This window comes from Oxyura jamaicensis, chromosome 3 (assembly GCF_011077185.1).
Source record: "Oxyura jamaicensis isolate SHBP4307 breed ruddy duck chromosome 3, BPBGC_Ojam_1.0, whole genome shotgun sequence".
Lineage (NCBI taxonomy): Eukaryota > Metazoa > Chordata > Aves > Anseriformes > Anatidae > Oxyura > Oxyura jamaicensis.
Window position 1 is genome coordinate 20,621,652 of NC_048895.1, and position 72,089 is coordinate 20,693,740.

Genomic DNA, 72,089 nt, shown 5'->3' on the forward strand with positions numbered 1-72,089 from the left:
GCACAGAAAGCATTCACGTCCTGAAGCATGTTCTGCATCCCTTGTGGTCCTGTGCCAAGTCTGTGTAGCAAGCAGTTTGTTAGAAACCCATGTGTTTTCCTGTCACACTAACAGTCTTGGAATACTATTAACATTGCATCTGTGGCAGTGAGTAGCCTGGTTTCATTATGGATTGTATTGCCTGTAGTTAATTTTTACTCTTACAACTTTTGCTTCACTAAATGCTTTTCCCTCCTGTGTTGTGAAGAGAAAGCTAATAACTTTTTCCCCACTCACAGAAAGAGTAATGCTGTATTCCAGGAGCCGTACTTTATTACCAGGAGAAGCTGCAAAAGAAAAATTATGAACTACATGTTAATGAAAATTGATTAATTTGCATTACTAACTGTGCTGGAAAATGTCTTTGTAGACCAAAAATAAACATGAAAGGCCAAGAGGAGTGAGATCTAAAATGAACCTCTTCCACTATGTATTGTGAGCTGCCATGCAAAATAGTAATCTGTTATTTTAGTGCAAAAAAGAAAAAGGCTATTCCCTGCATGCAAAACCATAAAAAACAGTGCAAGATTATCAAAGACAAAATTAGACCATAATACACACAGAGAGGACAAATTGAACTGATAAATATAGACTTCACTCATTTGGTACATCTGATAAAATGTGGAGTAACTGCCAAACAGCTTCTGTTAGTCCTCTGTGAAATACATACTTGCTAAGGCACTGTCCAGTTTTAATGTCAAGCATTAACATTTAACTTCTTAATGTCTGCAATTAACATTAACTTGGACAGTGCCTTAGCAAGTGTTTTGGCAAAAAAAAAAAAAAAAAAATAATAATAATAAAAAAATCTGCAACAGCAAGAAATTGAGCTAAACTACTTGTAGATTTGTTTTCTGTCTCTAACATCTGCTGCTGAAGCAATGTCGGGGCTGTTGCACTCAGCAGGTTTTACACTGTGGAACCTAGGTGGGTTCAGTTTCAAAATAATCACTTGCACATGGCTTTTTTTCCTTGATGTTTACAGCACATTAACTCTGTGATCAAAAGGACGATAAACTGGAATTCAGAATGGGTCCAGCAGCACCACCAGACCTGGGTGAGCTGGTGGGAAGTCTGAGAGGTTTTTGGTAGAGTCAGGAGGTTCCAGAAGAACAAAACAATCTAAAAATGATGATAGGGATCAGACTGTAATCCCTCATCTTGATACTTAACATTAATTCTTTTAAAACAGAAAGAGACAGACTTTATTTGCTGTAAACTTTGCATCATACAGCACTATTTCTTTCTCTTCAGAGGGTTCTGCCATCTCTTCTGGGAATGGCCTCAAAGGACTACAGAGTATTCTAAATGCATTTAAAAAGGTTTTATATTGGTTAAAAAATTTCAAGTGGTTAACATTAACTCATTTTACCCTTCTGTCTAGACTGTGTACCTCGGTACATCTTTGAGAATCACATAACTAATATTAAAATAGACCCCTAATTTTCTTTTGCCTTCAAACACTGCTGCAATGTTCTGAAAGGAGAGTGTGCAGGTCAAATGCCTCTGCTCAAGCAGTTACTACAAAGCTGTTTTCACTTAAGTACTTATTATTGTTGTAGTGTTTTTTTTTTTTTAAACTATTTTCTGTATGTTATTACTTTTTAATAAAAAAGACTTCAGTATGAAAGAACTGGAGAAAATACAGTTCTTTGTGTTTTTGACTCCAAAACAGAACACAAAGAGGTATTTTACTTCATGTCAGAAGTTAAATTATGTAATTTCCTGCCATATTCCCATATCTATGTAAACAAAGGGTATAAAGTCTTGGATTTAACACGGCCCTTGTAAAGAGTAAAATAAAGTTGTGTGACCTGACTAGTTTTAATCCTTTTAGCATTTATACTACAGGACCCTGGGAGATGCATTGTGTTCGTTTGATTTTAAAAGGGAATCTAGCCACACTTGGCCAGATCACTTGAAGCGTGAAACACAAACTTCATTTTTTTTTTTTTTTTTTTTTTTTTTCTTACCTAACCATTTGCTTACTTAAATGCATTAATCCAGGTATGGCCAATGTTTACACAACATAGCAATCAAATGCATTTCTGAACCTTAATTTTAGATTCAACACAAGATTTTGCAGGAAATGCCACACAAACATCATATCTGTAAGCTTTCCAGGCTGAATAACACAGTGAAGACACGGTGATTAAAACTTGCTCTATTTATGCAGCATTGCTGTTAGTTTCAGCAGTCACCAGGATAGAAAACAGAGTTTTCCAGCAAATCACATGTGGAAAAGATTTTCAAAGGCACAAAAAGGAACTCAAAGCCCATCTTACATTGATTTGAGCAAAACTGGGGTGATTGTCCCTCTTCTCTGCTTTGATTCTAAAAGAGATAGAGGTATATTTTACCTCTGTGACAGCAAAACTAGAAATAAAGTACTACAAGCATAGGTAACCTGGAACTCATTTGAAGTACTTACTCGGTTTGACCAGATCAGTTAGAACACCTCTATAACAGCCGAGAAGAAAATGGTGTTTTCAATAAAGTTCAGGTTCTGCAAATCCATTGTAGGGAATTTGAAAATCATGTTGTGCAGCAGATTTGGAAGACTGGCTCCCCAGACACCTTGGAGATTGCATTGCTTGGTTTGTTCTCAGTCCCTCGTGATATGAAAGCTTACCTCTGGACTTCACTGTGTTCCCAGGCTGGAAAACTCTTAAATGTATGCTGTCCTTAATAAACAAAGGCTCAGATGCATAATGGAACATGAAAATATGTTATTGCCTTGGCTTGCCTTTGAAAATGGTCCAGAAACCACAACAGTTACAGAACACAGTTGTCTTGTTTCCTAAGGAAAGTGGATGGGAACTGGTTTCTTAACGATATTTCATGTCCTCAGAGAAATGTTCTCACTATGGTAATTTGAATGATTAATTTAAGGTCTTATGCTGACATACAAAATCCTTCTAATCATTACAGGAACTACGGCAACAATGAACTACAGCACAAAGGAACTATGATCAACCTGGCCCTTTCCTCAGGGCAATCGGTCATTTGGGGCCTTAAACCTCAGGTTTGCTCCTCTCAGGGCTCTGTGTGCCGCAGTGCCAGCTTGCAGCTACCCTCTCAGCTGTGTCCGTACAACTGCATGTGGGGCAGTGCCAGGCACTAATGCAGCAAGTGTAAAATAAAAGGTGCTGTGAAAGCAGGAATAGCCTGCTCCCCTGCTGCCACAGGGCACAGACCTTCCTCCTGCCCTGGATCCTGTCTTGCACTAGGACCTGCTTCTAACTCCTCCCAAACTAATTCTGATCCCTCACCTCATTATAATCTGGTATATAATCTGCACATATAAGCATCTGCTTTACTGGAACTGTACAGAATGTCAACAAGAAAGGAGAGCTGAAGAGATTTGGGCTCTCCTCCCCGTTCTGTCCCTGAGTCAGTATAATGACCTTGAACAAATTGCTTTGGCCAATATTTTCAAGTCCCTATTTAGTCACTAAGATAAATAACATGATTTTCAAAGGTACCAGCCAACCACAGCTTCTATCAACAGAATTCTAATCACCAACAGACTAAAACAATTACAGTACATACACTAGTAAAACAAGTGATACAACTCTCTTGTCAGCTGTTACTGTGTCTTTACAGTGAGGAAAATTCTCCATTGATCCATAGATTACCTGTGTGTTTAAGCCCAGGAGGCAGTAACAACATGACTTTCCATTTTACAAGATCAGGAGCACTCTTACAAGAAAATGTGAAATGTGCTGTGTACAGCTGGAAGGGGTGCAAGAGAATACCTTTATACTCTTTGCATACATTTGAAAGGAGAAAGATGGAAAGAAAAAAAAAATTGTTTAGGAGAAATAAAATCATCACAAAAAAAGGAGATGCGAGAAAGAATGAATGGGAAGAAGAAATAAACTACTACAGAAAGAGGAAGGAAAGAATGGATAGGGAGGGATGAGAGTGGGAAAGCCAGATGGTACGGTGATCGTACTTTCAAGAGGTGACAACACATGAAAGGACTGTCCTGTATTTAGGCAACGCCTCTGTCTCCCTAGAAGTGGAGGGGCCATAAGGTGCCCTGAAGGACCCACAACACACCCCCAGTGTGCCTTGAGTGGCAGTCATGCACCTGAACTGGTTAGATGCTGTTGCACACCACACAAATTCTACCCAAGCCAGGCCCTGGATGCAGGATCTTTCTATAGGGAAAAAGCCACAGTGCCATTGGTTGTGGCTGTTTGCCACCGTGACAGCTGTTCACATCTTCCCGCTTAAGGTACTTTGCATTCTGTCACCAGTTTGCCCCAGACACTTGCACCTGACCCCCTGCTTGGGCTCACCAGGATCATCCAGCTGACATTATTGCCCCCTGTGCTCACCTGCTGCAGTGTGAATGTGCAAAGGAGCCAAGCCACCGCTACACTGCAAAGTGCAACAGGGGCTTTTTGTGCTCTTTGCAAAACGAAACTCTGAAATTAACAAATCAGGCCTAATGGCTGAGTCACACAAATCCACAGAGATAATTATTGGTGCAAACTGCCAGGCGTTACGCTATGCTATAAAGCGTAACTCGTAGTTTGGCTGCTTCTAATCTGCTTTGAGTTAGCCTGAGATGAAAATAAAGTCAAAGCTCTTTGAAATCCTCACAGGCTGCACCCAGACATTTTTTTTCCCCCCATCTTTAAATCCAGGAGTTGGAAAGCGGAGTTTGCACCCAAGGAAAATAAAGACCACTCATTTTAAAAATTATTTCAAAAATATATAATCCAGGTTTCTATTTAAATATATTCCTATTTTAAAAATATAATTATTTAAATTATAACCATCTGCATCAAGGCTTAAGCTTTTGACATTTAAAAATGTTGCAAATTACATTTATAAATGTTCAAGCAGCGTGCTTGATACTGACCTTTTAAGGCAAGCCAAGCCAGTGAGCTAGGCAGGGCCGTAATGTCAGCCTTGGAGTCCAGTGTGGCAGGATGAAAGCTGAGGATCTCCATGGACTCTGCAGATGTACTGTGGGTGAAGCAGTCCAACCAGTTATTTTTGCTCCAAGTTGTCAAACTGATTAGTATTTGGAAAAAAAAAAAAAAAAAAGGGAAAATTAGTTTTCTTCTTATCTTGATTAAAAACCGGATTTGAGAGGTTAATCGACAACAAATTACTTTCAATCCATCTTGGGGATGGCTCCAGTGTATCCTCCTGCCTTGGTCCTCCAGTAGCTGACTGCAAGATCTCCTGGAGCCTTTTGTGGCTCCTGTGTACGCAATTGCCCAGCTTTCTGCTCAAGGGAAAATATGCTAACGTCTATCCAGGTCTCACCCCGGTACTGTTACAACAAGAGTTGTTTTGTATGATCAGGACAGCTGTGGAGCACAGAGGCAAGGACACTAGACTGCTTTGCTAAAGCTAACATATATTGTACCCAGGGACAGCAAAACATCACACGCAGTAAGTGGTTGGTGATATCATCACCAGTGATACTATCACGCTGGTGATAAATACACCTGCCTCCTGGTTCACCTAAACCAAACATGTGGCCAGGTGCTGTCCTCTTCAGTGGAAGAGACCAGGATGTGACAGATGGTTTCTCTGCCTCCCTCTCTCCCAGGGAGCTGCCTTAATTATAGTTAGTGCTACACTACCTAAGCATTAACTCCTTTCAGACTCAATATGCACAAGGTTAATGCATGGATAGACATTAACATAATATGTAAAGTCAGAAAACACTGAAGTCATCCATGTTTCAGGTCTCCTTGTCCTAGTTTTATACCAAAATATATCACTTCAGCAATGGTCTCATTTCAACATCCTAATAATAAACCTAACAATTCTATGTATCAGCAATAGATTCTCCACAGCTGCATCTACCCACAAAACAAAGGTTTGAAATCTCACGCTGAAATCTCACACCGGTGGGTGACGAGGAATTCCATGCACTGCCCTGTGGCAAGGCCCAGGCAGGACTACAGCAAGGTTTGACAGTGTTCACAGCTGAGGTACAGAACACGAGGGACACTCCCAGGGACTCCTCTTTATACATAACAAGGACAATAAAAACAGTGATCCCAAAGCACAAAGCAGGAACAATAAATACCTCACTGTTTAATAAATCACTTTTAAATGCAGAAAACATTGTTATAAGCTTACTCCCCCCCCCCCCCGCCCTGTGCATTTCTCACATACTTTTCAGAATTGCTGTTTTAGATTGAAGTCTTTTGTACATTTCAATACAGATCCAGCTTTCATCCAAATATAACTTGAGAAACATGAGAAAAATATATTGTGCTCAACCACCAACACCAAGGCCTCGTGCAACATGGCCTATCTGTAAACAATGTAAAAGAAAAATAAGGCAAATTTCTATTACATGTTGCTAGTTATATTTGGTTAAGTGGTTGTATAATAATGAGTTCTCTTGATTAATAAAAATGCATTCAATCCTTAATGCAAGGCTAGTTTTACCTTGAAAATCAGTATTATCTATGAATGAGAAGCAACACTAAGAATTAAAAAGGACAGAGAGAAATCAAGTGTAATTAACAAATTTAAATCTGCACTTGCTGCTTGCTTATTTGCATTATGATTAGGGTTCATGTAAATCTGTCTATCTGTCTAGATTTTTCTATTTGTTTTTATTGCGCACATTTAAATGCTCAGATCTTTCAAAAAGAAATGCCCACACTAAGTCCTTTGGTATATTGAGATTTGCAAACAGACTGCTAGATGAAAGCCAAGATTAAAAGGTAGCAATGAGCTGCCAGGCATGAAACCTGAATTAAATCCATTAAGATAGATTTGAATAAACAAATATGTAAGGAACAGCAAGCTGGGCTGAAGGTTTTCTTCAGAGAGCAGCAAAGGGAACCACTTCAAGAGCTGCCACACATGGTAAAGCATCAGGCCACCTCATACTCGGTCCAGAGGCTATTGATGTTTTGTTGGAAGTTCACCCATTTAGGGAAGTCCTGCTGTGATAAATCAAACCTAAAGTGACAGGTCAGTTCTTCAGCCATAAGGTCATTTAATAAAGTACCTTTGCCTGAGGGTATAACTCAAGTAAGGAAACAGGCCCACATGTAAGTGTAAATACTTCGCACACTTGTTCAACTTAGTGCTAAAGAGCAGTTGGGATGGATATGGAGCACGCAAAGTACAATAAAGATGGAAGAACTTTAAATTCTGTTGACCTTCTCTGCGGCTGGATTCCATCTGCTCTAGCAACGTAATTAAAAGTTTGCTAACTAATGACAGTATGTGGCTTTTGTCACCATAAGAACAGACAGTGGTAAACAAACCCCTATTTACAAGAGGTAGGGAGAAGGGAGATGTGACTGCTGCTGAAATTAGAGATAAACAAAATCACACCTCCTAGCTAAAGAGCCTGTCTAGACAGAGAAGGAAAAAAAAAAAAAAAGACAAAAACTTGATTTATTCTTGTGAGAAAGAGAGGGGAAAATGATTTTGCAGCTGGGCGAAAATCTTCAGAACCAAGAATGTCAAGCCAATGATGTCAAGACCACTGAAGATCATCAAATTAACACCATAGAATAAGACAGTCTAGCCATAGCAAGGCCTCTGTAATTTTGGAAAATAAAACAATAATAAAAAGTATAAACATCTTAGGAAACCAGTGAGAAAATCAGCCAAATGGATTTTGATCTTAAAAGTATAAGAGCTGCCTGCAATCATGCACTAGGGCTTCACTTACATGGTAGATCCACTCTTACATCAGTATCATTTAATTAAAAAAAAAAGTTTTAAGTATTCCACCTTTAATTCCTGATTGAAGAATTATTGAATTATTACATGAAAAGTTATTCCAGAAAATCCAGGATAGAATAATTATTCCAATAGACTCACACCAAACAGCTTTTCCACCAATTTAGCCCTAAGTAGAAGACAATGAGTTTTTAAGCAGAAACGATTAACATCAGTCAATAATAATGGATGTCTTTGTTCCAGCATGAATCCGAGCCACTCTGCTTTAAGTTGAGGACTTTTACGCCATTTTCTAACTAACATAAATGTTCATGGCCAATTTAAAATCCCAGATTATCTGCATTTATCTACAATTATTCTACCTTAAAATTTCTCTTAGTTATTGCATATAACTGGGACTTTTTTCCCTTTTTTGCAGGATGGAGTGGCGGAAGGCACTATACATATTAATAAAGTGGCTGGGAGCAGGATAGTGCGCATTGCATGCAGGGGCCTAAAAACACAGAGTCTGAATACACGCAGAGTTGAAGATGGAGAGGAAATAATGGGATTGCCAGCTGGAGAAGATGCTGGCTTTTAGGCAGCTCAGATGCTAATTTCTTCTAATCATAAAAGTCGAAAGATGACTGAGTACTGGCCTGAGATTTTGACTAGTGTAACATGAGACTGAATCTTCCAGCGCCTTGATGATTTAGGTGCATCAAATGACTGTTGAGGGAACACTAAAATAAAGGGTAGAGAAGCAGTGGACAGTGGGGCCTTGCTGAACTGCATTTCTAGCCTGTTGGCTGGAACCAATTCACTGCCATAAAGGAGAGAGAGGATGCTCTTGTAGGTGGCTGGAAATCATTCTCATGGCAGCCCTATCATAGACACAGTAACTTAAACACCCCAGGTCTGGTGGTCTTCCTTCCTTCCTCCCCTCCTTCCTTCCTTCTTTCCTTCTGCCTTCCTTCCCTTTCTTCCTGCCTTCCTTCTTCTCTTTTGTTCATTCTTTTTTTTCTTCTTCTCCAATTTACAACATTTGAACACTATTTCTGTTTATAGGTGCATTGAGACAAGAGGCTTTGAATATTTGATGGAACATTCATATTACTACTATTACTGAATTTATTTCACAGCTACCCATCTCAGCATACAGCCTGCTTTGCTGGCACCTGTGTGCTCACCCCCTGTGTCTGACTGGGATTTGTGAAAGTCAGTGGCCTGCCTGAAATCCCACCTCTCTTCCTCCTTTTCTGCTAAAAAGAATACAATAATAATAAAAAAATCTCTCTGGGGATCTGATTCTTTGGGGAGGCCAAAAATGTGTGTCACAGAGGCACAAAATGTTTTCCTCCCAAACATAGCACTGTAACTCACACTAACCTTAAAACTTAAAAACCACCAAGTAGTTAAAAAATATTTTAGGTTTCAGCAGAGATTTTTGTCCTTAGGAACCAGTATAAAATTTTCAGATATGCCATGGATGCCTAGAATAGCTGTTGTAAGCCACTACAGATGTCATTTAAGCACTGTTAGATAAACGGAAAAGTTAGTCTTCTCATGTTTTAAAGGCAATTCTGTCATATCCTGTTCTCTTTTTATATATATATTTTTTTCTCCATTTTTTTTCTGATCCGTCTGTCTGGGAACAAACAGCTCACAGCACAGCTCGGGGCTACTCCGTGGCCAAATAACCCCTGCTGGCTAAAGCTGTGTGGCGGCGTCTGTCAACTGCCACGTAACGTTCGTTGCAGCACTACGGAAGGAGTCACGACCGTACGGCCAGCTTCCCCTCGTGCTTTCCCTGTAGCGTCCCTTCTCTGCGGGCAGCACCTCAGGCTTTGGGAAACACGACGAGAAAGCGGCGGGCGGCAGCAGCTTTCCCGTCAGGAGGCGAGGCCGCCCCGTCCTGTCAGGCAGGGGGGGCGCCAACCGCCGCCCGCCGCCGCGCGCCCACTGCCCGTTGCCCGCGCGGCCCCGCCCGCTGCCGCCGCTGCCCCGGGCACGCATGCGCGGCCCCGGGGACTTGGTGCTCGGGCTCGTAACCGGGGCTGGGGCAGCGCGGCGGGGGCCGGTGCGGTGCAGGTACCGAGGAGGGGAGGGGGCGAGCCGAGACCCGGGGGTGCGGGCCGGTCTCCTCAGCCCGGCCCTTCTGGGGAAGGGGCTGTCGCCTGCGGGGCTTTTCCTGCCTGCCGGCAGGCGCTGCCGGGATCCGGGCTTGGGCCGGGGGGGCCGGGCAGCCCTGGGGGCGTCGCCGCTCTCCCTCCGTCCTGTGAAGAGAGGCGTCGCGGGGCGAGGCGTGTGGCCCCGCGGGTCCTCCTCGGCCGGCTGCAGAGGGAGGGAGGCGAGCCGGGAGCGTAGGGACCGGCTCCTCGCGTCAGTTGCGAGCCTCACCAGCCTGCGTTTGCCCCGTGCGGTACTGGAGGAAGCCGGCCGTGGGGCTGTCAGGCTGGCGCAGGGTCCCAGCCAGAGACAGGGCATGGCAAGGTCGCGGGGTGTGCTTGCAGCCACACAACCCCTCCTGCGGGAGGAGTTGCTATTCCCTTTATCCTAACGATTGCCTTCTTTAAAAGCTTGCAGGGTTGGAAGCCGTCCCAGATGAGATGCAACATTACTTTAATATTAACTCGTAGTTTCTGTAGCTAGTGTGACAAAAGTTTCCGAAGTTTGTTAAAAAAGACTTGTTTTGTCAGCACTAGATTTCAATCCTTAGAAAGCAAGCACAGAATTATGGCGCAGTTAAGTGTGTTTTTTTCACAGCACACCCGTCAGCCAAAACAGAATCCTTGCCCTACCTCTCCAAGTGTCATGCAGTCCATCACTTAGTAAATTATGCTTTGGGAGAAGTATTCTCCGTGGTGGTTTTATTATTATTATTATTATGCCCTTTAAAGGGAGACCTTGAGCTTAACCATATTCTTCTTTTGTTTTGTTTTCATCATCTGGAACAGTGCTGCCATGTGTGCTCTTGTAGAAGCATGATATCCCAGAAGTAGTGTTCCTGGACCTGTGATGAGGACCTACGATCTTTGATGTCAAAGGATAGAGTTTTCTGGGGTATGCTTTATGAATTTATCAGTGTGTCCTGCATGAAGCATGCTTTTGTCCCAACCAGATAAGAACGATGAAGTTTATAAGATCCAAGAAAAAAAGTGTTTGAAGTGGAAAGTTCCAAAGTAAGTGGGCAACTGCCTGCACCGATTTAAGAAGAAAACAAAACAAACAAAATCTAAAAAGCCCCCACTTCTTTATCAGTAGCTAAATGTTGCCTGATCTTGTATGTTACTAATCTATCCGAGCAAGTCAGTTGACTAAAATGAGGCATATGGCTGTCTCATAGAAAATTGGAAATACTCTGTTCTTTCATGGTAATGATATATTGTAATTACTGTGCTGCTCTCCTAGTTAAACTCTCCAATTGAAAAAAACATTCCAAGAACAGAGAAAGAGGAGCATGTGTATTTGGGTAGTTTTTTTTTTTTTTTTTTTTTTTTTTTTTTCCTCTGGGGAATTAGTGGCACATTTGTTAATAATCTCAAGGTTTTGGATTCAAACATTTGGATTCAAAGTTCATAAGCTAGTGTAATCACACATGCTCGTTAACTAGGAGCCATCTTTGAACTTTTATCGTTTGTTGGAATATTTAATGCCCTGTGTTACTCCTAGAATCAGAATCCAGCCTGAAAGTAGTTTAGTGTTACAAGTTAGATAAGAGAGGAGTTTGTGTGTTCTTCTGTAGCCTTCCTCAGATGTCTGCACAGAACGTGGTTGGTTAGATGTCTGGAATTCTTGCTTGGGCACTGCTAGTAACTGAGTCTACTGAATAACTGAGTTACTGCAAAAATATTTCTCAGGTGAAGATGAATGACTTACTAAATATGACTTCTTTTCCAAAATAGTTTCCTTGTCGAATCTTCCTATGTTTTCTGTACTTAAAAGGATAATATATCTCACAAATATCAGGAAGGCTTTTCACATGGTTGTTTCTCTTTTCTTTTTATTAAGGAAGAGAGAAAATGAATCTTTCCTTGTTTCTGGGTTTTGGACGTTCTCATCTAGCCTACTACTGGAATAGAAGTATACCTTTCAATTCAACGAATGAGACGTACTGCTACAGCACAGCCCGGGGCAGCACGGTGCTCCAGGGAGTAACTTTTGGTGGAATCCCAACTGTCCTGCTGCTTGATATAACCTGCTTTGTTGTAAGACCAGTTTCTATTTCATGTATTGAAAATACTAGGGACATCTCAAAAGTTAGACGTAGAATTCTGCACGACTTTTATCAGGTAGCAATTTGTTTTTGAGAACCTTCAGAATAATAAATGTGTTAAGGCTGTCCTGAGAACTTCAAGGTAGTTTACTTTCAAGTATTGTTAAAAGCTCACATGTAAGTGGGATGATTATGTCACTGTATGTTGGATATGTAGGTGTAGAGAGAGTGCTGTATGATGGGCTCTGTATTTAGAAGGCTCTGTATTTAGAATCATGGTGGGCTTTGTAGTGATAGCTCAATTTTCTATGTTTTGTCTTAATGGCAAGATCATTTTTTTCCTTACTCTGGATTTAACTCCTGAGTACCTTTTTCAGAGAGGGAACACCGCTACTAAATTGTTTATCCAGAGGAAAACATCTTGATTGTTTTACAAGAAGAGTTACAATATGGGAAATCTGTCACTTCAGAGATTTTTTTAATTAGACTTTGTGAAGCTGTCGAAGAAATAACGTACTGATCAGCTCAGTCTGGACAAAAGGGGAGAAAAGACTATCTGCTGATCCAAGGCAGGCCTGAGACTCCAATAAAATTTATTGTTATTTCAATGAGTTTGGTCTTACTGGTCTTAAGCCACCAGAAAAACAGAAGTGTAGACCAGCAAATGGTCCTGATAAGTAAGGTTTCTGGTAATAAAATGAGACTGAGGGAATCACAGTTCCTGAATTCTAGAAGGCCACTGTGGGAAAACTTAAAACTACCCCTGTGAAGTCTGAGCTGGTAGTTCCATAAGAACTAGAAGATGTTCCTAAAAATTACATAGTCCAACAAAATATTATTAAATGTCACTATTTGGGGGGATATTTTCTGAGCTGTGGTTGAATTTAAAGATGCTGAGTCTCTTCTTTTGAGTTCTTTTCTGTTGTACTCTCCTCTCAAATGGCATTAGGAAAAGTGTGCTTCTGTGTAGAAGACTTTTCTCTTTTTCAGGTACTGAGTACTGCAATTTATTTAGCAACTCCTGTATTCCTCCTGTGTTTATGACATTTTTATTGCAGGTACCCTAAATAAGTGTCAGTTGATGTAATTCTGAGTATTATTTCGAGGCTGGTTTCCTAGGGAAGTGAGGTTTATGTATTGCACTGTCCATCCACTTGTCTGTCGGTTCCTCCTAATAGCCGCAGAACATATTAGCCAATTTCAACCAAAGTTGTCAGAGACTCTAGAGGATTTGTCGTTGTTGAAGTTTCTGGGTTCTTGAAGTTTAATGAACAGACAAAAGAGAAAGATCTGAATTTGCATTTCCTGTTGGGGGGGAAAGCTATTACAAGAAGGTTTTATTTATTGTGTAATGCGGAAATGAGCTGGGTAATCTTGACATTTATCCTGGCTGACCAGTCAGTACTTGCATAGCTTGAAATAAGTTGCGTTACTGGCACTGCTGTCTAGCCAAACAGGTATGGGATGTAGGAGGGGCTAGAAGGTGAGATTGTAGGTGTTAACATATGTTTAGGGAACAGGCTTTGTTAGTTTTGCGTCATTGCTTCATACAGAGCAAGGTCTTTTTAAGAAATTAAAAAATCTAATGCATCTGTGAAATAAATAGTGACTTTTTTTTTCCTTGGTTTCTTAACCTCTTTCAAAATGTGAAAATATAGGGGGGAGAGCAAAAATACATTGGAGAGATTTCTGGGGTTTGAGTTATAGTAATGTATTAATTATTACGAGAAGGATACAAAATAACTCTCATACTTGAGAAAATAGTTGACCCCCCTACAGCTGGTTGCACCACTGTTCTTAAGAAAAAAAACAATTAATTGCAAGTCTTCCATTGTAGTTCTGTGTGGGAGTAAAGAAAAGTAGTAAAGATGTATTTATGAAAGTTTTGACTTTGTCAACTACTACTTGCTAGTATTCCTGTTACAAACCTTTATCAGTATTCAGTTTGGAAATACTACATTCAGAATTCTTCCTTCATAAACTAGAACAGGAAAGTAGCTGTTCTGGCCCTTGTGTCCCAGACAAGTTGGTTTAAGAGCTAGGACAGCATTTTTGACAGTACCTATAGAATAACGGTTATGAAATTGAAAAGAAATACTCAAAGATCTTTCTGTTTCTTTTCTAGGTTTTCATGTTTTTGTTTTCAACTATAAGAAAGAGATTCTGGGACTATGGTCGTGTTGCTCTGGTGTCAGAAACTGAAAGGTAAAAATATATACAATTGGTCTGATTTCTTGAAACCTGTTAGGGACTGTGGAAGTAAGTAGAGTAAATAGGGCTTAAATGATGTGAATTTTTATCAAATATGCTTGTAATCACATACATACATTTTTAAAAATATTGTCGTGCTGCTTTGTTTGAAATTCATCCTACTCACAGAGTTCCTCTTTGCAGTGTCAGTTAATAAATCTGTTTGCCATTGTCATTGTGAATTTCATTCTGCTGTTGTGGGTTAAGGAAGTGAAGGTAAGAAAAAAGGATAGGCTGCTTGTCTGCTATCTTGTCTGTTAGCTTGTCTGCTGTTTCTGCAATAGAAGGATATTAACTTGCATTTATCCTGGTTCAGGCCTAGTATCTTCCCAGAGCTCCCTGTGCAGACTGTATCATAAGTCTGAAGGGTTAAAATAAATAAATAAATAAAAATCTTGTTATGAGTTTGTGAAATTCTTCACTGATTTTTTTTTTTTTTTTTAGTGATAACTGCATCTGAGCTTTTTATTTATTTTAAATATTATTTCTACAAGGTGATCTCTTGAGATGTTTAAAAGTTAGTCATATGTTTATGAAGTGGGCGAACTTTACCAGTGAGACTCTTGCTGGTATTAATGTTATATCTCAGTTGTGGTAATCAGCAACTAAGCAAAAGGAAGTGGCTCAAAGTGTGTTTTGCTTAGGCTGTATCCATGTACAAGTGTGAAAAGTGGATGCAGCAAAAAAGATGGACAGTAACTGAGACAGCGTTAATCTAGCTAGTTCAGGTAGCAGGAATAAAGATGCTCCGGTACAGGCTTCCTAGGGCTGTAGAGATCCACATGAGATCCACACGCACATATTTGCGTCAGACAGGTAGGAGTCTATGTTGTTATCCCTGCGGGATAGTAACCTAGGTCAAAAGCATTGTTGGTACACCTATGAATACTGTAATAATGGACATACATCAACATTGCAACATTTCTTTTTAGCAACAAACTGAAAACAGGTACTTTGCTATTTTTACTGAGACCTACAGACTCTCTGATTGTTTTTAGCCTTGCTACAAGACTGAATTTGCATGAGGAGTTCCTGCAGTTAAAGGACTTAATTGTGCAGGGAAATTCTGAGAAATGGCTATAAGGTGAAAGGAAGAGAGGTGGAGGGAATGAAGCGTGAGGAGGATTATCTGAGCAGGAAACCAGCTTGCAGAATTGATCTTGCCAAGGCTTAAAACCTGTTTTGCATTCTTTTATGTGACTTCAATTTAATACCTCAATAAAACGTACACTTTTCTTTCTAGTTTAGTAACTATACTAGAGTTGGACTCGATGATCCTTATGGGTTCCTTTCAACTCAGGATATTCTGTGAACACACTCTCACTTCAGGAGCTCACAAGTACTAACGTAGGAACACGAGACGCAGTACAAGCTTCCGTGTAGCGTATGCATGAAAAGTGAAAGCCGCAACCTTCGTAAGAGAAAAAAGTATTTCACTACTACTTCACTTAGTTACTTCAAAATAGTTAAAGTTGAAATAATTCTATGGAATTTCAGCATCTGCTATTAAAGATACTTAAAAACATAATTTCATTTATTTCAGTGAATTGAGATACAACCGGTTGTCAGTATCTTCGTTGGTACCTGAAGCTCTTGAATATGACAGCGTAAGTATTCTAGAGTTTTGGTATTTTTTAAATATAAACTGTGTAATGGAATCTGCTGTAGTTTGCCATTGCACCTAGCCCAATGAACCAGTCATTGCATGTAGATAGCTTTCAAGTGTAAAAAATTAGTAATACGTCAGAAAAATTTTGGTCAGATTTCTAATTGATTGTTTCCGGAGTCTTTGAATGTATACATCCCTGGTATTTTGTGTTGCAGCTTCAGAATGAAATCAGGAGGCGTGTCAAATGGAGGGCAGCCTACATTTTATATATGCGTCAAATTAACACTTAACTTTATAACCAAATAGTTGCATGAGCATCAAAAGCATAATGGTGTTTGATCAGGATTGCTCCACCATTTGTGTAGTTTTCTGCATCTTTTTTTAAAATTCTAAAGCTACTTTATCACTGAAACTGTTGAATAAAAATGTCTCATTAATTTAATATTATTAACTTGAAGAGTGGGCCTTTCAAAAAAGAGGATTTTGGCTTTTTTAACCATACAGAACATGCAGTGGGGTGTGATCTCTGCTGTACAGTTTCATAGGAGGACTTGAAATTAATAGAAAGGCTTCTTAGCTAGCTTTGCATCACTGTGTTGCTTCTAACTACAGTTTAAGAAATTGTATGAGACTCACGTGTAGCTTATCCTTGAAATTGGGGTCTCTGAAAATGTTTTTTTTTTTTTTTTGGGGGGGGGGGAGGGAAATCACCTGTCTAAAACGATGCATTAGAAACCAATTCAAGATGCATTAGAAACCAAATCAAGATTAAATCATGACTTCTGTTCAGAGATGGGATCTGGACACACTTCATAAATTTAAAAAGTCCAAGCAGTAAACCTGCAAATAATCCTCCACCACCATCCACTAGTGTCTTAAATACTCTCTGAAGGCAGACATTACAAAGAACCCTTTAAAAATATGTAAAGTAATAGGTATCTTTCTGTATGTTTCTAAACAATGATATCAGAGTAATGCTGCAAGTTTTTTAGCTAAGAAATTGGCTTTAATAGAAACACTTCACTCAATTCTACAGATAAGAGACTGTTTGTTCTGTTAGCTCCTAAAACTTCTTTCTTTATAGGGGTTCTGTTCTTGGATGACAGCTGCTTTTCGGATGCAGTAAGTATATGAAAAAGTAGTGAACTTCTTGGACTCTTTTTTCTTCTTCCCCTACGTAGATAGAATTTAATACAAACAACAGGACATATGCCTCCAGTGGGGTGGGCAATAGTGGGTAGGAAAAAGAATACGAAATCAAGGTGACATAGGAATACTTCTCCAGAATACAGTTGCCTTTCTGTTAGCAGTATAAGGACTTCCTGAGTTAGGAACAGATTTTGAACTGAAGCGAATCTATGGCTTTTGTATGGGCTCTGAGCTAATATCCAGGCTTTAGGCGTTTACCCTTCAAGCAGTACTGCATGGGTGTTCCCCTGTTTGAAGCAAGTAGGGCCTTGGGTAGGTAACAGGCTTTTCCTGCAGGGGTTTTTATGGAGAACTGTTGGTTTAGTTGGGGCTGGAATTGACTGACTAGGAAAAGCCAATTCCACTGTCTCCGAGCAACTGGGCATTAGACATGTGATGTTGGTTCTTCATATCTCTTTGGGCTTAGTAAACTGTGATTTATTTATTTTTTTAAAATCAATTCCTAGCTTGGATACGCTGAAACAAGAAGGGGGTGGGGATTGAGCCTGTCTTTCTGTTTTCGCTAGTTCAGTTCCTTCCTTATCCAAGAACTAATATTTTACTAATATGTCTTGCTGAAAACAGGTAGATGATAGTTCTTTTGGAAACCTATTAATATCTTCTGTTAATTGGGAGTCATGAGAGGTGGTTCTGTTATCAGTTTCCTCATGGGAAGCCTTTATTGAGATGAGTGAATGCTGTCCCAGTGTGATCCTAAAATTTGAGAGTTAGACTTACTACCCTGTGACTGTCTTAAAACAGGAAGTCATGGCAGATGTCTTTGTCATCTCTAGCTTGATAAAAGGATATTGTATGCATATTTCCTTTTCAGCTTACTTGTTTCTATCTTAAATTCCCCTATGTTAATTTTCATATGTTGATACTGTGCAAGAAAAAGACACTGTTGGAACTTGAAGTTAAACTTCTGCATGAAAGAACACAAACGTTGAAAACCGAGAGGGAGAAAGTCATTGGGTAGACTGAGAGAATAATGTATGTTTGAAAAACAAAACGACACAGAAAACAAAAACTCCAGTGCTACTGAGTAGGCTGACCTTTGTGCTTTTCTATCAATGGTCTAGTGATGATGAGATTCATGACAGATGTGGTGAAGATGCCATACATTACCTTGCCTTCCAGCGTCACATCATCTGTTTGTTGATTGCTGTCAGCGTTTTGTCTGTGGGTGTCATATTGCCTGTCAACTTATCAGGTGATCTACTTGGTAAGTTTTCTTTCTTACATTATGTTTATGCATGTGCAATTCTTTCTGTTGTGATGGTTTAACTTGTAATAGCTGGTGCTAAAAGATCATTTAGCTTTGCAGATATACTGTATCTCTTTCTCCTTTGAACATATACTCAATTTTCCGTCACTTGAATTATAATTTTTCAAATATCTGACAGTCTAAGAAGCAAAGCCATATAAATTTTCTCATTTTTGACCTCAGTAAGGTTATTGGTATTCTGTAAGCACTGAATTCAAGCAGTTTAAAAAAAACCTGTCAGAAATCAGTGAAGATGGAATAAAAATGTGAAGGAAACCGATTCTAAACAATGTTGTTAATTGGATATGAATGGAGACTTAGGGGAGAGGGGACGTGCTGCAAAGATCTGGTAGTCTGATTTTAAAAAAATATTTCTCTTGATAGGTTGAAAGTGGTTTAATACTTGGACTCCTTTGCCAACTTCAAAATGCAATATTGCAAACCAGCAATAATCAATATTATGATTCTGAATATATTTAATGTTGAATAGATCAACATTTCAAAAAAAGAAAAGCTGGCTTTCTCATAGCTTGCATATGAATTTTGCACCAGTTAATTATGATGCTTGTTTTTGTTCTTAGTTAAAGATCCCTATAGTTTTGGAAGAACAACTATACAAAACTTAGAAACTGGGTGAGTAAATCCTTCTATGCTTATGTCTGTTTCCTGCCATAGTCTCTAAACACAATGAATTGATACTTGCAACATGGCTCACAGGGTAGGAATTACTTATTCAAGCATCATCAACTGAAACTGGGGTGTGTTCTGCTTCAGGCTATGCATTACAGCACTGATAAGAAATCTAGAAACTTGGCTTCTACTCTCTCAGCTCTTACTTCCTATACCATGTGCTTTTCTTGGCTAACGATCACACATTTAATAATATTATTTTCAGAAATTTCCATGTTGAAAGAAACCATGGTGCAGAAGGGGAAATAAAGCTGACAGCTTTACTATAACATGTAACTCAGATGACTTGAATTCTCTTACACTAGATTTGCGTCTTTCCCATTTGAGACCACTTAAAATTACTTCTATTTTTTTAAACCTATACAATAGTTGAAATACAAGGCTATATGTTTTTTCTACGTTGTGTTACTTGATCAAAAATGTATCTATCCATGCTCTTATGTCTAACAGAATTTCTTCCAATGCACTTCATTTTTTCTAACCACATTACAATTCCTAGTAACTAGTGGAGACTTTTGATTTGCTTTTTTTTTTATCTGCAAAATAGATTCCTGTATCTTAAGTTAACTGCAATTATTAATGCTCTTCACAAAAATGAAGAGCTGTTCATAGAACCAAGCTTTCCTAAGATTGGAGGAATAAGCTACGAGAGAAGCAGTCTTTAATCCCTGTATTGGTTTATTTTCATTTTTGGTAAGGATTGTCTTCAAGGGGAGTTCATTTATGCACTCAACACGGTAATGCCAATAAAATATATTTTGGCAAATACCATGGGGTGTACTATTGATCGTCTGAATGCAAAGGCACAAGCCAAATGCTTCCTAAAAGATCCATGCTATAGAATATTGGTTTTGTTTGCAGTTTCATTTACTGTTTATTGTAAAATGCTGTGGGTAACCCTAGTGGCTGTCCAAGCATCTTCATGGGTATGACTATTTACCAGTTACTACTTTTTTATTATTGTGTTCAAAGAAAGGTTTTGATCTGCTTAGCATTTTGATGGCTACTTGTATCAGTAGGACAATTAGATGTTTCTATTTCTCACATTCATAACATTTTGTCCAACAGTAATAATCTTCTTTGGCTGCACACGTTTTTTGCTGTTGTTTACCTGATTCTGACTGTTGTCTTCATGAGACATCACATGAAGGCAGTCACATATAAAGAAGAAAACATAGTAAGTTTCTGTTTTTTTTTCTAAAGTGTTTGAAAGTGAATGGTGTTAAAAAAGCAAATTGCTAAGATGCCGCCTCCTTGCTAGAATGTGATGCAAGTGTGAGGGAGTTTACTGAAAGCAAAGCTCCACTGAGTGAATTGTGAAACAGGGCTGGAGAGACAGGGAGTGGGGAGGGACTTAAGAAATTTTGATGTATCTTCAACTAGTATAGAAGGTAAATGTATTGCTGTCTTGAATAGGTGCAGCTCCCATCAAAATCAGAACATCCTACTTTTCCCCCCCCCCTAAAACTTAGCTACCTGGGCTATGTCACTTCCTTCCCGGGGGCGTTTTTCGCGGAGGCATACAGTTTCTCAAAATAGTTTTTTTTTTTTTTTTTTCTTTTGCAGGTTAAGTGCACGTTGTTTATAACTGGTCTTCCAAAAAATGCAAACCAAGAGGCCATACAAAGTCATTTCATGTAAGTTTCGTGCTTGACTAGTATCATTAGGAACAGGAGATTTAAAATTATCCTGGTAGTTTTACCTGTCCAAGCAGAAATATTTTTGACTCTTGCATCGTTTCAAATCCATGTTACAGTATCCATCTTTTAAAAGTATATCTTATTACTTAGAAATATTTGAGAATAGAAGATACTGTATTTCAGTAAAGCTAGATAGCTGATCTGAATATTAGAATCTAAAAAAGTGGCTGCATATCCATGCTTACCATTAATGCTCCCACATTTTTTTTTTTTTTATTTGGGAATAATACTGCACGTCTCATTAAAGTAACTTTCAGCACCTGTCTCCTCTCTGTGGTACACCATTGAGATGTCATTTAGATATCAGTGATGCTCTTTGAAAAAGTTTCTTCAATGTACTGTCTTTTCTCATGTAGTGTTTGCTTTTCAGTGCTGCCTACCCAACCTGCACTGTGCTGGAGGTCCAGCTGTGCTATGATGTAGCCAGACTTATTTATCTATTTAAAAAAAGGTACTTTTTTTTTTGTAATATATCTGAGTTTGGAATAATTCTATGAATGCTTTGCCAGTCCTTAATCAACATTTACTAGAAGTACTGAGCTTGCTTATACTAGAAGTGCTTTCTGCTCTTAAAGTTCTGGTCTGGTATTCAGTTAGATTCAGCTGTATTTTAAAGTGAGCTGTAGCTGTTTTGTTTTGTTTGTTTGTTTGCTTGGACAGTACAAAATAGAAAAATGAGCTGTTAAATTAGTAACTAATTAGAAACTGTAGCAGACCTTGCTTTAGTCAGAGATGTTGGACACAGAAGGAAAAAGGATTGTTTTCTGGGCTATACAATAATAAATTTTCCTTTTGGAACCTCACAACAAGTGTAGACTCATGATATTATAGGCTTGAAAATAAATTGTATGAAGTAGACAAAATAAGATATATGAATATCTGATATGAGTCCTTGACATAATTTTTTTCTCTTGGGGTTTATATTCTTTGTAATTTGCTGTTGATACTGTTCTCTTGCAAAATGTTTTGGATGTATTTTTCTGTCTAGGAAACAGGCAGAAAAAAGCCTGACTTACTACCAGCATCTGCATCAGAAGCACGGCAAGCGGGTCCAAATCAACCCTAAGCCATGTGGTCAATTCTGCTGTTGTGAAATGAGAGGATGTGAAAGGGTAAGTGATAATGTTCATTCTTACTTGTGGCTGGGAAGATCATTAGAAGAGTAGAGAAGACTAGTTTTTGTGTAACATCTTGTTGAACTTCAGAAGATAAATAATTAATGCAGGGAGCTCATCTTTCATGTTCTTTTGCAGTAGGGAAAAGGAGTTCCCTAAATTTTTTGAAATTTAATCTTAGTGCAAAAACAGAAGTACAAAAAAACCCCTTCTGGTTGTTTGTCTTTGTGTGGTGATGTGATTTATAACTTCTGGAATTAGCATAAGGAATAGGGGCTATGGTTTGTGTAGACTGTATTTTAATGAAGCTGTTAGCCATCTGATACTTGGATGTAACAGTCATCAATTTCCCAACAGGAGGATGCTGTCGATTATTATACTAGAGTTACAAATGAACTGATGGAAGAATTCTCAAAGGAGGAACAAGCTGTTCAAAATAAACCACTGGGAATGGCATTTGTAACATTTCAAGAGAAATCCATGGCAACCTAGTAAGTTCTGTCTGCTGTCATCTTTGTAACTGTAATAGTACTACTGATCTGATTTATGTTGCTTGTGTGCTTATGTTGGTTCTTCTTCCTTTCTTCTTCTTCACCATCCTGTGGATTTGGTCTGCTCTGCTTACTGGTAAGTTTCCCCTGTAAGTGTGCATTAAGCCTCTATACTTCAAAGAATTTAGATGCTAAGAGACTAAATGTCTCTAGACATTTATTGGGATAAGGAATCTTTCTCTTCTGTGTGGGATCCATCAGTCTAGGCTAATAGTAGGCCAAACTAGTTGGATCTTGAATGTGGACTACTGATATTTCCATTTTCTACTGAGCAAGTGAAGTTACCAAGCTATCACAATGGGTGCCAATTATATTGGTAGTTAGAAATCTCAATGAAGTAGTTAGTGACTGACCTGGTCATCAGTGCTTAATTATCTTTGTTTTAAAGGTAGTTTCTGGATGTTTGGTGTTGGCAAAGTACCAGGCAGAGTAAATAGTTGAAACTTAAGTTTCCAGCTTTGAGTGTCTGTAAATAAATAGAAAGCTTAATAACTTGTGCAGGATTCAGGGAAAAGTATGTCTGTGCACGTGCTCAGTTTTTTTTGTGTTGTGTATGTGTGTATAAATCTGTGTGAGTGCATATTTCTAAAAAGTGTGGTGAATAAGCAAGTTGTTAGATAAGCTAGGATAATTCAAAAAAGACATTTTCAAAGTTATGTCAAATATTCTAGGTTTTAGTAATAGTTATTTCTTTGCACAGTGATGGAGGGTTATGTGCCACAGTGTTTCAGTATTCATTTTTTTGCTTGCAGATTGCTTATGACTCTCAAAATCTGTTTGACTTCAGATTTTACTACATGTGTATTTCTTACCTTTTACTATGGATACGCGTGTAGACCTATTACCAGAAGGTGTTCAGCCCCTTTTATTTAGTTGTTTGTAGAGAAAATGCATGTAACCTGTCACTTTCTGTTAGCAGTTTGTGAACATCTTTTACTAGCACAAAGTGAGTAAAGGGAAGCAGAGTAATACCTGTGTTACAAGTATAACACATCATGCTTCTTTTAAATTCTTCATAGCATATTTCTGGTTTAAACTGTCTGTGTTCTTTTGACCCTCAAGTCACAGTAGAGAGCCAGTCTTTCAGGCTCTTTTCATGGAATTCCAGGGTGTAGGATCTCGAGAATTTGAGATGCTGGAGAAACTTTGTATGCTGCATATTAATTATGTGTTGAAATCTGCCCTTCTGTTTTTGTGATGTTACATGCTGTACTTAGAGATTCTAGAGCATGAATTAATGCTTTAAGATGTGAAACTAAAAGGAAAAATAAGCACTGAGTTTCTTTTTCTAGCTGTTAATTTATTGTTTATAATTTTGATAGGATAATTTCTTCTTGGACATGCGTTCTGAATTGCATTGCAGACATCTGAGTTAGATTATTAAGAATGGAAAAGATTTTAGCTTGTCTAGCTTGCAGTGGATTTTATTCTCTGGAAAATTAGATTACATGTGGAGCTGAGGCTACCACCAGATCAGAAAGTCATATGGTGCCACTAGTGGTCTCTGCTCCACAGAGCCCTGAAATAAAATAGGGTGGAAGAAGCTGGAAGCCAGGACTGATGTTCATGGAGTCAGGTAGCTGTAGAAGCTGGATTAAAGTTGGTGCTCATGTTGGTGTAGTGTGGTTGGAATTGCTAAAGCTTGCTTCATATTTACTCTTTAAAAACAAGCTATCGAAGTATCAAAAAACTTTCTTAGCATCTTGCAGCAACAAGTATTTACAGTTTTACATCGCTACTTGAAATCTGGTAAGGTAAAAATCTGTTCTGTCTTGTATTGCTTTGTTTGGTGTCTGTGGTTCTCTATTTTCTTTATGTTAAGAGCACGACTTTAAAAAAAAAAAAAAAGCATGTTCAGGAATTTTATAGTCCACTCATTCATATACAATGTTTACTGTTTCTGTGCTAGTGAAATGGTGCTTATCTGGAGTAGAACCTTTTACACTGTGACTTACAGTTGTACTGTCTCTGAATATATGCTTATCACTTCTGTTGGTGTGTTTTGAGAAATCTTTTAGAGCATTTCTTTCTGGCCATGTTTCAATGTGGTTTAAATGCATTGATATTCAACTCAAAATGTTAGAAGATAAAACTAAATGTTGTGATTATTTTGGGAACAGGCAAAAGAGGTTGTTTTGAACTGTGAGGATACCAGCATTATACAAATTCTATGAAAAGTAAAGATGGCTTGATTTCATATTGACGTAATGAAACGGGAGGGTAGACTAATCATTAAGTCTGCTGTGACTTGAGAACAGCTGTAGTTATGTTAGAGGTTTTTGGGGAGCTGCCTTTTTTTTCTGATGCTCTGGGACTTTTTTTTAATATGAACCACTGCTGCCATTAGTGTTAACAGAAGCACTGAACGGTTCAAATCAAGATTGCTTTTTTGTTTTCCAGCTCCATCAGTTATCAAAGGCCTGTGGTAGTAACTGTTTATCTGATTGTAACATCATCTCGTGCATAATAACCATTTCATCTAAACGCAGGCTCAATTTCTAGTTATTAAACGGAACAATCTCTTACCACTATTACCAGTCTTCCTCTATATATGCAGCATTTTCAGATGTAAAAAACTTGAAAAAATCCCCCTCTTGTTTCCCTCCTTACAGCATCCTTAAGGACTTCAATGCCTGCAAATGTGAGGGTATTAATTGTAAAGGAGAACCACAGCCATCATCCTACAGCAAGGAGCTGTGCATATCAAACTGGAAGGTTAAATATGCTCCATATCCTGAGAATATATGTTGGTAAGATTCCCGTCTTCCACCATTTATTTATGATACTGTAGGTTTAGAATGGGGACAGGAGAAGGGGTCTAAGTGCATTTTTCTTTAACCCTAAGCTGCCCAGGGAGGTGGTGGAGTCACCATCCCTGGAAGTCTTCAAAAGACGTTTAGATGTAGAGCTTAGGGATATGGTTTAGTGGGGACTGTTAGTGTTAGGTTAGAGGTTGGACTCGATGATCTTGAGGTCTCTTCCAACCTAGAAATTCTGTGATTCTGTGATTACGGAATGTTTCAATTTGGCTGGTGTGAATGTTTATTTCCATTAATGGTGTTCTTCATTAACCTTGGGGATTCCTCTCAGAGGCTGACTATAGAGTTTTACCACAATGAAGCTCTGGTACCTGCAGTTCTTGTTAACTTTGATTTTTTTTTTTAGCCATTTTTATTTTTTTAATTAGTCTCTACCTCCTCCTTTCCATTTTTTGAGGTTAATGTATATCTACTGTTGAGATACGAGGCAAGGAATTTGGTGTTAGTGCTGAGTATTCTTCAAGTGTGTGTGTGTGTATATATATTTTTGGTGATGCCACAGGACAAGTATAGCTCGATCCACTCTGAACTATGGTCTGTTTTCCAACATCTTTTTTACTGACCCAGTAAATTTTGCAGACTTTACTTAGGAGTGCTTGTGAAAATAGATAAATGCTTTTTGAATCAAGCTGTTCCTGTGCTGTCTTCTTTCATGTTTATAGGCTAAAAGTGACTGAATGTTTTCCAGTTGCTTTGTAAATAACTTAGGATTGCACCAATACAATCTTCAGGTCATATGACAAAAAATTTGTGACGTTTCCATTTCCCAAACTGAAACTGCAAATGAGACAAAAAAAAAAAAAAAGAAAAACACTCATTGTTTGGCTTTTCCCTTGAAGAAGAGGTGGCACAGCAGTTTGTCATGTTACTTACCTAGGCTCACCATGAGAGTTATCAACAGAGGGAATGATAATGAGCCTCTATCCCTGCTTTGTCTGTTCTTAATGCATGGCTTTGGCTGAGGTTCAAGTCATTCCAGTCCTTTTGGGAACTGTTTCAGAAAACATTAAGAACACTGCCTGTTTAAGACCTGTGGTTGCTGTGGTTGCAGTTGGATGTTTCAATTGGGTGTTTTTTTATATAAATCAGAGTTTCTTAGTAGATTCTGCTTCTGATAGCTATTCTCCTTGCTGAACTTCTCTGTTTGGTTGCAATCTCATCCTAACTTTCACAGTTTAATAATGTGGAAATACTAAAAAGTGTTTCATGCTAAAGCTTAACTACTTCGGACATTGCATTTAAGTGTTATAAAAGACTAAAGTTTTGAAAGCGTAAGTTACGTTATCATTCAAGAAAGATTGTGATGTTTTCATTATTTCTAACAGTAACTGGAACTATATATATATTTAATAGCACATGCTTACTGCTTGTCTTTTTTTTTTTTTGGCAGGAATAATCTTTCGGTGCGTGGTCTGAAATGGTGGTTTAGATGGTTTTGCATTAATTTGTTTCTTTTTATTGTGCTGTTTTTTCTTACCACTCCATCCATAATCATTTCAACCATGGACAAGTTCAATGTCACTAAACCTATTCACTACCTTAATGTGAGTATCACTGTATGTTTGGATATAGCTGTATTTCAGACCAAAATGTTACTAAATGGATAGGTGTATAGTAAGAAAATGTAACAATGTCTATAAGCTAAATTCAGTTGAAATTCTCAATAATGTTTAATGTAGCTTCTGATTAAAAAGTGTCAGGTCCTTGGTCCTCTTTTGTTCCTTGATAGTAGGCTGGACAATTTCATCTGAAACTTTATTATATAAAATCTTTCATTTGTAGTAAAAGTTGCATTCCAAAGTTACGTAACTTAAATATTTATAATCTAAAACCTTTTGCCAAAAATGGAATTTCACATCCAAATTGTATTTTGATTTTTATGATGAGAAGAGGGGAATTCAGATTTTAAACTCTAAAGTAAAATGCCATGGTTTTATTTTTGCTTACTGGATTGAAAACCAGGATGTCATATATATCTGATTTCAGCTGAAGTCTCTTACCACCTTGGGGAAATAATCTAAAATGAACAGTTTTTATAAACTACATAAAAGCTGCTTGTGAGACCTCATGGAATTTAATCCCAATCTTATTTCTGTTTCCTGTTTTGCACACCAGTGCTGAGCTCTACCTCATTCTAAGTCTGCGTCTAAATATAATTTTTACAGTCCAACCTGCTATAATTTACAAAAGGCTAATTAGTGCAGCCTCTGTTTTTATCACAGCTGCATTAAAGTATTTTTAACATCTTTCATTTAATTTTATTTTTTTCCAATTAGAATCCCATCATCAGTCAATTTTTCCCAACACTCTTGCTTTGGTCCTTCTCAGCTTTGCTACCAACAATTGTCTATTACTCAACGTTGCTGGAGTCCCACTGGACAAAGTAAGCAAGATCTTCCTCTGTTTTGGTCTTATCAGCTGTATTACTAGAAACAATTGAGAAAGTGCTTATCTTTTATGGTGCTTTTAAATCTCCAGATCTCTCATAGCCAGGAATACCATGTTCTCATCACTTTCTAATGCGATACCGAACACTTTGGAGTTATTACACTTGCTGTATTAATTACACATCTGACCACGTGATTTGCTTATGCTTCCTCATCACATAAACTTTGTGTTTAAAACTTACTTGGAAAGAAATGTAACTTCAACAGGAGTATGGGTAATACCTCTGACCCTGTAACTAGCTCACTGGGAAGGTAGGAGCTATGTGTTTGGATCCTCTCCAGGCTGAGAATGTAAGAGTCACGATAGAATCATATCATAGAACCATAGAACAGCTTGGGTTGGAAGGGACCTCAAAGACCATCTAGTACTAACCACACTGCCATGGGCAGGGATGCCACCCACTAGATCAGGTTGCCCAGGGTGTCATCTAGCCTGGCCTTGAACACCTCCAGGGATGGGGCATCCCCAGCCTCTCTGGGTAACCTGTACCAGTGCCTCACCACCCTCTGAGTCCCTGAATCCTACTTCAAGAAAAAGTGTTCCAAGTGCTGGCGTGCTACCTAAAAGAAGGACATCCTTCTTGGTGGTGTTTCACATGGAAAAAACAATTGGATGTAACAGTGCACAAATCAGTGCTACTGGATATTGTTAGTGGTGTTCTGGAAGACCTACAGGACCGAGGCCTGTCAGATCTGTTGATGCAAGATTTTCAGATAGGACTGGTGATGTGCTGCTAACCTGGGGTATTCAGCACAGCCTGGTTTCGCATACTGGACTTAATCTCCAGTTTACCTACAGTCAGATAAAAGCATGATAGTGTGCACTGAATCCTAGTTACACTTCATTCAATCTTCTATCTGCAGCCATTGCTTATTTGTTTTTATGTTCTGAGGTCAAATCCTTTTTAGTTTTGTACCATTTTCTCATAATCTGTCTACAATTTGCTGTTTATTTGTCAAAACTGTATGCATTTTATCAACTTTTTTGTTGATAGTTGTTCTAAACACATGAACTTTGAGCCCTTCTGAATTGGCTGAAATAGTTTTCTAGAGTCACTAGTAATTGCAGGTCTGATTTTAAGCCTTAGTATAATTATACTAACTGATTTGTCCCACAGTACCCAGTGGCCATGTGATCCTATAAAAACTCTCTGGTTTTAATGCCATATGAGACAGCATCTTTAAAAGAGTCTGAATTGTGTATGGCATCTCTGCACTGTTCTGGCAACGATGTGTCTTTAGAACGATGTTCCTACTACTGTAGGAGCGGTATAGTGTTAGTAGTGTTAGGTTCCTGAAGTCTTGACTCTTGGCAAGTATAATTAAGTAGCTTGTCTAAGTGTCTAGTTTCTTGGCACTGGTGCCCTTCAACAACCTGCCTGATCCTTCTTAGCAGAGTATTTGAAGAGGAGTTTGTTTACAAGCTGCTGAGAGATGGGAGTATCATTAGATGATATGCATGTGTGCTCATCCCCTTGCTTGTGGTACAGGGCGTTAGTTTTGTTAACGCAGCATCTGGACTAACGTTCTGAAATGTTTGTGCCCAAGAAGCTACTGAGAGCCTGCTTGGTCGAAGTCAGTCAATATCCCAGTGGTGTTTCTTTCGCAAGTATCTTGTAGTGATGTATATGGTAGGGGAAGCTGGAAGTCTCATGGGTCCTGACTTTCTTTGAGCAAGATCCTTCATGTGTGGAAGTCTTTCATATGAATTTCTTAGTAACTTTTTCTGTTGGCAGATCTGCAGAGAACAGAATAATGATGCATAAAGTCTACATATTTCTGATCTTCATGGTATTGATTCTGCCTTCCCTTGGTCTGACCAGGTAAAGTTGTACTCTAATAGAGTAATGTTTAGATATTCTGACAGATCCTGAATGACAGATTTCTTGCTTTCTAGTAGCTGGTTACCTCATTGCCCTTAATGTTTGTGAAGTTCGACTTTTTGTGTAGCAAATTGATCTACGACACTGAAAGATCAGTGGCTAATTGAAAGCTGCCCACACTGTTGTAGCTGAGAACCCAGTTTCCTGAGCGTCTTATACCTGAGTTAGTTTCTCTTTTCTTTCTCTGGACCTGTACTGTGTTTAACTGTCCCTAGCTAAAAGGATAACATGTATATGTCTTATCTATATGCTGACTGCTAAAAATTAATTTTTAGAACTGTAGTATGAAGTAGATATATTTCTTTTATTATGCATCTTTTTTTTCCTACTTCTGAGCAGCAGTAAGTATAAAGCTAAAGTAAAGTAGTATTCAGATTATTTGATTAAATTCTTTCCATCTGTTATCCTGATCTGAACTACTGAAAGAGAAGCAATTTTACACAATGCTAAGCTTCTGGGCACTAACTATATTAACCATCTTTCTTTCAGTCTTGATTTTTTCTTCCGTTGGCTGTTTGACAGAGAATCATCTGATTCCTCCATTAGGCTGGAGTAAGTATTGGCAACAATTTGTACAATTATTTGGGATGCTTTTTCTGCTGTTGACTAACTTTGGTTAGTGTTTATTAAGATTAGCTCAGGGATGGTACCTTAGGGAGGACATCGAGCTTCTAAATAAGGAGAGGAGAGAATGCAGATGCTTTTGCTGTGGAGAAGTCTGTAGTTTTTTTCCTGCCAGATAATACATGCAAACATTTACTAAGAGTTATTTTTCCCCAAACCTTATGAACTTTGTAGAAGACCAAGAAAAGACAGGATGATGTAATGCAGGTGAGGGGACCAGATAATATACTGAGGGTTTTCATATATCATTGACAAAGGAAGGATTTTCCAAAGAATTGCACTGAGACTAAATAGCTGCAACAGTTCTCTTTTTTGAAATGCATTGACTCACTGTTGATGTCAAGAAAAACAAATGACTTCATGCCAGTACTGCACACTTGCAGATTGGTTATTAGAAGCTCAGACTGTGAGCTGAGCATGGTGGCTAGTTCGCGAGGTGGCTGGAGGGAAAGAATAGGATGCAGTTATTAAGACTTAATTATGTTTTTAACTGCTATTTCAAAGTCACTAACAAGAAGGTAATTAGGAATTACAACACTGTCATAGGATAGTCTTCTGATCTTGTGTGAAGTTGCCGTTGGAGCCATCAAGTGATGCTCTTGTCTGTTATCAGCCACCCCATCAGACTGCCGTTCCTTTGCTTGAATGGTTTATTCCTTATCCAACCTGTGCGACTCAGCTGGTCTTCTCACAGATTAGTTTGCACTGGCATCATAAAAGTACACTTTTACTGCACTTGCTGCAGTTATAGTCATGTAGTACTCTTTTACAGCAAGGTTATCAGAAGTCTTCTAGCCGCTTCTTATGGTAGCTAATACTTACACCTATGGAGAGAGATTTCCAGAGACGATAAGAGATCCATTGTATGTTTTTTTTTTTTTTCTATTTGCTTTTCTGCTTTCTTGTCACTGTCTGATGTCTTTCCTTGCAGATGTGTCTTTTTGCCTGACCAGGGAGCATTCTTTGTGAACTATGTGATTGCCTCTGCTTTCATTGGCAATGGGATGGAGCTGCTGCGCCTGCCTGGCCTCATCCTTTATACCATACGCATGATAATGGCCAAGTCCACAGCAGAAAGAAAAAATATTAAACAGGTATTAGAGCCCCACCTTAGCCAAGAGGCACATAAACAATTGGCTTTTTTAAGAAACAGTGGGAGCCCCCATCTTTCAGACTATTAACTATCATGTCCTGACTTTTTTTGGCCTTTATTTCACTCAACTGTAACAGGTTTGCATTGCCTTTCTTTGCAGCATATTTAACTGTGAAGTATTTATTCAAGTAAGAGATGGTCAAAATACTCTTTGTAGCTCCAAGTCAGATTTTTATGTTGTGGATTTTTTAGTAGAATTCTGATATTATCTTATACTCTAAATTGCAGGGTTTTTAAAATTTGGATCTGTCCACAGTTAGTTTCTTCTGTCAGCCATCTAGCATGTGCAATTTGATTTTATTTTGTTAAATGTACATTCAGATTAATGCTTACTGTCTAATTTTAAGCACTGAACTTTAACTTTCAGATGATGTTTTTGTCTTGCAGCTTGACATTCAAGGTGTTGGAATACAAACTTAAGTCTGTATACAGCTGCCCCCATTCCTTTTTTATTTTCTATTTTTTTCCTTGGGGGGGGGGGGGGGGCGCTCCATTTTAAAATAATCATGTTAAACATTCACTTTTGTTAACTGTTGCATGTTACACCTTGCTGTGGTTGAACTGATGTGTATAGATTTTTGTCCCATTCCAAGAGGTTCAGCAAAGCTTTAGAAAAAAATGGGAGCACCGACCATACCAAAGCTTTGACATCTTGAGCTTTCCCTAGTGTGAAAGCCAGCACAAGGAACAGCATACAGATTCAATGAGATATGCAGTGAGATGAAGGTTCTGTGTTTGGCCCAATTACTTCTTACCTTGTGGTTTTAGTAGTTGCTTCTTGTAGTTGAAAACACTTTCCTTGAGGATTTTTTTTTAAAGCTATGGAAGTAGTAACATTTTTTCTCTGAGTGTACCTGTTTAAAACACACAATACTTACGTATAATGGTTGTTTGTGCCTCTCAGGGAAATAACTGATCTATCGAAGGGAGAGAATAAGAGCAGGTGAACTTGCTTTAGTGAATTTGTCTTGTCACCTAACAATTTGTTAGGAGTTACGAGAGCTTTAAGTGTTTTGTTTTTCCTTCCTAGCAACAAGCATTTGAATATGAATTTGGAGCGATGTACGCATGGATGTTGTGTGTGTTCACTGTCGTCATGGCCTATAGCATTACGTGCCCCATCATTGTCCCGTTTGGTAAGTTCTCCAATGAGCTGTGGACACTGAGTGAGGTTGAGGCAAGGGGGAGTTACGGAAGGCCCAATTCTGGGTTCTTGGTATGGTTCAGATGCTGATGATCCTTAGGACTTTAATTAAAGTTTTCATCCCTTCCTGTGGGGAAAAATAGGACAGAAGATGATGAATGAGTTCTTGCGCTGCATTTAGAAGTTGAAACTGTATTTGATGAATATTAAATGCTTATTTTGAGTGTTGTCTCAATTAGCTCTGGTGGTGGATTTTAGTAGTTAAGCATAGGAGTTCAGATAAGTTTGGGTGTGAGGGGATTATTTTTATCTCTGGGTTCTTGAGGTCTAGGAGAAGCAGGCTGCATAAGGTATCTGGAGGTCCATTTCAAGCAGCCAGACTGGAAGACTATCTGTCCTTTTCAGTGCTGCAGCTCTACTGTGTTGCAAACAATGTGTCTAAAATTCCATGCCCTGAATGAGAAAAAGGGGCTGTGGCCGTCACTGTTCTATTGACAGCTACATGCTCTGTGGTCTTGACCCCAGGGATGCAACCTAATGATGTCCTGGCTGCTTTGTTTGGGACGACATCTTGGCGAATGCCGTACCTATCCTTTGGCAGGAAAGGAAATGCTGTGTACTCTGCTTGACCTGCTGGCTTAGACAACCAGCTAATTAGTTCAGGGTACGTGGGTAGAGCGCAGCTGCCCTGTAGTGTAGTTAGAGCTGTGGTCCTTCTGTAGGACCTGAAGAAGGTCTCCAAGTCACAGGCTGCCTTGCTGTGCAGGATGGGACGGGGAAGGACAAAACAAAGCTGAGTTGAAATCCAGTCGTGCATTTACTGAAGGCTGAGGGGGAGAGACAAAGTCATTGCTAGACTTTTCTTCTTTATCTGTACTGCAGTGAGGGAGTTTCCAAACCTACCCAAACAGATTGGGCCAATGTGCCAGCACTAGAGAGGAACACAGGCTCTCTGGGAGTACAAGTGTTGCTTCGGAGAAGTGTGAGCAGAAGGGGAGGAGGGATAGTGAAACCCTGGGGATGTTGGCCCTGCCCCACCTTAGAAGCAGGCTGCTCTCATGAAGCTGTACTCTGTTCATATTTGGGCTATATCCCAAATTACCATTAGTATCTGGATTTTCAGTTGTTCTGTTGGTGTAGATCTCATAGAATTGACTTATATCAAGTCTTCAAAGGCTTCATCAACCTCTCCTTGGCTCCTCTTTTTTTCCTTCCAGGGTTAATATATATACTCCTGAAGCACATGGTTGACCGCTACAACCTTTACTATGCATATCTCCCTGCCAAGCTGGAAAAGAAGATGCACTTTGCAGCAGTGAATCAGGCCCTTGCCGCTCCAATTCTCTGCCTTTTATGGCTCTATTTTTTCTCATTTTTGCGACTGGGTAAGCTTTACCTCTTTTCACTGAGGACATAGTCCTACTTCTCTTGCCATCTTTCTTACATGTGAAACGTGAAGTTTCGTAGGCATTATGGGCTTCTCTTTTTGTCTCTGTAAATGGGAAGTCATGGGGGTTACCTGTTGCACTGAGGTATGCAGTATTTGCAGCTTATGCAAGTTTGCATGAGATGCTCTGAAGAAGGCATAGATGGCTGATGTGTTAACTTGAAATAACACATTCCATTCAGTTTTTTCACTTTACAGGAAGTTGTGTTCCCTAAACCTGCAGAGTTTGAATTGGCCAATTGGACTGAAGTTCAATTGGACCAATTGAACTGTTTGTTTAAAAACAAACAAAAATAAACACACCAACATCAAAGAAAAGTCTGTTCAGAATTAGTTATTGTTAGTAGATGGTCTCTGGCTTCACTACACACATTTGTGTAGTCTGTATATAAGTTGAATTTGCCTGAGTGAATTGGCTATTACTTCTGTTGTACAACTGTTTGGGAAAAAAAAATCTTAAAATGTTGGCTAATGCTACTAAGACCTTTGTTCTACATCATCTGACAAACTTTATATGGAAGACTGCAGTGAGATGGTGACTCTCCACCCCATACAGTGATTCAAAAACTCATGGTTTTGTGTAATTTGTTTTAAATACACAGATGTGCTTTATTTTGCAAATACTTGGCATTATTAGTATTGGCTGCAGTATACTAACAGCTTTGGCATCAGAAAAGGTATGTGATAGCTTACAGCTTTTTACCCGTGATGTAGGAGGAAGCACTTGGCATGGAACAGGAGCATTGGTGATGCTTGAAGGAATTGAGTTTCCCTTCTTGGGAAGGGAGCCCTTGGACTCTAACTGTATTTTACCTTCTTTGCTCTCACAGCACTGATGGCAAAGTATTGTGTTTTTCCAGCATACTTGTAGTTAAATGATAGTCTGCCAACAGTATATTCTTTAACTTTGGAGAGAGTTCCCAGTGGATTTAAGAGGCACTTAGAATTATGGCTTCAGCCTATCTTTGGAGTTGCGCAGGTGTCACTGTGGTAGTTATATGCTTGGGAGCTTTCCTCCTCTTTTTTGAGATCTATCTCTGCAACCGGGAGGATGAACAAATTCATGTCCTCTAAAATAACAGCAGAATTTCTAGAGCATGCTTTAGAAAAAAACAAACATGCAGCAATTGATGTGTCTTTAATTGTTACGAAGGAAAACTTGTTGTAGTAAAAATGAAATCCTTATAACAATGTTTCCTGGTTCTGTGGCAAGACCATTATTTGCTGTGGACCTTAACCCAATCTGTATTTACCATTACTACGTTTGGCTTGGTTTAGTATAGAATTATTGTTTAATTGGATATTCTTCAACGCTTTGTCAGTGCACGAGGCTGTCCAACCAAGTGGTGTGAGGATGAGAGGTAGGACCTTGAAGTTTTGATTTAATTGCTACTCCTTGTGCTAAGGGGAAGGAAGGAGGGGGAATAGTGCTCTGCTTCCTTACCTACAAAACAAATCACTGTGTATAAAGTTTGATTGCTTAATCAATGACTTGTATAGTTTGGTGCAGTGATGGATGTCCTGGATGCAGAGTACAGCGATACTCCATTTTGTCAGTCATAGAAATGTAAGGCTTGGAAGACTTCTATCCCAGGTCTGAGTCAGGATCAAATATCGCTTGACTGCTCACAGTACAGCATTCAGACAGGCTGCGCTAGTGTCATCTATTGCCTCCTCAGCTACTGTTTTCTTCCTCAGCCTCATGCCATTTATCCATCAGACACCTAAAACACTGCTGTGTCCTTCACAGCAGAGGACAACAGTAGTACCAGCAGTTCAACCTGTCTCCTGGGATGGGCACTTAAGTCCCATGGTTCTCTAGAGCTGTTGGCAGGGATGAGTGCTGAGGATGCAGGACGGGGGAAAATTGATTTGTGGAGACTTCTTCCCTGATGTCTGCTGTTTGCCTTGTGGCTCACCCCATACGTTGGCTTTGATGGAGATTTTCCTCAACAGCTGGTTAAATAGTGATGTAACCTATGCTTAGAAAACCAACTTCTAAAGGAGATTCCAGAACCTGCATAAAAAAGAGGGTTGTTGTTGCTTGTTTTGGTCAAATAAGTTTAGAAACAGCTGGGTTAACTTTTTCTCATCAGTTCTTACTCTGAGGAGCTACAGTCCTATTGTCCAATTATCCATATATATATATATATATTTTCCCTTGGAGGTAGTGGAGGAACAACTTTTAATCTGTAAAGGTAATTTTTTCCCCTTTGAGCTGTTTGCAAGCCCTCTGGTTTGGTACCACCATCGTATTTAATAAATGGATTCTGCCTATTTCATTTCACACATCATTAATTAAAAGCATCTTAGAAGTGGGTCCAGGATAAATGAGGGAGGAGAAGGAGGATCTGAGAGTCTTGTTTAGCATTCAAGTTTGCAGCTGCCTGCCTTTAGCCTCTTAAAAAAACAAAACAAACAAAAAACAGGGAAAATAACTCATTCATCAGTTTTAGCAGTCAGCAGGCTTTGTGCTTAAGCAGGTTCTCTTAGTTGAGGTGGGAAGTGGCTTGCCCAGTCCTCCAAGGAGAAAACATGAGGCTTCTGAAAATGGGGAAGATGGATAAGAGTGAGTTTGTTTTCTTGTTCTGTATTTTTATATCTTCTGGATATTTTTCTAGGCTTTATAGCACCTACAAGCATGTTTACCTTCCTGGTTGTCAACATCACAATTGCTATTTGCGTGGCTTATTCTTGTTTTGGCTGTTTCAAGCATCTGATCCCGCTGAATTATAAGGTAAGCGATGGATACCTTATACCTTGCAGCACCTGCCTATGTATTTGATGTAGCACCAGCTAGTCATGTTGGGGTGTTTCTTGCCTTGACAGTAGCAATGGCTGTCCACAAACATTAATTCCAGTAGGATGACTAAAAAGGGGGCTGATCATTAGAGGCAGATCACTTGGCACAGCGGAAACTGTGCCAGTGGCAGCAGGAACCAAATCTAAGAGAAAGAGCAGTATGGAAGAAGATTGGAGGCAAGTTCATTGTAATGGTACATTAGAGCACCAGCACTGCCCAGTGAATTCTTTCTGCAAGTTTTCAAGTGCTTATCATCTCCTAATATTGTTTTAACTTACCAGTTTGATATTGTCTCTCTCCCTTTCCCCCACCTGTTACTGGTTACAGATAGAAGATGTGCAATGCGAAAGCGGAAACAACACAGATGTACGAACTGTCCCAGCGTCTTCTGTAAGAAGTTAAGAGTTACTAATATTCTCTTACATTTCTCAGAAAAAAAACTAATTTCTTGCCCTGCTTGCCAAAGAGCTTGTGTAGGACATACTAGTTTGAATGGACTGTAGGACTTCCATGTGTTGGTGGGACCAGCGAGTTCTGCAGCTGGGCTCCTTGACTGTTCCCAGTGGTGTTCCAGAAGTACCTTCAGCTGAAATTTTAGCAGTAGTTGAGATGTGCTACTTCCAGCAGCTCTAAATGCTGTTCTGGGCTTTACACCAGACAGTACCTGACATCTGGACAGCAGCCAAATGTAGTCAATTGCCACTGCTCTGTGACTTTGAAAGCTGTGACATGTATAGCAGGTCTTTGCCTTGTCACTAAAAAGGCTGTGGGACTGAAGTAGAAGTAGAGGTCTTTGTGCCACATCTACGAGTTGTGTGTGTGCAGGTGAGAGGTGCACCAGGAAGCCTCCTGTAGCGTGCAAAAGGCCTCGGGTGTTAAGCTGAAGAATGGGAAAATGGATGAAAAGAAGAATGGCAAGGGGAAAAATTATCCTGGGTAAATTATCCCAACGTTATGCTCTGAGAGACTAGTAAAATCCTTAACGCTTGTGATTTCAGATGTACATCCCCCGAGTTTTGCATCCTCATTCTACAGAAAGGACGATGCTTGCCCAAAAGGAGCAGCCATCATATGGCACCATGGACAACAGTAGTTCATAGGCAGAAGGTACAAGGTTTTCTGCCCAACCAGCAGTTATCAAGGAGGGAGTGGAAGGCTTTTTCTGAATACTGAGGACTAACACAAGATGGAGCACTTGGTCCAGCATTAGAAGAACTAATTCCACACCACTGCCTACTAAGTATTCTGATATTTTTTTTTTACGTATTCCTGCCTACAGAAGAGGTATAGAAATAATTCATTGTGTGGTCTGCAGCTGTGCTTGGAGATCAAAAAGCAGATGCCTTGGGACTGATTGTTTTCCAGGCTGTCTACACACGTTGTTCAACATGTTTGTTTCACAGAGTTGCTGATCCTCAGGGACTTCATGTCTGCTATCTCATTGCTTGCCTTATGAAGATAACTTATGCTGCATATAGATAACTGATCACCAAAGCAAACGTAGCTCTTTATTATCAACTGTCGTTTATTTATTCAAAAAGATTCTTATTAAAAAGAAAATCTTTAGTATTTATAAATTCCTTGGTATGTGCTATATCCTGAAGCAGTGGCACTTTTTTGATGAAAATACTGTTTGTGTGGGAGTAGAGGATGGTGTGTGGGAATCTCTCCTCTCTTTTCACCTGAAGCACGTTACTTTTTTTCCTTAAGTAATGAGATGAGGGAGTTACTGTGCACTTGGACACTAAGAGTGCCAAAGCACAAAAAAAATAAAGTCTAGTTTAAGAAAGGAGTGAGTTACCTGATAGAGTTTTTATTTATTTTTGGAGGGCACTTAGGTTGCTATTTTTTGTTCACTGTTTTTAAGGGCCTTCCACAATGAATGTTTACTTGCCAACAATAAAGGGTGTAAATATTTTATCTTTCTTTTAATCTTGGGTCAAAATGACAAATCTCTGGGTTTTCTCTATAGTGCCAATATATGAGCTGTAAGATACGAAGTTTTTAAATTATGTAGTAGGCGCCAATTTATTCCAAAGTACATTGTGTCAAAGTACGACTAATAATCACAAAGCAATAAAACAGTTCAGAAGTTTCAGGCTGTCTTGATTTTTTTATTTTTCTTTTTTCCCTTTTGCATATTGACATATTTCTTTTGCTAGCTGCCTGGCAGTGTGAGCAGTGCCATGCACCATTTGTAAGAGCACCGTCATGAGGCTTACACTGACCGTGTCCTCTAGAGGGAGTGAATCTTTGGCCTTTGGGCAGGGAGGTGATTTTTGCATTCCAACGACCTGTGTTTGTTTGCCTGCTCATTGTTAAACCGTTAGCTCCTGAACTTGACCTGTATTAGCACATCTGTGAAGCAGCAACATCGGAAGACTGGAGTAGAACTTGTGCCACGGATGAGTATATACAGATGTTCAGTGTTTTGCAGGACTGCCTTCCCAAGATGAGCGCTCCGGACAAATGTCAAGCAGGAGACCTGTCCTGCTGCAAGAAGGACCCTGCAGAACTCTGGTAATGCAGATGACAAGCCCATCCTGTTAGTTCTAAGTAGGCAGCTCCTGGTTCTTAAAAGTTACGGGGGGAGCCTTTTTCTAGTAGACATGGATTTGCATCACACTTCTTTATATTGTTGCTTCAGTATGGAAGCTGGGGATGATAAGTGTTGTTTTTATTTTACTTTGTTTTCAGCAATCACGATTTGCTAGTGGTAGTGTGTACCCTGAATACATACTGGCACTTAAGACTGGGATTCAAACAGGGGAAAACAAACAAAACCCACAGAGTCCTTATTTTCTCACTTGTCTCTGAATGTTTCATACAGCTGTAAGGACAGAAGGTGGAGACAGTCTTTTGTATTAGATCAGAAGTCTGTGATTGTTCTAACTCCTTGCTGCAGTACCCCATCCCATGTGGGTGTCTTCACAAATACTGGACACTTACAAGTACACTAATTGAGAAAGCAAATAAATAATTCAGCTACTACACTTGACCTGTGTACAGTGCTGGCTCTTAGGGATTTTTATGTTCTGTGGTGTAACTGACTTTTTGAACAAGTGGCCTTTAATATTTGCTTATGTCACGTCAAAGACAAACTCTTTTGACTCTTGGATTTCCTTTCTGTGCTTGAAGGCTGCTGAGCTGTGCTGATGAAGCTACTTGTAGCTGGCAGAGATTCAGTATGGACAGGAGCAGGAGCAGCTCTCCTGTGAAATTTGCTGAAACACACCTCCAGTCATGCTTCAGAGAGTAGAATATGGAAAATCTATTAGGTAACGGAAAGTTGCATCTTGCTAAATAGTCAGTGCTGGCTTTTAAGGAACCAGTTAAATTGTCTGATGGGGAAATACTTGCATTTTTCACCTAATCTGCAGCAACCACATTTCTTCACCACTGGACTCTGCTGCAGTTAAACTTTTAGGAGTATCTATGATATTAGAGCATACTCTAATCTGAGTAAAGACTGGGATAATGTCCCAAAGACAAACTGTCCAAAGACTGTGATTTTATGTAAACATATATAAAAAAAACACCTCAGAAACAGGATTCTCTCTCAGTGGCTGGGTAAGGACAATACATCCCTGTTTTTTATGTTGAAAATCCATTGCATTTAAGACCTTGCTTTCATCAACAGCCCTCAACTACCCTGATGAAGTAGCTATTACTGTTACTTCCCTCACCATATGAAAATGGTAGCGAAAAATAACATCAAAAGTTGAAAATGACATTAAAATCTTACAGTTGAAACAGTGGTAACTCAAATCTCTTGTCTTTGCTTTGTACTTTTCCAAATATTCTTCCACTTACAAGTTCAAGGAATGGCATGGAAGAATGGCTGAGGCAGTGCAAAACAAAGAAACCCTAAAGATAAACCTTGAACCTGAATTATGATCTTTGTCATTAAGCAGCTGTCACAAAGGAAGATGGTGCCTTAAGATCAGCGTTAAAACATGAATACCAGAGAAGGAGTGCCTGGAAAGACCCTGCTTTTGATACTAGAAAGCAAGCAGAATACTTTACCACTAGAGGACAGTGTAATGTAAGCACCTGGGACTGCTGCATTTGGCAGAGAAGACTCTGCTTCAACCTTGTTGAGAAATCCAACAGCCTGAAGACAGAGTATGGTGTGGGAAAGTGAGAACTAAGAGTGGCACAGTGTTCTCCAGGGACAGGGATAGGAGTACTAACACACAGGCACAGCACTGCCAGAGCAAGGGGTGAGCCATTAGGTTGAACGGTGCTTTTTCACTCAGGCAAAAAGGCATCAACTTTGATGCAAAAGTTGTCCAGCTGAGAACTGAGTTAAAACTAGAGAAAGACTTGAAGCAAGGGATCTGTTAACAGACCATGCACAGAACTGAAGGGCTGTGGTGGTTTTACCCTGCTACACAGCTGAACTCCACCATAACCACTCACTCATTCCCCAAGGGTTGAGATAAGAACAGGCCTGCTCCTGAGGTGGCAGCCTCCTCCAGGCCACATCCAGCTGCTCCACCGGGGGCTCCTCCATGGGCTGCAGCGTGGAGATCTGCTCCATGTGGGACCCATGGGCAGCAGGGGGACAGCCTGCTCCACCAGGGGCCTCTCCACAGCCCGCAGGGGAACTGCTGCTGCCTGCCGGAAGCACCTCCTGCCCTCCTGCTGCAGTGACATGGGGGGCTGCAGGGCTGCTTCTCTCTCCCAGCTGCTGTTGTGCAGGAGGATTTTTTTTTTTTTTTTTTTTTTTTTCCCCCCACTTCTTCAGTCTGCTCTCCCAGAGGCCCAACCAGCATCGCTCCCTGGCTCAGCTCTGGCCAGCAGCTGGTCCCTTTTGGAGCAGTTGGAGCTTGCTCTGATCTGACATGGGGCAGCTGCTGGGCTCTGCTCACAGAGGCCACCCCTGCAGCCCCCCTGCTACCAAAACCTTGCCAGGTAAACCCAAGACAAAGGACTAAAGAGTTTTTATAATAAAATTATAATAAAATTAATAAAGAAAACATTAGGGATTGATTTTATTGTTGTTTATTCCTTAACATCATCACCTTCTCATTTCCAGAGACCTAGAACACTACTCTGACCTCACTTAGGTTTCTGAGTCACGTCATTGACTTCAACGTAGAGGTTTCTCCCCATTTCTGAGGCTGAGATGAGCCTCCTTCCTCAGGGCCCAGATGAGGAGTTTCAAAGTTTAAAGGGGTTTAGCAGGCATCTATCTATGTTGTACCAGGACAGCCTTGTAGGACTTCGGCAATAACAGCACAGGATGAACGTAGGACTGGAACAGGAGGGGTGACACAGGTGAGTGTTGCCTCAGATGTGGAATGAGAGAGGCAAGTAGACATACAGCAGAATTTGGTCCTTTATTTAAGGAGCAAGTTAGCACAAATTAATGAAAAATATGCATTAGAGAAATATAACACATAAAAATAAGAAAAGTTGATAGAAGGAATGGTCCCTTGCTAATACGTAGATGACAGGCAATAGCCTGAAGCAAGGAGAGCTATTTAACTATTCCAGACTCTGATGGAGACCAATCTACTCGGTCATCTATGTCTATTTTTTTGTGTAAAAATGAGAAAGTGCTTACCAAGCTGTAAGAACTGTAAGTAAAAAGCACTAGAAAGAGAGAAAAGTCTTACTGTTAGCCCTGGAAAAAGGAAGGCAAGGAAACTATGTACCCGAGGGAACTACAGCTCTGACAAAGTTGTGAGATACACAGGAGAGGAGTGAAGGGGCTGTCTTTCAGCCAAAGTCCTCGAGTGCTATGATCTACAGCAGAAGAAATGGCAGATCTGAGGTGAAACCTGGAAGGGATCTATATCTGTGCAGCAGGAAAGGCTGTTTGCATCTCCTGTTGCAGCAGTGCCCAGGACAGAATGAAGAAAAGGACAATGAGATGACTGCACTGAAGAACAACAGTACTATACAGAATATTTCAGTTTTTTTTTTTTTTTTTTTTTTTTTTTTTTGCTTTATCAGTGAATTAATTTACATCCATTCCAGTCTAGCACAGAACACTATTCTAGAGTTTTGAGGCAGTGAAATTTCTGTTGAACCCACTACAGAAAAAAAGGGATCCGAATGAAGGTCCACAGGCACAGATCTGGGCCTCTGCTCCGAGCAAAAGCGACCCCATGTAACCACATGGCCAGCAATTCCTGGCGAAGTCAGTTACACCCTTTTTCCTGCTCCTCTGCACCAAAACAAGGTGTGTTTTTACAAACATCTCTTTCAGCAACAGTACTGGCTTTAACACTTTGTTCCCTCCAGCTTATACCCGCCTCACACCACAGCCTTATTTGTGCCAGGAGAACTGCTGGTACGGGCACGGGCTGAAGTGTATTGAGGAAAATAACCCCCCCCCCCCCCCCCCCCCAGAAAAGAGAGGAGAAAGAGAGGAGTTGGATTAGTTCCCCAATCCAATTCACTGCGCAGCCACACAAACTGTTCACTGAGACAAATCAATACGCAGGTAAGGGTGGGAAGCAAGCAAGAAGGAACAGCTTGGGGATGACACTGCTATGAGAAGGAAGTATGCATGAATCCACAGCCCCAGGGGAAGCTGAACCTGGCCTTTAGTCACTGCTGAAGCACATTGAACCTTGGCACTAGCTGAACCATTCAGCTCTTAACCCTTTACCCTGAGCACCTAGACCAAACTCAGCGTTGTGGAGGTCTTTCCAGTTAGAAGACACTGGCACAGATGCTTATTCTAACACAATAACTGGTTCAATTACTACCAATTTCACAAATAATAATTAGCTTTAACTACTAGATTCAGTAAGTACTAATAATTTATCGTTTTAAGACATTCCCCCATCCTCACATCCCATGTCCATCCTGCTCAGGGGCACAGGGAGGAGCAGCCGGGCAGGGAGCAGGAGCCTTCTCCAGCAGCTCCACTGCTGAGAGCGCAGAAGCTTTCTTCATCAATGTCAGATCAGCTTTAGGAGACTTCTGACTGCTGCCAGGCTGTGCTCCTCACCACAGGCTCGGCCTCTCAGCTGTGCCAAATACAGGCACTCAGCCTGTTTGAGTACTCACAGTCTAGCTGAAGGGCTAGAAGCCTCCCGCAGAGAGAAGGCAGAAACCAGAACTGACAATTTATTTATCAGCTATACTTCCAAGATAAAACTAACAACTCCTTTTACAGAGCCTGATACTTTCCAGCTGTGCAAGAACCAAATGAGACAGCCAAGAGGTGCCCCCAGCTGGTAACGGGAGATGCTGCCCCGACAGCTCTTGCTCAGCTTTTCTCCTCACTTACCCAACATGTGCCTTCCACTCACGCTGTGGTTCTCGCTTTCGTTCCCAAACTCAGCTGTTTTCCCTCTGCCTATGTGCTTCCCCATTCTCCAGACTACTCAGTGTTGTCCGTTAGTCCAAATATTTGTGAAACCTATGTGTCTTTTTTTGTTTGTTTGTTTCTCCCAGAATTGGTGGCATGCATGCCTAGCTCTCCAAGTGCAATTTTCGTAACATGAGTTAAGTAAAATAAACTCCTGATTTCAGGAAGCCTTACCTGGACAGTTACTAACGAAATCTTCAAACACACATACACACATTTATCCACCTGGATCTTTTCCTTGGATACAATTGCTTATGGAACATCAATATAGTCATAGGGAAAGAGAATTTATGCAAATAACTATATAAAAAAGAGGGGGTTGAGGGGGTCAATAATCCTAATTTTTCCCTTGAATATTGTAAATTCTGATCTCAATAAGAGATAAGCTCTGTGCCTATGAGGAGGGGAAAATGATTTTTAAGAATCTGAGTTGCATGATGTCTGCATATTCAGTGGCAAGTAACTACAGACATTTTACAGAGCCTTTCACTCTTTCTCCACTTCTGTCAGTTCATATTCCAAATTAAGTTTTAAAACATTATTTTAGCTGCAGAAAACACAGGGTCTGCTAGAAGCAGAGTCCAGTCTGCTGAAGCAATGCTCAACTGATGTATTGTGGGGTAATTCCAAAGACATACACTTCAAAACAAATGAAACCTGTTCAGCTCCATGTATATTAATCTTACATCACCTGAAGAGGAAAGGCTAAAAATTGGTTAGATTTATTTCATCTTAAAAACATAAAAATAAAAATCTTATAATGCCATCCTGAAGATTTTTTTATGATGCCAAAGTTATACTGAGCCCTTGCGTCCAACAGTGCTTCCATTTGTTCTGCTCAGTGTTTATTTTCATTACTGAGCACATCGGACTGGCATTCCACTTGTAGGTGTAGTAAGAGAAAACCAAATGCGAACTCCCGTAGTACAATGTACAACTTTCAAGCCTGGATGCCTGCATTAAGCCAACTAAAGGTCAGAGGAGCTGCAATTATACTCGTCGTTAGAAGAAACCAGAGGCCTCGATCCAGAAATGTATCAATGGAATTGCTTAGCCTTCAGCTGTTAAGTACCGCGCACAAGTTTTGCGGTGCTTTCCTAGATAGGATCCCAAGCACGGATTTGGTTTCTAAAGACTTTAAAGCAGACTTACAGGTGTTGCTAACACGACTGCCTCTCGCCCCTTCACTCCAAACAGCAGTACCCAGGCACGTGATGTTTTATCCTGCCTGTGCAGTCCCCTTCCTGCACCACAGCTGCACGTGGAGCTGTATTCCCAGTTTCAGAGGTTCGGACTGTGTGATTTGTGAGAAGGATACTGGTCGTCCAGGTACCAGGTAGTACCTCTAGCAGATCAGGGTTCACATTGGCATCAGCACTGACATCTTGCTATATCTCTCTGTCTGACGTTACGGGGAATTCTCTCTGGCTTTAATGTTTGTTAGTCTTATCCAGAAGGTGTACTAACAATGGGCAAGTGCCTGAACTGCTTTTTCGGCCCTAAAAGTTGTGTTTCCACGTGAGAATGGAGATGCTGACGTGGCAGCGCGACGACAGCCTGCAGTGTAACAGTACGTGTCGCATCTCTTCTGCGGATCAAGAGAAAGGGTCACTTCGCAGAAACGGCAGCGTGATACCCTTCCACAAGCACAAAATCCTCTATTTTGGAGGTGGGGAGAAGAAAGAAAAGACTTCCTAATTACCATATTGTGTTCCTCATACTGTCAAGTGACCTATCACACTGTGGTAAGGCATGTGAGGTTGGTTAAATCCCTCTGCATGATATAAGCTGGTGGTCACTGAGAACAAGGCACATTAGACACATGACTAAGCAGGCTGCAACGTGCAGAAATGTCAGCTTTGCCCTGGGCAACTTAAATGAAAAACAAAACAAAAACAACCCGACTCTTCCACCATCCTGATTACAATTTTTGGTGGCTATTTTACATCAGATTTTCCCTGCCTGCCCTCCCCGAACTCCAGCTGTGGCACTTTTCCCATACCTAGTGCCAAGGGCAGGAACGCATGACAGAGACTGCTGCCCTGGCTCTCTGCTGCTGTCGCAGAGGCCCTGTCCCCAACCCCAACTTCATTTTATGCACGTTAACACAAATCTGGGGAGGTAACACGTCCTTGGGCTACAACACTCTCATACAGTCACAGAAAACTGGAAGGGAGCACATTCTCCATCTCATGACCAGAAAGCAATGGACATCTCGCTGGTGTCACACAAGTATCTCTTCATCTCAGTTCCAACTCAGGGATTCTGAGGATGTGGCCTAAATTGGCACTCAATGATGGCTTATCTGTGGAATTTAAATGAACTATATAATTTTCCATTCAAGTCCATACAGCTACATGGCAACAACATATCTACTCAACCGACGTGCAACCCAGCTAATCTCTTTTAAGTCGGGTTCTGCAGTATAGTGGCTAACAAACTAATAAAGGTAGGCACAGTCCAAACACACCGAACACACACTGCCCGTGTACGTGATTCACTTTCATAAACCCTTTCTGACCTTTTACCTGATTACTTCCTCAAACAAACACAGCACAGACAAATATATATATAAAAAGCACACAGAAATTAGAAAGCAACTAATAGGGGGAATAATAATAGCTGCCTTTTTTTTTTTTTTCTGTTGTGCTAATCTTTCCTACATGCTCTATCAAATATTTGACTAATGAATTTGACTAACCTTCGACTAATTAATCAGATTGACCAAGGCATTGGTTGCTCTTCATTACCAAATAAGTGACAGCGGAGAATACTTAGATTTCTGAAGTATTGTACCCCTAAAGCCCTCATGAAGGGATCATTATTTTAAACATAAAAAGAAAAAATGTTATATGAATATGGAATATAGCAATCTATAAATAGTCTAGTTGTATATTTTTTCTAAAAAATTGCATTTGTTTGTACAACTAGCTTTCTGCCACTTAGAATGTAAAACTGAGCACAAGCAACCCTGAGTAAAACCATTAAATTTTGTCAACAAACAAAACTTACATTTACAACTAGGGAAGATAAGGCTAACATCCTACAGCATTTCACCACAGACGTTCGCACCATAATGTGTGACAAATTGCAGGCATAAAAATAAACGCTAGACCCAAACCCTCTCAAGCAATTTCTTCCCCATTTCACCTTTAGAAACAATTGCTAAACGTCAGCCCTCCTTGGTCTCAGAAGACGTAAGGAAGCACACCGCAGGAGGAAAGCATGCTTTAAATGTTTTGCAAGGCTTTGGCTGGATGATTGAAACCACACCATTATAATCCAGCCCATGATCAGCAGAGTTGAGATGGAAGAGAAAGACCAGAGCTGTTACGGCTTCTGCCAGGACATCATGCATTTAAATAAACTTATGATAAATCTGAGAAGCAAAGGCTAAATGTATTATCCAGGGATACCATCCTGCATATACCTTACAGTGAAAAGTCATGCATTTTTTCCCCCTCATAAGATAGAAGACTTTGTAAAATGGTACTTCAATGCATTTTTTCCCCCTAAATCAGCTTTAAATCAGATATTAGGAAAAAATGTATTTACCATGAGGGCAGTCAAACGCTGGAACAGGCTTCCCAGACAGGTGGCTGATGCCCCACGCCTGCCAGTGTCCTGGGAGCATTTGGACAGTGCCCTCATTTATGTGCTTTGACTTTTGGTGAGCCCTGGTGTGGTCAGGCAGTTGGATTCAATGGTCTTTGTAGGTCTCTTCTAACTGAATTATTCTGTTCTACACGAATAACTTCTTAGTAGATTGCAGTATCCAAGGGACTGCATCATCAGTATCCTAAAACCAAGGCGTGATGGTTTCTTGCAGCATCACAGAGCTGACTGGTCACGGCCAGGCTGTGCTATGTGTGCGTAACTGGGAGAGACGGCGAAGCTTACAGCGTGCTAGAAAACCTCCAGGGAGTGGCAAATTGTGAAAACGTCTGACTGCTAAAAGGTGAAGTCATCGCGGTGATGTTTTGCAATTATCGGTGATCCTCACCTTCAGCCACGCAGCAGGATGCCTGCTTTGCAGCCCTGCTGGGGGTCACTGCTCAGCCACGGAGCAGCACCTATCTCCCTTTTCCCACGTGGACGTGGGACGCTTTGCCGGGTGCTTTGACGCAGGAGACAATGCAGCAGTCAGAATGAGTCACCCATGGAACCGCTAGTCGAAATCACAAATCTGTATTACAGAAGATCCGACAAACCCCACAGGGAATCAAGTCCTGTTACCCTTGGCACCGTACCAATGAGTAGCAAAGAGCTCCTATCCCAAACAACTCACCATCTCCATTGCTGACAAGATGCCACAGGGGGAGAAAACACGAGAACAAGATGCAGATGGATAAGCATAAAAATAGCCTGAAGAAAAGCAGAAGTCCCAGCTTCTCCTTTTCCTAACCATTTATTTATGCCCTTTGGCAGCACGGCACCAATGCAGATGACCTAAAGATACCATAGTCACCCTTGAAGAGAAACATTCTTCCTCCCTGCACTTGGGACTCAATTTCCTCATTGCTTTATCAGCAAAAGATTAGCACAGTTCGAGGAGCTCAGGCATTCAGCTGCTGATGCAAACTCTGAAACACATTTGGCAGTTTCTTGAATGCTGCAACAGGCAGACACCCACAGGTACAGATGCAACCCGGTGAAATCCTCAGGTCTGCCGTAAAGCTTAATCACGCTATCAAACACAGCTGTACCAGTCACATGTTGGGGATTTCCCAGCTGCGGAGTCTATCTCCCCGAGCACACGTAGTTAGAAACAATTCACTCACTATGTGATCAGCAGCCATGTGACAATTTCATTTTCTCTTTCAAAACATCCAAACAAGTCTGGATTCAGAAAAACTGTGGCTCCATCACTGGGACTCTTTCTTAGTTCTCTTCTGCATTGGTCATGTCAAGCAAAATACTGCTGCTACAGTAGGACTGTACTTGTTTTTACACAAAGTCCTTCTGTGATCTTTATTCTGGAAGGAACTAGATGTTCTTATGCATTCACGAGATCTAAAGATTTCTTTAGCAACATGAACTTGACCAAACCATTCTGACCACAGGTCAAATGTGTGACACTCAGTCATCACTGGGTTTTGAGTCCCTGTCACTGGAAAATAATAGGTGAAATCTATGTAATAAGATGTCCACTTTAAACAGAGCACAAAATAACTAGGGAAAGAAAAGCCTCCATTTAGAGTTATTTGTACATTCTAGTTTCTTTTGATTACTGTTCTTCTCCTTCTTCAGTTGCAAGACAGACTGTAAGCCCGTGAAGGAATAGGTGCAGTTGAACCCTGTCGGCTCTTTCTCTCCCTCTCTGCTCATCATCTATCAGTATTTCAGTCCTCTACATAATAAAACTTATAGAAAGAAATAATTCTTTACTTCTGGTTCCTTCTCTAACCTTTGGCAGGTCTAAGTGGGAATATTACTAAAATAAAATTTAGTAATAATAATAGTAATAAAGCTTTCATTGCAACATACATGTATTAAGGAAACACTGGTTTTGCTGGTCATATCTGCTGCAGATAGGAGAGCCTTCAGCGGCAATAATTTTATTTCAGGAATGCAAGAGGAAGGCAGAGGGGAAAATTTCACTGAGGGCCCTGCCCTTGGAAGGTATCTAATTTAAAATAAGGAAGCAAGGACATATGCTCTATCCTCAATTTTTGTTTATCACCTCCAGCTGGCTACTGCTTCTGAATGCTGAACAAACTTGAATGCTCACTGTAAAACATGCAGCGTGCTCTGCTCCTGGAGAGTAATCTTCAGTAACACCAACTTATAGCTAGATGCTATAGTTCCCTCAGCACTCATATCATCCCCTTTTTACCACACCGTATTCTAAGACAAGAAATAAAAATATTCAACGTTTTCAAATAAAAATACGATACATCTTCCAAATATCACAGAATCACAGAATCACAGAATTTTCTAGGTTGGAAGAGACCTCAAGATCATCAAGTCCAACCTCTGACCTAACACTAACAGTCCCCACTAAACCATATCCCTAAGCTCTACATCTAAACGTCTTTTAAAGACCTCCAGGGATGGTGACTCCACCACTTCCCTGGGCAGCCCGTTCCAGTGACTAACAACCCTTTCGGTAAAGAAGTTCTTTCTAACATCCAACCTAAAACTCCCCTGGCGCAACTTAAGCCCATTCCCCCTCATCCTGTCACCAGGCACGTGGGAGAACAGACTAACCCCCACCTCGCTACAGCCTCCCTTGAGGTACCTGTAGAGAGCAATAAGGTCACCCCTGAGCCTCCTTTTCTCCAGGCTGAACAAGCCCAGCTCCCTCAGCCGCTCCTTGTAAGACTTGTTCTCCAGGCCCCTCACCAGCTTCGTAGCCCTTCTCTGGACTCGCTCGAGCACCTCCATGTCCTTGTAGCGAGGGGCCCAAAACTGAACACAGTACTCGAGGTGCGGCCTCACCAGAGCCGAGTACAGGGGGACGATCACCTCCCTGGCCCTGCTGGCCACGCTGTTTCTTATACAGGCCAGGATGCTGTTGGCCTTCTTGGCCACCTGAGCACACTGCTGGCTCATATTCAGCCGACTATCAACCATCACTCCCAGGTCCTTCTCTGACAGGCAGCTTTCCAACCACTCATCTCCCAGCCTGTAGCTCTGCTTGGGGTTATTGCACCCCAGGTGCAGGACCCGGCACTTGGCCTTGTTAAACTTCATGCAGTTGACCTCAGCCCATCGGTCCAGCCTCTCCAGATCCTCCTGCAGAGCCTTCCTACCCTCGAGCAGATCGACACACGCACCTAACTTGGTGTCATCTGCAAACTTACTGAGGGTGCACTGAATGCCCTCATCCAGATCATCAATGAAGATATTGAAGAGGACCGGCCCCAGCACCGAGCCCTGGGGGACGCCACTAGTGACCGGCCTCCAACTGGATTTGACTCCATTTACCACAACTCTTTGGGCCCGGCTATCCAGCCAGTTTCTAACCCAACGAAGCGTGCGCCAGTCCAAGCCAAGAGCAGCCAGTTTCTTGAGGAGAATGCTGTGGGAAATGGTGTCAAAAGCCTTGCTGAAGTCAAGGTAGACCACATCCACAGCCTTTCCCTCATCCACCCAGCGCGTCACTTTGTCATAGAAGGAGATCAGGTTCGTCAAGCAGGACCTGCCCTTCATAAACCCATGCTGACTAGGCCTGATCGCCTGCTTGCCCTGCAACTGCTGAGGATTGACTCAATGCAGGAGTCTCAGTCGCAGAGGCAAAATGCATAAATATAAGAAAGAGGAGGACCTGCTTCAAAAACAACAACAACAAAAACAGAAAACTGAGATTTAGTTTTGATTTCTGATGGTGTACTAGTATGGAAGGCATGCTGGTGAGAATTTTGCATAGAGAGCTCAATATTGTGGTATCTGAACCTCCTTTTTGCAGCACCACTTCTGGAACACATGGCATTGTGCTCTGAGCAAGCACGGTCAGGTGGATAGCAGGCATAAGCGCGTGACTTGGGGAGACTTCACCAGCAGGGCTTTTTATGAAAATTCACTCCCCACGGCAATCTGACCTCTGAGAAAAACTCAAAAGGAGGATGGTGCAAGTGCTACCTCTGTCTCCACTCCTCTGACGTACCACATTGCTTGCAGAGAAACAGAAAACACCGGCAGCAAACTGGTGAAGTGTTAGCACGGTGTGGCACTGATGGGTTGGTGGTCAGCACCCTGTAATGCACCGGAGGATGGGAGCACATGGACAGACAGCCGGCATCTGAGAGGTACGGACGTCCAGTCTGAGCTGGAGACAAGCTGGAGCAGGCAGGAGAATGTTAAAGTAGCGACTCCTGAGGAAGCTGGTAAGAAGGTAAACGCTGTGCGTGCTCCAACAGTCATTGAATGACAATTGTAAGGAGTATTAAAAGATGACATTTACGTTTTGAGGGTGGAAGTGGTAATAAGCCAGAGAACGTGGAATTGTCACCAGTGGAAAAGAATGATGCCATTTTTATTACTCATGAACATTGTGCAATGATTCACCTGATTTAAATGCTAAAAAAACCTACAACAACAGAAAAACCACTGATTGGGCAGAATGAGTGGGAGAGATGTGGGGCACACTTCAGCATAAAGCCATGAGTGTGGTATACGTGTTACAGTTCTCAGTAACTTATAACTGTAGTATCCTCACAGAGAAATTAAAATGATGATGGAAATTGAGGTGAGAAAGTCAAGCAAGAAGTTTTTTTTAGGAAGAATTCTTAGGATGTGCAAGAAGTTGTAACGCCACAGTCAAGGACAGGATAATTTTGGCTACAAATGGTGTCTTGTTTCACTACTCAAGTGGACCGATACAGCACAAAGTATTTAGAAAATGTTATCAATACTATAATATTTGTAGCGGTAATATAAAACTTTTGCCAGATAGAAGTGATAAAATTTTCTCATGGTGATGCAGGAGAGGCAAAAATTTTTGGAAATATTTTTATTCTATATTTGGAAATATGTTCTGACATCACATGAAGATGACCAAGTACTTTCCAATGGCTTAGTAACCAAGCAGGATGTTATACAACAGGTACTAGAAATAAACACTTTAAAATCAGCCAATCCATCTACCTTACACCTGAGAACTAATACTAAGAAGGCCTTAGAACCAATCATGTTTATTTTAATAAATTAAGGCATTCTAGGGAAATTCCATTTCACTGGAAAAGCGATAATGTTGTGCCAACAAAAACAAAAGCCAAAAGCCAGCAGGATGACTCAGAGAGCTAATGGGTAGTTAGGCTGACGTTACTTCCAGGTAATAAAATGGTAAAGCTGTTATAAAATGATATGAATAAAAACTAATGTACAGGAATATAATTAAAATCAGTTAACATTTTTGTGGCAAATAGATCTTGTAAAATAAAGTTATTATATTGCTTGATGAGACAGAAGTTTAGCTGATGAAAGTAATTGTATAAATGTAATATATTTTGGAGAGTATTTGACTTAAGAGTGTATGATGTTCCAATTACTAACATTAGCAAAACAAAATATCAATAAAATATGTTAAATGGACAAACAAAACAAAACAAAACAAAACAAAACAAAAAAAAAAAAAAAACAGAAAAATATAACAAAGTAATAATGAATGGAGACTTGTAACAAATGTGCTTTAGGGCTTATCATTTTCATCAGTGATTTGGAGATAGATATAAATACCCATAATAATAAGTTTTGAGAGATTAATAAAAATATAAGTGAGGATGAAAGTTGTCTAACAATTTGGGCCAGTTAATAAACCAATCCCATTCAAGCTAAACATGAGTTAATACAGCCAAAGGCAAAGGGATTAGACCTAAAAGCTTTATAAAACTATATGCAACACTGGTGAAACCTACGGTGAAACACACACCAAGTTTCACCTTTTAAAACATTTTCAAAAGAGAATACGAAAAGCATACAAAATGAAGAGAAAATGTTTTACCATGAGATGTTCAAAGAAAAGATTTAGGGTTCATTTATTAACATTATTAACTAGCTTGACTTAATGTTTCACAGAAAATACTGGCTGTGCAGGGTTCCTCAGCATAAACACAAAGTTCAGGTAGGAAACAAGGCATATTAAATAATAAGTTATTTATAACTTAAATTACCATGGGAATTCTCAATGGCATCTTTAGTTCTTGAGGTCTTCAAGTCAAGATACCATTCGGAGTGTTGCAGCTGAGCACATATTTAGATACTTACTAGTGCAATTGGACACCAAATACAGGGGTAACTGGGTAATAATGACTATGATAAGGAGAGCAAATTAATTGACTACGTAGCCCCTTCCGGAATTTCTTATTCCTGTAGATACTGTAATATGTTTTACTCTTTCTTCTGAAGAAGTCAACTGACATCACTCACTTTGGAATATTTTTTGTTGAGATCTGCCAGAAATCACTACAGATTGTCATATCCCCAGGCTTATGATCAGAATAAGTATTCTCTGGAAAGGAAATTAAATGGTTTGTGTTTAAAAGAAAAAAAAAAAAAAAAGGAATGAGGTGGTATGGGGTGGGGAAGGAAGCAAAAATCAGTTGATCCCACTGTGATTAATATGTGATTTCCCACTGATTTTCATGGAGGCAAAACCTGAAGCAAAGAGTTCATAAGACTACAAAATAGTTCTAAATTTTTATTGAGTCTAAATATCTAAACCTTATCTAAATTGAGTGGAATTTAATAGTTCTTAAATTCCACTCAATTTCTACACTAGCAACTTCTTGGCTTTGTGCATGGTGCAACAATAACAGTCAGGCCTTCCGCTTTTCCAGAAATAACCGTGTCATAAGGTCCTGCTTCCTTGTTTATATATGTATAGACATCAACAAGACTATATAAAGCCTTTCCATAATTTGTTCACATACAGTTGTTTCCTTTTGATATATTTTTAGATCAATTGCACTTAAACAATACTTCCTCAACCTAGTGAACTTTGCTCTGGGACAGATGATCGAGAGACATGCAAATGCTGTACTGTTTAAGGGATGATGGCCAACACTTTCCACAATGCTTGTTGAAAGGGCATGGTATTATTCTCCTCACCACGGAGTTTAGCATGACTCTGAAGTGGTGCAATGCTCATGTTCACAAACTCTTCATCTGTCCTTTGAATTGACTCTGGAGATAGGGATAAATATATCAACGTGCAAGAAGCAGAAGCTAACTCAGGATCTTTCAGATTTCTAATAAACTGTGTCACTTTGAAGAAAAGAGTTTAAAGTCTCTTTCCAACTAATTTTATCAAAAGCAGAATTGTGAGGAAGAAGATGACTCATGAAGGAAAAGCTGTGTCTGTGCACTCCTTTCCTTCTTTGGTATGGGGTACAAAAAACCTGTAAACATTTGAGAGTGTATTTTCCTAAGGCTAGGTTGCTGCATGCCTTCAAGCATATTACCTTAGAATATCAGGAAATGTCAAGCCTGCCCTTTTCTGAATTTTCCACTGCAGAGGTTATAAACAGGCACAACTTCTGATTAATGGCTCTGGTACAGGAAACCTTTCTCTCCATTCTGCCATTCCCTACAGAGAAAGAGGTGTGGCAAAGCACAGCTGTACCTTCAAGATTTTTTATGGTTGAAAAAAACTTGACTGCTAAAGCAGCAGAGTGGACAAAAGTCACAAGAGACTGTGGATTTTTTTACATGGTTAAAGTATAAGCTAAATCAGTCCTAATTCCAGTACTGGGCACTGTTGCATGAATGTATTTCCCCTCCTAGTGTGTAAAGTACACTGAAAAAAAAAATCACAGAAGTTTTCAAAAAGCAATTTCCAGCTATTTTGTATGCTATGAAAACTTTCCTTTTCTGATTCTATTTTGATCACACACAGCTAATCACATGTGTATTTACTGGGCAGAGCACTTGTGTAGAGAGAGAACTTGGTAGCAAGTCCCCAAAGGATGAATAATGTCACTATGGGCGACTATCCTAACGATTTTCATTTCCCTCTGAAGACTGACCTAAACAAGCTGTTCTTCACTTGCTGATACACTGTGTTTTTGAGCGCTGGCTACAGGTAGGCATCTCATGGCAGCTGAATACCATCCCGTCTCTGTAACCACTTGGGCAGATTGTTGACCACACTGGCATTCTGAAGGAAAGCTGAAGTGTGCAAAGCAGCATAAACTTACTTGTGCTTTGTAGGAACAAGATATGGTTGTAGCACTGATTCTATTGCAACTCCTGTTCTACCAGCAGAACTAAGGATATGTGGTGGTGGCAGTGGCGTATTCTGCAACTGGTAATCCAAAGGAGACATCTGAAAAAGAATCAGGCACTACAGAGTAACATTGAGAATGAAGGAAAAAAATGGAAATAAATGGACTTTGAAATTGAGAAAAGTACACGACATGAAATGAAGAAATGGAAAATGACTGACACAGGGACAGTCAGGACAGGCACGGAAATGGAATGAGAAAAGGCATGGAAGGGTGGGAGCATATGGCTGTAACGTGTACTATGGAGTCAGGGAGAGCTGGATCGGGACTCAAACTGGCAAAAGTGCAGGATATACGTAAAGGTAAAAGAATGGTGATGAAGGATGTGTGTGTGTTGGTGATGATTTGGCAGGAATATGAAGCTAAGTGGTTGAGTTTTATAATCTGAATTTGATGGAAGATGAAAAGTTGGTACAGGCAACATTTCCTCAGCTGTTGAACTTGTATGAGATGAAACTCACTCCGTCATAACTGAAATGTATGCCTGTTGTGAATGCCTCAAGCCACCACAAATTCTCTTTCAGGGTCCTGCAGAACGCTGTTGTTTATATGGCCTGGATCTCCAAAGAAATGATTGTAAGAGCATCTTGCCCTGTATAACGCTGTCGATTACCTCAGGAAGAAATGTCCTGAAGTTTCAGCAGGACAACTGCCCCTTCCCCAGCTGTCACCTCCTGGCTCCATTTTCATGTTCTCTCCTGATTCATGCCACCCTTCAGCCCTGGATCCTAATGAATCGGACTTAATCCGGCCTTCTGTGCTGCTGATCACTGCTAAGTGTTCCCTGTCGCCGTTGTACCAGCGCTGTGCTTTGAGACAAATGAACAGCACGGCCGCTGTGACAGCACTGGGTGAACAGCACTTCTAAGGGGAATGTCCCAAATCTCATTAAGAAGAGATAAAGACATCTGGATCCTAAGACAGTTGGTTAAAAACAAACAAAAAAAAAACAACAAACCAAAGAAAAAGAAGCTTCCCACTGTTTTGAAACCAATTTACTACAAAAAAAAAAAAAAAAAAAAAAAAAAAAAAGAAAGAAAAACAAGTTTGCTGCCAACAAACTTTGTAACCCTTGTCATCTATTACCACATGAACGAAGCACTCAGTGACTGGCTCCAATACCACTGCCAATTATTATGACAACATACAGTATAATCGTATTATGTTTACAATATAATACATGTGAGTATTCGATAGAGCCTGGCAGGACTTCAGTCACTGCCTCTTTTATGCTTTAAAAATCAATTTTTCAAACTGCGTTTGCTGTATAACATGTTCCCTAATTACATACTTTACTGTATAGAGAACAATAAATAATATTGGAAGTGATTTCAGGCAAACCACTTAACATTTAGTGAAATAAACCAGTTTTATTCACACACCATCGTAACATTACCAGTCTACGTAATGTCTATATTCTATAGAAACGCCCCACCGCATTCTCATTGACATTAGTGGCAAGCTTTTCAGAAGTTTCTGCTAAAGCAAAATCAAGACCAAAATGTTCAGGGCCTAGTTTTAAAGGGATTCCTGCCTCACCATTTATTTCACTCTTGCAAATAGGTATAAAGGTAAACAGGGCCATTTAAAAATCTGCTTGCTTTGCAAATGACATCAGATAGAAAACTTACCAAATGACTCCATTTATATTTGCCAAATCACTTGCAAAATTGAAATAGGAGGTTGCCTTGGAAAATATGAACTAAAAAGACACCTGTTCTGACTCAGCCACCTGATTACTGAGACTCCATTGTCAGCACATAGACAGTAACTCAGTCAAATTTCTGTGTGGGCTACCTGCTCTGCAGATAAATCAGGACACAGGTGCAGAGATACTTAATATAGTAATGTGCGTGCTACCTGAAGTCCACCACAGCTAAGTGACAACACAGAAACATGACCACTCGATTCTCGGGCAAGCCTGAGCTCAGAAATAACATGGTTCACACAGCTCTTCACCTGAGCTAACGAAGCTCACTAGATTCAAGATATCATTACAAAGCACCAACTTGGGTGTGTCTACAGAGTGTTCCACTGAGCATCCAGTTTCAGAGATGTCTCATCTCAGGAGGATCCACTAAAAATAAATGAAATCAATCCATGTTTAAAAGCTTAGACTCAAAAGCTGTATTATTACCCATAGCTTCCTTTTCTCCGGACTATCAGGGTCCTTCACTTAAGGCTTAAATGCATTCCTTCAATAAAATGCTAATTAATATATTAACTGAATTGAAAAAAAAAAAGTTATATTGATGAATTGATGTAATGGGTAAAAATCTGGTTGGATGGTTGGTTTCAGAAAGTAGTAGCTAATGGGTTGTCCTCAGCCTAGAGTCTTGTAGCAAGCAGAGTATGGCACAGGTCCACATCGGGAGATCTGTTCTGTTTTACATCTATCGATGACCTGGAGGAGGCAGGGCCACCCATCAAAGGGACCTAAATTGGCTAGAGGGTTGGGCAGACAGGAATGCTATGAAGTTCAGCAAGAACAAATAAAAGTCTTTCACTTGGGAAGGAAAACTCCCATGCAGCAGTACAGGCTGGAGACCAACTGGCTGGGCAGCTGGGGATGTAGGCAGCAGACTGAACACGAGCCAGTTGTATGCCCTGGCAGCAAACAACAACAGCATCCTGGGCTTTATCACCAGGCACGTAGCCAGGGGATCAAGAGAAGTGGTTATCTCCTTTAATTCAGCACACTTTAAACAGCACCAAGAATACATCCATTTTTGGGCCTCCCAGTATGAGAACGATGTTGATAAACTGCAGTGAGTTCACTGAAGGGCCACCAAAACAGCCAGGGGGCTAGAGCACCAGCCCTCTGAGCATCTTCATGGCCTCCTCTGGATTCTCTCTAGCAGGTCCACATCTTTCTTGTGCATGGCAGAAGGATAAGAGGAGAAGGACCTAAACTGAAATAAGAGAGGTTCCAACTTGATATAAGGAAAAACTTTTTTACCAGCCAAGCACTGGCAGAGATTGTCCAAAGAGGCTGTATTGTCTCCACCCTTCGCAGCTCAAGACCTGACAGAATAAAGCCCTAAGCATGTGCATATGGATGCTGCAAGCTGAATTCCAGTCACTGACACACACTAGCTTGTTCTACTGTTGAAAGGTGCTCAAAAATGCATGCCACCTCTGCCAGTTCCAAAGTAAAGCCCTAGCTACTTGGAGGTGAAGTCAGAGCAAGTAACAATTGTCTTCTTAAAAGCAATATTTGGCTTGAAAATTTTAGTGATGGCACAGTGATCTGAGTGGAGCTGCTCTGCAAATGCCTGAAGAATGTCTGGAATCTCTTAGAGGCTTCTCTGACCACTTCATTTTCACACTTTAGCATGATCTGTAGAACCTCAGACTCATTTATAAAGTTAACAGGAAAATTTGGAATATTTGCCTGTGCATGTATGTAGCACTGGCTAAGGAGGAAAACAACAGAAGTATGAGGCTGGAGAGAAACCGCTAGGTCAATTCCTCAAGTATCTGTCTTGGGATATGCTTAATATTTTCCCTTGTGACCTTGGCACAGAAGTTAGGTCTATGGTAAGCTGTTAATACAAAGGAAGACCAAATTCCACACCAAAGGAGAATGGGTAACTGCAATAACAGAAGCAGAATGAAATTAGATAAAATAAATAGTCATACACACAGGGGTATGAATTCCTGTGACAAGTTGGAAATGACAAATGAGGAGAAAGAATAGGGTGTATTAGTCCATCAGGGGATGACTATGAGCCATCACTGTGATGTGGCACAGAAAACACTAACATATTCTGTCAGGATGCGAAGTGCCAATCATAATGAAATTTATTACATATAAGGTCTTGTCACTCTTATTAAAAAAAAAATCAAAATAGAGCAATTAGAGAAAAGTCTCATTTGAGCACCCAGCTGACACTAGTTAGAATAAAATAAATGCTAAAGATGTAGGTAAAATGTCTGTTATGAAAGAGAAATGTCTGATCAAACTATTATCAGGCTAACAAAATTCACTACTTCGAATACCTATTTAAGGAGTAAATAATTTCAATTTAACATGACTAACGTTATGTACTACTTTTTATTTCTCCAGATATCAGTTTTAGCATATTTGTCTTCTGGATGCCTCCTTTTTCCATCTTTGGTTCCAAGACTATGGATAGCAACAACCCTGAAGTTTATTTCAAAATGGATTCACACAACTATAGATAATCGTCTGCTCTTCTGCAAGCATTAGAGGAAACTTAAGCAAAATTATCAGCTACTAGAGAGAGGCCGCAATGACAGAGTTTCATTGCATCATGGAAATAAAGTCTGTGCAATTATGAAGTCATGTTACTGGCATTAGGAACCTCACCGTCATTCTTCAGGTGGGATCACCAAAAAAGCACAATTTCTCCCACTAACATCACAGACTCATATCCAAGGCTGACAGTGAAAGTACAATAATCTGATAGTCAGACAGTATGAAGCATTACATGGCACTTTGCTTGTTTAATTAATCCTCACAGGTCTCCTGATAGGTAGGTTAGAGATCAGCCCAAGGCCACCGAGGTGAAACAACTAGAATAAGAACACAGCAGCATCCATCTGCTGTGTGTGTGTTGACCATTAGATCATGCTTCTCTTCTAGGAAGGGATCCTGGTAAATCCCAAGCTTTATGGGAAGCAGCTTCTGTTTAAACATTTACAACTTTAGAGCACTTACTGGAATAGGAAAAAGGAAAAGGAAATAGAAAACTTGAGAAATCCAAGTTAATCCAAGAAACATGATAGCAATTGATCACAGTGCAGTCTGGAAGCAAAATGCAATCAATATATAGAGGGGAAGAAAACAAATAGAAAGGGCATTGCTTCAGTGACTGAAACAAAGATCTGGCTGTAGCCTCAAACTGCAGCCAGAGGTGATTAATTCATTCTCACCCCTAACGTACGATAAAAACTAGAAAGCTAGACATTAAGAAATGTCATCTAATGGCAATATACAGCCTTCTTACTACAGTGTAAAAGTGGACTGGGACTGCTATTAGAATTGCTATTCAGTGCTTTAAAAGTGGCTTACTCATCGGATGGACTGCTTACTCACTGCCAGGGAGTGTTTCGGTGCACTCGTGCTCCTGGAAAATGATGTTAGCATGAACATTATCCTGGCTTTTAATGGCTTTTCTAGATCTGATATTGATATTTTAAAACTTTATATTTTCATGACAAATAGATATTTTTGGTGACAAATTTCAAGATGTTCTGGGTATTAAGAGCATAACATTGTTAATTAAAATGATGCTAATATTTATAAAGTTTATGGTGCTACTTATCTAGACAGAAAGAAATTATCACACGGGCAAAATATCCTAAATTTTAAGCTAATACTCATTTCATTTAGGAAATAAGTTGTAATGATTTTTTGAATCATGAAAATATTATTTGATACCTGTGGAGTAATTTGAGACAGATCGGTATAGTCCCATATATACAAGAGGACAGCAATACTATTTTGCTGTGAAAATCAGAATCTTTCATTATACAGTTTGGACATATTTTAAGTAGAGAAGTAAGCAGTTCCCACTATGCAGTTTGGAAAACTGAGGTCTAGCACCCAAGAGCTCAAAAGTTAAGCTCCATTATTCATATTTGACAGTATCCTATTCCATGTGCACCTACAATAACTCACTTCATGTTTTCACATTTTGTTCTCCAATTCTCAGATTGTCCAGTGTCTCATAGGATCATCTCTGAGGGCAATATATGAACACATGCCCACCTCTGTGTCCTATACCTGTTTTCTGGAATTAATATAACTAGTATAATGGAAAAAGAAAAAATAAATTGGAGACTTAAATTCTAAGTTACATCAGAAAATTATCGAGCCCTCTGTGAGAGCAAGAATGTGAGAAGAGTGATGGTCCAGTTTCTTTCCCCTTCTCCCCAGACGGGTCAACATGCCATAGTGGAGGATCAGACCCGCTGCTTTCTATAGCGAGGCTCGTGAGTTACTGCTGGGATTAAGGATATAGACATTCATGTACAACTGATCCCTTATCGTGGGTTTATGTAGACAGGTTTTGGTAGCAGGGGGGCTGCAGGGGTGGCCTCTGTGAGCAGAGCCCAGCAGCTGCCCCATGTCAGATCAGAGCCAGCCCCAGCTGCTCCAAAAGGGACCAGCTGCTGGCCAGAGCTGAGCCAGGGAGCGATGCTGGTTGGGCCTCTGGGAGAGCAGACTGAAGAAGTGGGAAAAAAAAAAAATAAAAAATAAAAAAAGAAAGAAAGAAAAACAAACAAACAAACAAACAACAACAACAATGCTGCACAACAGCAGCTGGGAGAGCAAGGAGTGAGAAGCAGCCCTGCAGCCCCCCAGGTCAGTGCAGCAGGAGGGCAGGAGGTGCTCCAGGCACACAGCAGCAGTTCCCCTGCGGGCTGTGGAGAGGCCCCTGGTGGAGCAGGCTGTCCCCCTGCAGCCCATGGGTCCCACATGGAGCAGATCTCCACGCTGCAGCCCATGGAGGAGCCCCCAGTGGAGCAGGCCCCTGGCCGGAGCTGCAGCCCATGGAGAGGAGCCCACGCAGGAGCAGGGGTCTGGGGGGAGCTGCTGCCCGTGGGGGACCCGTGCTGGGTCAGTTTGCTCCTGGGGGATGGACCCCGTGGTACGGACCCATAGGGGAGCAGTTCCTGAAGAGCTGCTGCCTGTGGGCAGCCCATGCAGGATCAGTTTGGGAAGGACGGCACCCTGCAGTTGCCCAGCAGTGTAAAAACACCACATCCTTGAAACCTGAGGGCAAACCAAACACCCATTTCTATTGCAGATACTATTAACTCTGATAATGTAAGACTTTTTTCTTTTTCCCTTATATTCCAGAGATTTTAAATTATTATTAATTTTAATTTCAGGATTCCCGAAGTTCAGTTTTACTGTGTTTAAATCATTAAAAAAAAAAATTTCTTAATATTTTTCCCTGGTTTTAAACTCTTCTTTCCTTCTGAGGTTTAGATGACATAACAAAATGAATGCTGTTTCTTTAAGGCTGACACAATAAGAGCTTGCAGGCTGTCTTAGATTGCAGGCCATTTCATTTCTCATAAGCAGGCTATCATTAGCTACCTTTAGGAGAATGAATTTTATTGATTGGTTCAAATCAAACTTGTGACCTGGTGGCAGTATTAGATGTTTGTTACAAAGCGTCACCCCCTTATTAATCTTTCATTAGGCAGCGTGATCCGAGAAGCCAGCAGCAGTCACACCATGCTTACTCTCTCGAGTGATGCCACCACAGAGGGCTCCCTTATTGGATCACAGCAATTACTAGCCTTACAATGCAGATTCTGAAAGCCTTATCGAATTTCATCCTAGATATGGCAAGCTTACAAATAATCATGTGCTGTATTTTTGGTGAGGACATCACAGAATGACACCGAAATGCAGTAAGCTCAAGTCATTTGCAATTAAACATGTGACTTGATTCTGAGATGATGCATCTTCTTTTACAGCATATGAAGTATTTTACAGAAAGGCTAAATACATAAAATCATGTCTTAAAAAGTTCCAGTCAAAGAAAACTGCCAGATTAAATTTGTTTATGGCAATGAAGCAGAATCTCTGGTAGCTGGATTGCTGCATCGTAGTGCCGTGATTTAAAGGAACTGACTAAGAACTTCAGGTAAATAGCAGACAGTATGAGAAAGAGGCCTCTGCTCCTGCGTACCCAAGCACTGCTACAACACAGCCCCGGAGGGGGACAGGGGTGCTTATTTTCAACTCAGTAACATACCATAGTAGGAAACTGGGGGAAAGTTGGGAATTGTGCAACTCTGACAATGCAGAGCACCAATGATTATTTGCATGCAAACAAACAAACAAACAGGTTAAAATTTTAGTGCCTCTGAGTGAAGAACTGTCCTAATATATTGCAGTTGGAGCTTACACTTTCAGGAAATCTCAGTCTTACAAACAAGGGTTGTATCACAATTTTCTTCAGTCATATAGAGCTAATGTTAAAATCTTAATACAAGACATCCCAATAACCTCTTTAACCATTAAAAGGCCTAGCAAAGAATAAAACAGCTCACCATTAATAAAGGATTTAGAAATGCACACTGCAAGAACATTCTTACTCATGCAGCTTGAAAATGATCCTGGCTAAAGTACCATGTTTAGAGCAGGGATATAGAAAAGCAGCATGAACAGCATGCATCCAATTGCCCTACTACAAGCGCAAGGTGGTGGATGCTTCCATTCCCATAGCTGTTACACCTTACAGAAATGCAATCCATGGACACATCCATGGCAAACCCAGCATGACTGTGACAGGACAGACAGCCTACAGGGTATCAAAATTAAAACTGACTTCCTTTCACACATGAAAAATTCCACAAAAAGACAAGTCCAGGACAGGTAGATTTAGCTAGTGCTATACACTGCAGGTTCATCTCATTATGGGCAGTACAAAATGCCAATGTGACATTTACAACACAAACTCCGGTGGTTCACAGTTTAGAATTTGCTCTCAAAATAACAATTTGTGCTTTAGGAAACTCAGCTGCCTCCTTTTTTATTGCACCGTTGGCCTGGGCATTTAATTAAGTACTTATCTCCACTCATGTTTAACAGGAAACTTTGTTCTCTCAAGTCTCTCCACCAATGCACACATATTTAGAGAAACAAAATGACACTACCCTAGCATCATTTAGATGATCCTTAAGAAGCAGTATACGTGTAAAAGACAAATTGTTTATTTAGAGGGACCACGAGAGGCATAACTACATTTTGCAACTTACTAAGCCTCAGAATTCCTTGCTTAAATTGCTGGAGATTAATAATAAACTGGTGTCAGCATGATCATGAGCACATGAGCCTACTATAATGAAGCCAGAGGCAATTCAACAGTGCTGTTCGTTTCACCCAAAAAGTCAGAAGTGGATCATTTCCAATAGTAAACAATAATATGACATATGAAACATGACTTGTAGTAACTGACTCTTCTGTAAATCATTCCACATAATGCCATTTCTTTAGGGAAAAAAAAAACAACCACACACACACACACACAAAAGGACTGCAATAGCAGAATGCCAATTCACGAGTTATACAATTCTTGAACCAAACTGTTAGCAGCTATATATATTTTTCCCCACCCAAACAACGCTTTTCTAATGGCAGAAGCTCGTCCCACAGTTCAGTGGCAAAATTAAGCCCTGTATATGGAGCAATATGTAAATTGGTAAATTCCAAGTGTCTTAGTACAAGATGTTACAAGACTTTGTGAGTGGAATATTTTTATCAGTTTGAGACGTGAAACAGTGAATGTTGATCTTCAGATTTGGAAACTCCCTGCACAAGGCAGCCTTGAAAATACAGAAATAATAACTGCATTTTAGTAAATGACATAACGGTCTATCTCCTTGCTTCCCTCAGGCTCTTGCTTGCTTGGCTGGAAAACAGAGACAAAATGGAGCAGCTCATATGCCTCTCAACAAGACGACAAAAAATCTGTTCATTCTAAGAAAGCATTTTGTATCTGAAAAATACAAAAATGCAAAAAAAAAAAAAACCAAAAATCTGATAACAAAAAAATCCTACCAGAGTCACCATTTCACCAATCTTAATTCCATCCATTTCATCAATTATAACTTCCATCACTTTTCATTCTTCCATCTCCACAACCCCCTATTCTTCTGTCCTAAGTGAGGAATCCTGACTTTCTTTGCTCTCCAGAGAGCATTTCTGAGACTGGAAAACTCAAAACAATATCAAGGTCATTCCTTGAAATTTTGGAATAAACAGTATGGCTTCATTAATAATTAAGGCACTGTAGTCAGAGAAATGTTAATGTCTTGAGTGTTAGACTTCACTTTGCTCAGTCAATATCACTAATACCATCCTGTTGAGTTAATAAATGTGGCTGAAAATATTTCCTTGATTTTGTTAGAGGCAACAATCTCATTGCCATACGGAAATCTTTTGGAAATCCCATGTAATAATAAGTTTTCCAATATATACTCAAGGCAGAATGCAGGGTAAACAAAAAGTGTGATAAAAAATGCTGGATATGGACTTACAGAAAGACCTAAATCTATGCTTATATGAGGGTGATAGATCCTTGCATGAAGGATACTGTAATTTGTTTCTTATTTGAGAGATTGAATGTAATCTCACAGCTGTAATACAAAATTGTAATATTATAATAAGATTAAACTCACAGTTCTCACCAGGTTAACACAGAATTTGAGTCCCCAGCATTAGCCAGCCTGTTTTTTTTTTTTTTTTAACCTTACATATGTGATGCAATACCTAAGTGTTGTAAAGGATTAAATCCTTAAACTGATATAGCAGGGTATTTAAGCAAGTAAGCCCAATGAAGAAAGCAGCTAAATATGAGATGTGACTTCAGTGAAGAAAGTCACGCTACGAGAAGTTTAGCAAAGGTTACTACAGTTATCTTTCAAATATATAGGGTTATAGGAAGAGAATGAATAATCCAGACAAGGAAAAAACATAGGAAATACAAAAAGAAATGTTAAATTTGGTAACATAAATTTCAAGAACCTATTTAGCATATTCATTTATGAAAAACCTAAAACACTTCTGTAAAAAGTAGTAGCAACTTGAAACACTATAAACAAAGTAAGGCCTGGCTTCAAATAATTCCCACATCACGTCTGTTATGGTGAAGTACTGTGCTGAGGCTGGCATTACTGAGGATAATGGGACTTGATTAATTCACAGCTGGATATCTATTCCATAGAAAACATAGGGTTGAACAGAGGAAATAACTCACCAGAAGTAAAGGATGGTAAAACAGATGTTTGTACTGTGGACATCAACATTCATCTGCAATATGGATTGTTTAGTTTGGAACACATAGCATAATAATGATTGGTAGTAAGAGTAAATATCCTGAAAAAGTTTACAAAATCTAATATGTATCTCATTCCAAAACCAGATTTTCTGCTTCACAGAACAAGTAAAATTAAGTTCACCAAGTTTTATGCCAAAAAGCAACCAAAGCCATTCACAATTCTAACTGTGAATAATCCCATTTCTCCTGGTCTTGCTGCGAAATTGTGCCATGTCACTAATTCTGCACTATTTCAACATTGACAACAACTTCACTGCATGTTTGTACAGTATTTAGGACAAGTTTTCTGGCTATCTATACTAGTAATAACAGTCACATCTTTTTGGAAGATTTGCAAGCATGCATGATATACATACAGAGTACATAACAAAACCTGAAACTAGATTTATTTTGTGTGGGTTTTGGATCTTACCAAGTGCATCTGGCACAGCGTAACTCCCTCCTGTGCTGTCATTCCCGATCACAGATTTGAGAAAAACAAAACATTCTCATTTACTTTTAAGTCTGTGGTATATTGTATCTAGTATGGAATTTCTCTGTAAGCAAAACTGATGTAAAATGTTGTTTAGTAATCAAGTGTTTGGTAATAAATTAAGCAACTCAAATGCCTCCTATACAATCAACAATGTACTTTCCAAGGACCATAGAATGTATATTCAGAGATTAAGAACTACCTACCACAGTGAGTCACACAAAATCCCAGTACTTGGTTTCTTTCCAAAGACTGCTACTGGAACACAAGATTGAAAACTAAAGATTTATTGTAAATGACTGTTCTTTTTTTTTTTTTTTTAAACACACTCTGCTATTCTAACAATCCGTTGTAAAAATAATCACTTGCAAAAAAGCTTAATTTGCATGTGACAATATGGGGAAATGTACTTGACTAATTACGTATATTTTACAATTGGGAATAACATATACAAAATTGCATTAAAAAGGGATTTAAATTCAAAACTGATGATGTCATATGGAACAGAATGGTCTGATTTCATGTGAAAAACTCCCGTTCTCAGGTAAAAGAGATGGCCATTTCAAAAGAACTGTACTGCTGTACAGGAAATGCCTGTACCAAGCCCTTCCACGAACAGCCCTGCTGTTCCTCCCTTAGAGGAAGAGCTGTCTATGCAGGACTCACATTTGAGTGTATCTGCTCAGAATTCAGAGCAGCGAAACGACAGGCACTGCACATTCAGTACAGGGAACAAAAAGAACACAGAAATCTTATTTTTCCAGTGCATAGGTATATTTCATTTATGCCAGTGAGACCTCCCATTGCATGCTGTCAGAAGGTAAAATAAGAGTCATGCAGAAAGCAGTGGACATGTATGTTCAGCTATGAAAGGACGAGAAAGCTTATTTTCATGTGGGAAACTAATGAAAATCCAGCATACCACTAGCTCCCAGAAGACCATTCTTATAAAGCAGAACTGCTGTCCTCATTCAACAGTTGTTTTGGTGGTCATTTATGTTGGTCTTAAATCGGCTTTTCGCTAAACTTACGGTATCTCAGTCAAGTGATTTTTGAGTGTGTAGTTTTATTTAACATAAAACTTGAGTCACTGATAAGTATGTTTAGACTGAATTATATTCCGAGACTAGAAAATTGTAGATCGCAACATTTTTTTTTTTTTTTTTACTAACTCTTACCTGTTGAAAATGAGTGAATCTAAGGAGTTAACTAAGTCTTTTATGAATTTAAGTCAAACATTGAAGATGAATTCAATATGGACCATTCCATTTTTATCTGCTATACTGCTGGCTGTATCATTTTACCACAAAACATCTGCATAGTTATCTATAGTTCATCTCAACATGACTAAATAGCTCATCTAAACATGACTGGAACTACATATGGATAAAATAATTCTACAACATAATATTTGCGTTTAGAAAGTCCAGAATTGCTCAAGATGAATGCATCGTAATGTCCTGCTTAAAGTTGCTTTAAAACCTTTTAAGTAACTCATTTCCATTTGAGTACATCCTTTTAAAGTGTGAAGTGCAACTGATACTTTTTTATTTATTTATTTAAGATGTGTTCACACTGGCACATATTACCTTTTCATAAAAAAGAAGCTCTATACTCTTTTAGTTTGAATGGCTTTTATCTTCGACCAACAGAAACAATATAATCAAAGAAAAAGAGCAGTGTCTCCAGGAGTTGTCCTCATAAAGGAAAAAATTATGTTAACTCACAGTAATTAAACATGCAGTCATAACAGTGGCTGCAGTATCATCTAGACATGTCTGTTCTAGCTTTAGAATAATTGCTGGGATACTTACAGCAATCTAGGTGGGGCAGCACAGAGCTCAGCAATGGCTAGCAATCTGGTCTGCTTTGGGCAGTCAGAAGCTCAATAGAATTGAAAACTTTATAATAGCAATACAACTTGCAACTTGTACACAACATTAGCATATCAAATTCGTAACAGGCTCCCTTGTAGTCTTTAATTTTACATGCTTGGGTGAAAAGTGCCCTCACTTCCCCAGGTTTTGCCTTTGTGTTTATAGGAATTAAGAATACTTTCGTTCTTCAAAAGGCCCATACCTGAGACTGGCATGTCAGATCAGTTATTACTTTTAGATCCAAGAGGCACTCCTGCAGGCCTCTTTGAAATTTGACACTAGATTTGGTTTTGCTGTAATCTTAGTGCAAGTTGTAAGTTAAATATTGACATTAATTTAAGGCCTATCCAACATAAAAACCCTAGCTTGATATGGCACTGGCAAATTAAAGGACAGGTAGAGGACAATTTACACAACTCAGCAGTTGCTCACACCATCACTTCGTAGTATAGATACTTGTTTACAACGCTCATATGCATAGAGCTTCACAGATTGTCATGGTCACATCCATGTCTCCAGAACAAACGATCCACTAGTAATCCAGAGAGTAGCAAGTCCACTCGTAACAAAAAAAAAAATCTAGGAAATACAGAGTCATCATAGAATCAGAATCATTCAGGTTGGAAAAGACCTCTAAGATCATCTAGTCCAACCTTTAACCTAGGACTGACATGTCTACCACTAAACCATGCTACTAAGTTCTACATCTACATATGCACCTGAATTCATGGTAGCACACCAAAATGAGTGGATTTCATGTACGGACACATTATCTCACATATCATTTTGCATTGTGCTCCTTGTGAACTACATATGAGCAGGAAAAAAAAAAAAAAGCCCATTGTCATTGTCTGGAAAGAGCAAATTCACAGTGGCTGTCCCTACTGCGTGGCTGCTCACAATACCCATGGATTGTCCACACCAACTCAGATTCATCCCTGTTCTTATGCCAGCACTGGTATAAGGATGTAAGAGAGGTTGTTTGCACCTTCTGCTAAGAGGAACAGTCTAGGTCACGTACAACCTGCAGCACAGTTTAGGGCAGTTCTCCAGGTTCACCAGTTTGTACTCATAATGCAGTCCTTATAAATTATGACCAGAGAGCCAGATATTTGTACACAAAGGCATTCTGACTGCTCCCTTCCCTCAAATGACTGCTGTGCTCAGACTGCGTCCAGGGGCCAGGAATGCGGAGGCAGGACGCTACACTGGCTGTGAGAAGAGACAGAGAACACAGGGAAGAAGATAAGACCTTTTTTTCTATCATGTCTCCTGATATCTTCATGTAGGGGTATGGCAGACAAAAAAAAGTCTCCTAAATATAGGATCAGTACATGATCAGGTTGACATGTTAGTAAAAATACAGCTTTTTCCTCTTTTACAGTTATTACCAATTTCTTTTTTTACCAGGTAGGAAATGACAGAGACTTTAATCAAGAAAAACACTATGACCTAAGAAGATTAAAGAAGTTCCATTAGGAAATTTTCCTTCTAAAAGCTTAATCTATGAGTAGAGATGTCACTTCAATATTCCAAGACAGGCTTTGTTCTCTAATTGCCTCTTACAAAGAAACAAAACAACATTACTGCACAGAACAAAAATGTGCTCTACAGTCTACTTCAAGACATTTATTTTCCTAGGCTTGAAGACAACAACAAAATTAATCAGAGACGGTAAGTATTGCTGCTACTGAAAAAGTATCCCATATCCTCAAATACATCTCAAATACATGTACAGTTATACTAAAAAACAACAACAACAAAAAACCAAACACCCCTTATCTAAAGTTTCCCTGACTTTTATTCCCAAAGAGAGCAATAGAAATTTCCACTGGAGGACCATTATATGGCAAGGGATATGTGCTATGTAGAAGAGAAAAACTGTTATTAACCTTTTCATATCTCATTTGTGAAGTAGATACAGCTCTTCCACTCTTGGCTGATGCATCTCCTGGGCACTGGACCTAGAGTTCTCTTGGCACTGTGTGGGATGAGCAGTCTTTTTTGTGTTTTTGACCAGAGTGCTCAGAGCAGATACCAGTCTGATCTGTTTTCCACTCTGTCATGTGAGATTACTGATGGATAAACATGGTGAAATAGAAGAAAAGGCAGATTACACCTCATAGAGCAGGCCATTCTAAACAAAGAAAAAAAAAAAGAAAAAAAAAAGAAAAAAAAAAAAAGAAAACTGCTACTTTTCTTATGTTTACAATTCTTAATACAACTTTCTGCATCAGCCCTCAAAGTGACAAAATGCTTCATAATGATGCAAACGGATGACCACGTAATTCATTTGCAAGACTACAAGAAAGGGTGACTTCCCTACTGTATAGCACATGCTACTTACTAATAGTGAGGTAATCAAGGTAATGTAATAGTAAGGTAATCTAAAAACTTACCAGCTGGCACTCTTGCTTCTCAAAAGGAGAATACTGTCCAGCATATGTTTCCATTAGAAAGCATCAATTGAGAAGCAGGTAGCCATTTCGTTCTTTTTACCTGTGAAGTAAACAAAATAATGCCAATACTTCAGTTTAGAGTAGCACAGAGAGTTAGTTGATGACACAAACCTTTCCTCTCCCCAGTGCTCATGAAGCTCAGGAATGAGCATGAAAGATAAACAGCATCAATTAAATGAAAGTCAAGACTTTTTTTTTTTTTTTTTTTTTTTAATATATATAAATATATAAATATATGGGTAAAACTTCAAAGGTCTTTGCCCTGCTAGAAATAGACAGAGAGAGGCACTGGTACTAGTAGTAAGCACATCTGCTTGTTCGTATTAAGAGTTGCAGAGGTTTTCCATAGTTAATCAGACCACTGCCAAATAGACTTGCCTTTACCTATCACCAAGAATTGAAGACTAACTACCAAGCCATCTTGAGGCATTGGACATCCCTTCAATTATTTCAACCTGCACCCCTTTAGCAACTATCAATGTCACCTGATGTAGGAAAAGACTATTTCAAGATTTGGGCTTCATTCTGTGATGATGAGAAAATACTCTGAGCAAACTACATGATGGTAAATTTTCTCAGCTCTGCTTTGTAAGACACCTACTTGCTCACATATGGAAAGCAACTTTGCACAAATTAGAGGAAGAACTGACTATAGACTGTATAGAAAGGAATACGTAAAACCCAGACCATGCCATGGCAGAGAAGACTACTGGTACAATTTCCAGGGACCTGTCTCTTTCTCTATAGCCTATTTATTCTCTGCCATGGGGAAAAATAAAA

General features: G+C 39.9%; 1 protein-coding gene across 2 annotated transcripts; it reads left to right on the plus strand.

Moving 5' to 3' along the window:
• Window positions 1-10,549: 10,549 nt before the first annotated feature.
• On the plus strand, window positions 10,550-38,711 carry TMEM63A (transmembrane protein 63A). 2 transcript variants are annotated; one of them, XM_035321945.1, is made up of 23 exons: window positions 10,550-10,770; window positions 11,719-11,915; window positions 14,049-14,128; window positions 15,717-15,780; window positions 16,867-16,904; window positions 18,053-18,195; window positions 18,819-18,870; window positions 19,996-20,104; window positions 20,494-20,564; window positions 20,998-21,078; window positions 21,616-21,739; window positions 22,100-22,233; window positions 24,906-25,043; window positions 26,503-26,656; window positions 27,389-27,495; window positions 29,296-29,382; window positions 29,932-29,994; window positions 30,998-31,160; window positions 32,250-32,355; window positions 33,581-33,748; window positions 36,432-36,547; window positions 36,941-37,010; window positions 37,612-38,711. In XM_035321945.1, the coding sequence occupies exons 1-23, from the start codon at window positions 10,746-10,748 to the stop codon at window positions 37,704-37,706; spliced, it is 2,385 nt and encodes a 794-aa protein (XP_035177836.1). In that variant the 5' UTR covers window positions 10,550-10,745; the 3' UTR covers window positions 37,707-38,711. The 2 variants fall into 2 exon arrangements, with proteins under 2 accessions (XP_035177836.1, XP_035177835.1); XM_035321944.1 differs by having other exon boundaries at window positions 10,551-10,770; window positions 36,941-37,003.
• The last annotated feature ends 33,378 nt before the right edge of the window (window positions 38,712-72,089 follow it).

Coding starts and splice junctions, on each gene's coding strand:
- TMEM63A (XM_035321945.1), top strand. CDS start 10,746: ATGTCAAAGGATAGAGTTTTCTGGG. Junction 10,771..11,718: donor AAAGGATAGAGTTTTCTGGG/GTATGCTTTATG, acceptor CTTTTTATTAAG/GAAGAGAGAAAATGAATCTT. Junction 18,871..19,995: donor ATACAAAACTTAGAAACTGG/GTGAGTAAATCC, acceptor TTTGTCCAACAG/TAATAATCTTCTTTGGCTGC.